Source organism: Loxodonta africana, chromosome 18 (genome assembly GCF_030014295.1).
Source record: "Loxodonta africana isolate mLoxAfr1 chromosome 18, mLoxAfr1.hap2, whole genome shotgun sequence".
Classification (NCBI taxonomy): domain Eukaryota; kingdom Metazoa; phylum Chordata; class Mammalia; order Proboscidea; family Elephantidae; genus Loxodonta; species Loxodonta africana.
Genome location: NC_087359.1, coordinates 58,260,921 through 58,333,009, shown reverse-complemented (window position 1 = coordinate 58,333,009; position 72,089 = coordinate 58,260,921). Strand labels below are relative to the sequence as shown.

The 72,089-nt window shown below is 42.8% G+C and overlaps 1 protein-coding gene across 1 annotated transcript; it reads left to right on the top strand.

Annotated features, from left to right (window-relative positions):
- Positions 1 to 37,739: 37,739 nt before the first annotated feature.
- Positions 37,740 to 67,563, top strand: LOC111752499 (leucine-rich repeat-containing protein 37A-like). Its single transcript, XM_064271453.1, has 10 exons — positions 37,740 to 37,774; positions 48,069 to 48,140; positions 48,720 to 48,794; positions 51,780 to 51,898; positions 57,681 to 57,958; positions 58,223 to 59,443; positions 59,808 to 59,906; positions 64,863 to 64,912; positions 66,542 to 66,596; positions 66,678 to 67,563. The coding sequence occupies exons 1-10, from the start codon at positions 37,755 to 37,757 to the stop codon at positions 66,822 to 66,824; spliced, it is 2,136 nt and encodes a 711-aa protein (XP_064127523.1). The 5' UTR covers positions 37,740 to 37,754; the 3' UTR covers positions 66,825 to 67,563.
- Positions 67,564 to 72,089: the final 4,526 nt, after the last annotated feature.

Here is a 72,089-nt window from a genome sequence, read left to right as displayed (position 1 = left end):
AAGTAACAGTTCCAGAAGTGTAAAAGGGAAAGAAAGTAGTTATCTTTTCCCTTTCAAAAGTTTTATCTGTCTGACTAAAGTTTAATGGTTTAATTTATGAGATTTTGAAGAGCTTTAATGTTAACTAGCATATAAAACAAAGAATTAGTTTTCTCGCTGTTCAAATCACAAAACTTTCATTGATTACTGAGTTAAAGAGTTAATCTCTTCTTTGTGTAATTTGCTTCAAAGACAAAGGTTCAGTCTGTCACTGGAATAAGATTCCTGCATCTTGGCTCTGGAAGTTGTGCACCTTTTTTTCTTCCAACCATTAGATGGTAACAGAGGAATTTGCCATTTCAAGGGAGCCAGGAAGAAAGTAAATACCCCGAGAAACAGCCTCAGGCCGGAATGACAGCTGAGACTAGAAGACAAAATCTGAATTTGTGTCCACCATCTTTTAGCTTTAAAAAATCAATTGCATAAGCGGAAACGGAGCAGGCCCACTCTGACCGCTATTTATCCAAAAAACAACCTGGGTCTTTTGACCACTAATTCCCTATGAGCGAACAGTGAGTACAGAATTTAGCTGTATTAATAGAGATAGGAATTCAGATCTAGGGAGGTGATGCTGGGGCAGTTGGTAGCAGTGCTCTGGCCCCAGCTGGAATCCCAAACTCAGAACTGGGAGCCACATATTGAGGAATGTTGACTTAGTGGAGTGTGTACAGTGGGGCTGAAGAAGATACGAGAAGAAGAGGCCAGAACTGGGAGGAAGAAGAGGCCAGAACTGGGAGGTGGGTAGGGGTAGCCAGGGTAGGAAAGGGTGGGGGAGAATAGGATGGCTGTCTACAACATACGAGGGGCTCCATGCATCAAGGAAAGCGAATGCTCTGAGGGTCCCTGGTGGCGGTAAGGGGAGCTAACCAGGGTAAGGAAAGGAAAAAGCGTGGCATTTCGGGTCCCTCTCCCACTCCGGAAGGGCCCCCAGCTCTGAGGATGTATGATTCCAGTCTGTAGATTGGCCCCCCGAGGAGGAAAGTGAGAGCTGCAGCGCTGACTTCGGATCGAGTGAGCGCCTGGGAAGCTGGCTGAAGAACCCTTTTGTAGACCTATGATACGAATGTCCCAACTTAGGCATTAAGCTGCCAAGGTAGTTTCTAAAACAACTTTACTACCTGTGAGATGTTTTCATTAAAAATAGTGATAATAGAGGCGGGGCCAAGATGGCGGACTAGGTGGACGCTACCGCGGATCCCTTTTGCAACAAAGACTCGGAAAAACAAGTGAATCGATCACATACATAACAATCTACGAACTCTGAACAACAAACACAGATTTAGAGACGGAGAACGAACAAATACGGGGAGACAGCGATTGTTTTCAGAGCCAGGAGCCAGCGTACCAGTCAGCGGATTTCTGGAAAAACTAGTTTCCCAGTGATGGCTCGGAGACAGCAGTCCATATCAAACCACATAAAGAAGCAGACCATGACAGCTTCTCCAACCCCCAAACAAAAGAATCAAAATCTTTCCCAAATGAAGATACAATCCTGGAATTATCAGATACAGAATATAAAAAACTAATTTACAGAATGCTTAAAGACATCACAAATGAAATTAGGCTAACTGCAGAAAAAGCCAAGGAACACACTGATAAAACTGTTGAAGAACTCAAAAAGATTATTCAAGAACATAGTGGAAAAATTAATAAGTTGCAAGAATCCATAGAGAGACAGCATGTAGAAATCCAAAAGATTAACAGTAAAATTACAGAATTAGACAACGCAATAGGAAGTCAGAGGAGCAGACTCGAGCAATTAGAATGTAGACTGGGACTTCTGGAGGACCAGGGAATCAACACCAACATAGCTGAAAAAAAATCAGATAAAAGAATTTAAAAAAATGAAGAAACCCTAAGAATTATGTGGGACTCTATCAAGAAGGATAACTTGCGAGTGATTGGAGTCCCAGAACAGGGAGGGGGGACAGAAAACACAGAGAAAATAGTTGAAGAACTCCTGACACAAAACTTCCCTGACATCATGAAAGACGAAAGGATATCTATCCAAGATGCTCATCGAACCCCATTTAAGATTGATCCAAAAAGAAAAACACCAAGACATATCATCATCAAACTTGCCAAAACCAAAGATAAACAGAAAATTTTAAAAGCAGCCAGGGAGAAAAGAAAGGTTTCCTTCAAGGGAGAATCAATAAGAATAAGTTCAGACTACTCAGCAGAAACCATGCAGGCAAGAAGGGAATGGGACAACGTATACAGAGCACTGAAGGAGAAAAACTGCCAACCAAGGATCATATACCCAGCAAAACTCTCTCTGAAATATGAAGGAGAAATTAAGATATTTACAGATAAACACAAGTTTAGAGAATTTGCAAAAACCAAACCAAGGCTACAAGAAATGCTAAAGGAGATTGTTTGGTCAGATGACCAATAATATCAGGTACCAGCACAATACAAGGTCACAAAACAGAACGTCCTGATATCAACTCAAATAGGGAAACCACAAAAACAAACAAATTAAGATTAATTCTAAAAAGTAAATAAATAAATAAAATAATACACATAACAGGGAATCAGGGAAATCAATAGGTAAAAGATCACAATAATCAAAAAGAGGGACTAAATACAGGAGGCATTGAACTGCCAGATGGAGAGTGATACAAGGCGATATAGAACGATACAAGTTAGGTTTTTACTTAGAAAAATAGGGGTAAATAAAAAGGTAACCACAAAAAGGTATAACAACTCCATAACTCAAGAAAAAAGCCAAGAAAAATGTAACGACTCAACTAACATAAAGTTAAACATTATGAAAATGAGGATCTCACAATCTACTAAGAAAAACGTCTCAGCACAAAAAAGTATGTGGAAAAATGAAATAGCCAACAACACACATGAAAAGGCATCAAAATGACAGCACTAAAAAACTTATTTCTCTATAATTACTCTGAAAGTAAATGGACTAAATGCACCAATAAAGAGACAGAGAGTCACGGACTGGATAAAGAAAAACGATCCATCTATATGCTGCCTACAAGAGACACACCTTAGACTTAGAGACACAAACAAACTAAAACTCAAAGGATGGAAAAAAATATATCAGGCAAACAATAAGCAAAAAAGAAGAGGAGTAGCAATATTAATTTCTGACAAAATAGACTTTAGACTTAAATCCACCACAAAGGATAAAGAAGGACACTATATAATGATAAAAGGGACAATTGATCAGGAAGACATAACCATATTAAATATTTATGCACCCAATGACAGAGCTGCAAGATACATAAATCAAATTTTAACAGAATTGAAAAGTGAGATAGACACCTCCACATTTATAGTAGGAGACTTCAACACACCACTTTCGGAGAAGGACAGGACATCCAGTAAGAAGCTCAATAGAGACACGGAAGACCTACTTACAACAATCAACCAACTTGACCTCATTGACTTATACAGAGCTCTCCACCCAACTGCTGCAAAATATACTTTTTTTTCTAGTGCACATGGAACATTCTCTAGAATAGACCACGTATTAGGTCATAAAACAAATCTTTGCAGAGTCCAAGACATCGAAATATTACAAAGCATCTTCTCAGACCACAAGGCAATGAAACTAGAAATCAATAACAGAAAAACTAGGGAAAAGAAATCAAATACTTGTAAAATGAACAATATCCTCCTGAAAAAAGACTGGGTTATAGAACACATCAAGGAGGGAATAAGGAAATTCATAGAATACAACGAGAATGAAAATACTTCCTATCAAAACCTCTGGGACACAGCAAAAGCAGTGCTCAGAGGCCAATTTATATCGATAAATGCACACATACAAAAAGAAGAAAGAGCCAAAATCAGAGAACTGTCCCGACAACTTGAACAAATAGAAAGTGAGCAACAAAAGAACCCATGAGGCACCAGAAGAAAACAAATACTAAAAATTAGAGCTGAACTAAATGAATTAGAGAACAGAAAAACAATTGAAAGAATTAACAAAGCCAAAAGCTGGTTCTTTGAAAAAATTAACAAAATTGATAAACCATTGGCTAGACTGACTAAAGAAATACAGGAAAGGAAACAAATAACCCGAATAAGAAACGAGAAGGACCACATCACAACAGAGCCAAATGGAATTAAAAGAATCATTTCAGATTACTAGAAAAATTGTACTCTAACAAATTTGAAAACCTAGAAGAAATGGATGAATTCCTGGAAAAACACTACCTACCTAAACTAACACATTCAGAAGTAGAACAACTAAATAGACCCATAACAAAAAAAGAGATTGAAACGGTAATCAAAAAACTTCCAACAAAAAAAAGTCCTGGCCCGGACGGCCTCACTGCAGAGTTCTACCAAACCTTCAGAGAAGACTTAACACCACTACTACTGAAGGTATTTCAAAGCATAGAAAAAGACAGAACACTACCCAACTCATTCTATGAAGCTACCATCTCCCTGATACCAAAAGTAGGTAAAGACATTCCAAAAAAAGAAAATTATAGACCTATATCCCTTATGAACATAGATGCAAAAATCCTGAACAAAATTCTAGCCAATAGAATCCAACAACACATCAAAAAAATAATTCACCCTGATCAAGTGGGATTTATACCAGGTATGCAAGGCTGGTTTAATATCAGAAAAACCATTAATGTAATCCATCACATAAATAAAACAAAAGATAAAAACCACATGATCTTATCAATAGATGCAGAAAATGCATTTGACAAAGTTCAACACCCATTTATGATAAAAACTCTTACCAAAATAGGAATTGAAGGAAAATTCCTCAACATAATAAAGGGCATCTATGCAAAGCCAACAGCCAATATCACTCTAAATGGAGAGAACCTGAAAGCATTTCCCTTGAGAACGGGAGCCAGACAAGGATGCCCTTTATCACTGCTCTTATTCAACATCGTACTTGAAGTCCTAGCCAGGGTAATTAGGCTAGACAAAGAAATAAACGGTATCCGGATTGGCAAGGAGGAAGTAAAGCTATCACTATTTGCAGATGACATGATCGTATACACGGAAAACCCTAAGGAACCCTCCAGAAAACTACTGAAACTAATAGAAGAGTTTGGCAGAGTCTCAGGTTATAAAATAAACATACAAAAATCACTTGGATTCCTCTACATCAACAAAAAGAACACCGAAGAGGAAATAACCAAATCAATACCATTCACAGTAGCCCCCAAGAAGATAAAATACTTAGGAGTAAATCTTACCAAGGATGTAAAAGACCTATACAAAGAAAACTACAAAGCTCTACTACAAGAAATTCAAAAGGACATACTTAAGTGGAAAAACATACCCTGCTCATGGATAGGAAGACTTAACATAGTAAAAATGTCTATTCTACCAAAAGCCATCTATACATATAACGCACTTCCGATCCAAATTCCAGTGTCATATTTTAAGGGGATAGAGAAACAAATCACCAATTTCATATGGAAGGGAAAGAAGCCCCGGATAAGCAAAGCATTACTGAAAAAGAAGAAGAAAGTGGGAGGCCTCACTCTACCTGATTTCAGAACCTATTATACAGCTACAGTAGTCAAAACAGCCTGGTACTGGTACAACAACAGGCACATAGACCAATGGAACAGAATTGAGAATCCAGATATAAATCCATCCATGTATGAGCAGCTGATATTTGACAAAGGCCCAGTGTCAGTTAATTGGGGAAAAGATAGTCTTTTTAACAAATGGTGCTGGCATAACTGGATATCCATTTGCAAAAAAATGAAACAGGACCCATACCTCACACCATGCACAAAAACTAACTCCAAGTGGATCAAAGACCTAAACATAAAGACTAAAACGGTAAAGATCATGGAAGAAAAAATAGGGACAACCCTAGGAGCCCTAATACAGGGCATAAACAGAATACAAAACATTACCAAAAATGATGAAGAGAAACCAGATAACTGGGAGCTCCAAAAAATCAAACACCTATGCTCATCTAAAGACTTCACCAAAAGAGTAAAAAGACCACCTACAGACTGGGAAAGAATTTTCAGCTATGACATCTCAGACCAGCACCTGATCTCTAAAATCTACATGATTCTGTCAAAACTCAACCACAAAAAGACAAACAACCCAATCAAGAAGTGGGCAAAGGATATGAACACACATTTCACTAACGAAGATATTCAGGCAGCCAACAGATACATGAGAAAATGCTCCAGATCATTAGCCATTAGAGAAATGCAAATTAAAACTATGATGAGATTCCATCTCACACCAACTAGACTGGCATTAATCCAAAAAACACAAAATAATAAATGTTGGAGAGGCTGCGGAGAGATTGGAACTCTCATACACTGCTGGTGGGAATGTAAAATGGTACAACCACTTTGGAAATCCATCTGGCATTATCTTAAACAGTTAGAAATAGAATTACCATACAACCCAGAAATCCCACTTCTCGGAATATACCCTAGAGATACAAGAGCCTTCACACAAACAGATATATGCACACCCATGTTTATTGCAGCTCTGTTTACAATAGCAAAAAGCTGGAAGCAACCAAGGTGTCCATCAACGGATGAATGGGTAAATAAATTGTGGTATATTCACACAATGGAATACTACGCATCGATAAAGAACAGTGACGAATCTCTGAAACATTTCATAACATGGAGGAATCTGGAAGGCATTATGCTGAGCGAAATGAGTCAGAGGCAAAAGGACAAATATTGTATAAGACCACTATTATAAGATCTTGAGAAATAGAAAAAACTGAGAAGAACACATACTTTTGTGGTTACGAAGCGGGGAGGGAGGGAGAGGGTTTTTTATTGATCAAACAGTAGATAAGAACTGCTTTGGGTGAAGGGAAAGACAACACTCAATACAAGGAAGGTCAGCCCAATTGGACCGGACTAAAAGCAAAGAGGTTTCCGGGATAAAATGAATGCTTCAAAGGTCAGCGGAGCAAGGGCAGGGGTCTGCGGAACATGGTTTGAGGGGACTTCTAAGTCAATTGGCAAAATAATTCTATTATGAAAACATTCTGCATCCCACTTTGAAATGTGGCGTCTGGGGTCCTAAATGCTAACAAGCGGCCATCTAAGACGCATCAGTTGGTCTCAACCCACCTGGAGCAAAGGAAAATGAAGAACACCAAGGACACAAGACAGCTAAGAACCCAAGAGACAGAAAGGGCCACATGAACCAGAGACTTACAACATCCTGAGACCAGAAGAACTAGTTGGTGCCTGGCCACAATCAATGACTGCCCTGTCAGGGAGCACAACAGAGAACTCCTGAAGGAGCAGGAGATCAGTGGGATGCAGACCCCAAATTCTCATAAAAAGACCATACTTAATGGTCTGACTGCGACTAGAGGAATCCTGGCGGCAATGCTCCCCAGACCTTCTGTTGGCACAGGACAGGAACCATCCCCGAAGACAACTCATCAGACATGAAAGGGACTGGTCAGCGGGGGGGAGAGAGATGCTGATGAAGAGTGAGCTAATTAAATCAGGTGGACACTGGAGAGTGTGTTGGCAACTCTTGAATGGAGGGGGGATGGGAAGATAGAGAGAGAGGGAAGATGGCAAAATTGGCACGAAAGCAGAGACTGAAAGGGCTGACTCAATAGGGGGAGAGCAAGTGGGAGTAGGGAGTAAGATGTATGTAAACTTACATGTGACAGACTGTTTGGATTTGTAAATGTTCACTTGAAGCTTAATAAAAGTTAATTAAAAAAAATAGTGATAATAATAATAAAAAAAGTTAGGAGCAGGAAGATGTGTTTCATTGACCTGGATCAATGGGAACTTAATTTGGGGGCTAGATGTTTCATACTCAGCTCACCTCAAAGTTGCAAAGTGTTTTGATTTGAAGAGAAGAAGGTAGAGAAAGAGGAAGTCACTCCTTTCTGAAAAAGTATTTGAAGGTTTTTCCCAGTAAAATAATTATTTTAATTGACTCAAAGAAAACCCAGTCAAGGGAACTTCAGGTTTATCCAAGACTGGGCTTTAAGAAGTCTACCTTCCTAAATCACATTGAATCAGGGTAGGATTACACACCTGATTACTGTAATTGCGGTCAGTAAGTTGTACACCTGTAAAAAGTTGAACTGGCAGAAGTTGTGCTATGGATGTATTTACAACAATGACAAAAACAAGAAGAAGAAGGAGTACCTGCTGAGGCTGCTTATGTACAGCCAAAAACCTCAGGGAATTTGGTTTCTTGGTTTGGAGGTTTAGGGTCATGTTTTTCATGGGACATCCTAGTTAATTGACCTAATAGCATTTTTAGTGCTCTGTTGTACCTCCTAGTTCACTGCATACTGCCCGGGGCCTTAAAAGCTTGCAAGCAGCCATCCAAGGCACAACAATTGGTCTCCACTCACCTGGAGCAACAGAGGAAGAAGGAGAGTCAGGAATAGGAGGAGGATATGGAATGTGTGGCTAATTGCCTCCATTTTCTGCCTCCTTTGCTGGGACACCAGAAGGACTGGATGATGCCTGGCTACCATTACTGAAGAGTTTGATCAAAGATTCTGCAGAAGAATCCTGATCCAAAGGGGGAAGATGCAGAACAGCATTTCAAATTCTCAGGGACTCTAGACTTTCTGGAGCCATGGAGGCTGGATGAACCCTGAAACTATTGCCCTGAGATAATCTTTAAATGTTGAACAAAAATGTCCCCTAAGTCTTCTTAAAACCGTACGGTAGTTCAGCACAGATAGTAAAAAAGGCCTGCCTTGGCCATTATGCTTGTATAAGAACTATCTATATGGAATCAAGTTGACAACAGCAAGTTGAAAGATTAGATAGGAACCTTAGGGTGCAGTGAGGTGACGTTAATAAGGGAGGAACAACTCAGAAAAGGAGGGTGAGAATGGTTGCACAACTTGAAGAACATAATCAGTGTCACTAAATGGTACATGTAGAAAGTGTTGGATTAGTTTATCCTTTGCAATGTATACTCTAAACCCACAAAATAAATTTAGAAGGAAAAAAGTCTAGCTTCCTGTTAAATATAAGAGGAAGGGATTCAAAGCCGGTGCTAAAGATTTCAGAAGCCTGAATAAAACAAAAGATCCCCCCTTATGAGACCAATCTTGAAATCCGTTCAATTTTAAAACCATGACTATGTGCCAAGCCATATGCTAAGCACTGGGAATAACATGATAAAGCCTCCCTCTCTCGGAGTTTACATGCTAGGGGTTGTGCTAGCAAATAAATAAGAAAATAAAAGATTATATGGAGGGCTATAAAGGAAACCAATGGGTGTTGGTTACAGTATTTCAAGAGAAGCCTTTAACATGCTGACTTTAACATCCTTCTCCTTGTAGGCAAAGGTGGACCTCTGAAAAGTGGGGTTGTTACTTTTTCTGTATTAATGGCCTTGTTGAGTCAAGGTGGGTTGGGCAAGTTTTTCCATGCCAATGTAAAGGGCTGTGCACTCGGATTCAGTCCCTCACTCTCAGACCAAATTGCCCACTCCCTAAGGCCTTCCTACAGACAGTTTGGCATCCTCACTGGTTAGTGGTACCCTCTACCTGATAGAGTGGTGAGTTAATAACCAAATATGGAACAAAGAGGATACGGAGGGTTGAGGAAATAGCAGCCTTTTAGAGTAAAATAGCTTTAATGTGTGTTCCCTCCCTTCCTGGCCGCACTAAATAGCGTTCATTTTGCAGGTCAGGTGCTTTTCTTGAAAGCAGTTCCGCCACAGAGTGGAAGAATGTCTCGATTTCAGTTTGGAGGAAGAAGAGGTCTGGCTGCCAGAAACTGACTAGCACTTTTGACTGTGCAGAGAGGCTGGTGAAGCTCTCTGTCCCTGAGGCTGGAAGCTGAGGGCAGGGAGGGGGGACAGAAAGAGCCCTAACCCTCCCCTGCTTTGAGGGGAAGGGTGAGGGAGGGGACGTGAAATCCTGCCAGCTCTGCAGGAGAAGGGAAGCCTGGGCCGCGGTGATTCTAGGAAAAGGGCTCGCCATAGTGGCTTGGGCCTGGTCTCTGACGCACCTCAATAAAGGTGGTGCGTAAACAAAGGTGTCATCATAAATAAAGGGTGGGGCGCGCGGTGGGTAACCGTGCGCGTGCGTCTCAGTCGGTCATAACGGTTCGGCTCCGGCTAAGAGCGCGGCGCCCCGTACCCTCCGCGTGTCATGTCCCGGTTGCGCTTCTGGGACCCACGGGTCCTCCTCATGCTGCAACTACTGTGGCTGCTGGTCCAGGCGCCACCTGTTCCAAGGTGGGCCCGGAACCTGGTCCGGCTGAACTCTGACCCCCCAGGGCTGACCGAACCCCGGTCTTTGCCCTCCCCTGATTTCCCACCCGAATCGCCAGTCCAGCAAGGGGCCCCAACACGGCTTCCAGAGGCCCCTAAGGTAGAAGAGCGTTTTCCTACACCGCAGGAGACCCCAGTTCACACTCCAGAGGCACCTGAGGAGAATGAACCTTCTCTAGCCCAGCAGGAGGCCCAGACTCAGCCTCTAACGCCACCTAATGCGGTTATACCTCAGACTTCAGGGCCTCATGAGGTGAGTCTTCGACCTCCAGGTCAGAATCAAACTCACCATTCAACCTTGTCCAATATCACAATTCAACCGGTGGATATGGAGCTTACCTTAACCCCAGAACGTATGAAGAAGGTTCAATCATGTCCACCTCAGCAGGAGACCCCAGCACAGCCTCCAAAGCCTCCCCAGGAGGTTAAACCTTCTTCAAGCCAGCAGGAGGCCCCAGCTCAGCCTCCAACGCCATCCCAGGAGGTCGAAGCTTCTCCAGCACAGCAGGAGGCTCCAGCTGCACCTCCGGAGCTACCTGAGGAGATTGAAATTGAGCCTTCTCCAGTCCAGCAGGAGGCTCCAGCTCAGCTTCCAAAGCCCTCTGAGGAGGTTGAAGCTTCTCCGGGCCTGCAGGAAGCCCCAGCTCACCCTCCAAAGCCTCTAGAGGAAGTTAAACCTTCTCCAGTCCAGGGAGAAGCCCCAGTTCAGCCTCCAAAGCCCTCTGAGGAGGTCGAACCTTCTCTAGGTCAGCAGGATGCCGCAGTGCAGCCTTCAAATGCTACCGAAGAAGTTGAAGCTTCTCCCACCCAGGAGGAGGCCCCAGCTCTGCCTCCACAGAGCCCAGAGGAGGTTGCCTCTTCTTCAGTCCAGCAGGAAGTCCCAGCGCAGCCTCCAATGCTTCCACAGGAGGTTAAACCTTCTCCAACCCAGCAGCAGACCCCAGCTCAGACTCCAGAGACCCCCGAGGAAGTTGAACCTTCCCCAGTCCAGCAGGAAGCCCCAGCACTACCTCCAAAGCCTCTAGAGGAAGGTGGAACTTCTCCAGTCCAGCAGGAGTCCCCAGCTCTGCCTCCAGAGCCATCTCAGGAGGTTGAGCCTTCTCCAATGCAGCAGGAAGCCATAGCCCAGTCTCTGAAGCCTCCCCAGGAGGTTAAACCTTCAATACATGAGGAGACCCCAGGTCTGCCACCAGAGCAACCTGAGGAGTTTGAGGCTTCTCCAGTGCAGCAGGAAGCTCCAGCTCAGCCTCCAGAGCCCTCTGAGGGAGTCCAACCTCCTCCAGCCCAGCAGGAAATCCCAGCACAGCCTCCAAAGCCCTCTGAGGAGGTTGAAGCTCCTCCAGTCCAGCAGGAGGCTCCAGCTCAGCTTCCAAAGCCCTCTGAGGAGGTTGAAGCTCCTCCAGTCCAGCAGGAGGCTCCAGCTCACCCTGCAAAGCCTTCCCATGAGGTTGAACCTTCTCCAGGCCCTCAGGAGGCTCCTGCTCAGCCTCCAAAGCCCTCCGAAGGAGTCAAACCTCCTCCAAACCAGCAGGAAGTCGCAGCTCAGCCTCCAAAGCCCTCTGAGGAGTTTGAAGCTCCTCCAGTCCAGCAGGAGGCTCCAGCTCAGCTTCCCAAGCCCTCTGAGGAGGTTGAAGCTCCTCCAGTCCAGCAGGAAGCTCCAGCTCACCTTCCAAAGCCTCCCCAGGAGGCTGAACCTTATCCAGGCCATCAGGAGGCTCCAGCTCAGCCTCCAAGGCCCTCTGAGGAAGTTGAACTTTCTCCAGTCCAGGAGGAAGCCCCATCACAGCCTCCAAAGCCCTCTGAGGAAGTTGAACCCCCTCCAGTCCAGCAAGAGGCTCCAGCTCATCCTGCAAAGCCTTCCCATGAGGTTGAACCTTCTCCAGGCCTTCAGGAGGCTCCTGCTCAGCCTCCAAAGCCCTCTGAGATGGTTGAACCTCCTCCGGTTCAGCAGGAAACTGCAGTTCACCTTCCAAAGCCTCCCCATGAGGTGGAGCCTTCTCCAGGCCATCAGGAGGCTCCAGCTCAGCCTCCAAAGCCCTCTGAGGAAGTTGAACTTTCTCCAGTCCAGGAGGAAGCCTCAGCACGGCCTCCAAGGCCCTCTGAGGAAGTTGAACCCCCTCCACTCCAGCAGGAGTCTCCAGCTCACCCTGCAAAGCCTTCCCATGAGGTTGAACCTTCTCCAGGCCATCAGGAGGCTCCTGCTCAGCCTCCAAAGCCCTCTGAAGAAGTTGAACTTTCTCCAGTCCAGGAGGAAGCCTCAGCACGGCCTCCAAGGCCCTCTGAGGAAGTTGAACCCCCTCCACTCCAGCAGGAGTCTCCAGCTCACCCTGCAAAGCCTTCCCATGAGGTTGAACCTTCTCCAGGCCATCAGGAGGCTCCTGCTCAGCCTCCAAAGCCCTCTGAGGGAGTCGAACCTCCTCCAACCCAGCAGGAAGCTGCAGCTCAGCCTCCACAGCCCTCTGAGGAAGTTCAACCTCCTCCAGTCCAGCAGGAGGCTCCAGCTCAGCCTCCAAAGCCCTCTGAGGGAGTCAAACCTCCTCCAACCCAGCAGGAAGCCGCAGCTCAGCCTCCAAAGCCTCCCCATGAGGTTGAACCTTCTCCAGGCCACCAGGAGTCTCCTGCTCAGCCTCCAAAGCCCTCTGAGGGAGTTCAACCTCCTCCAACCCAGCAGGAAGCTGCAGCACAGCCTCCAAATCCCTCTGAGGAGGTTGAACCTTACCCAGTTCAGCAGGAGGCTCCAGCTCAGCCTCCAAAGCCCTCTGAGGAGGATGAACCTTACCCAGTTCAGCAGGAAGCTCCAGCACACCTTCCAAAGCCTCCCCATGACATTGAACCTTCTCCAGGCCATCAGAATGCTGCCCCTCAGCCTCCAAAGCCCTCTGAGCAAGTGGAACTTTCTCCAGTCCAGGAGGAAGCCCCAGCAGAGCCTCTGAAGCCCTCTGCGGAAGTTGAACCTCCTCCACTCCAGCAGGAGGCTCCAGCTCAGCCTCCAAAGCCCTCTGAGGGAGTCGAACCTCCTCTAACCGAGCTGGAAGCCCCAGCTCAGCCTCCAAAGCCCTCTGAGGAGATCAAACCTCCTCCAGTTCATCAGGAAGCTCCAGCTCACCTTCCAAAGCCTCCCCATGAGGTTGAACCTTCTCCAGGCCATCAGGAGTCTCCAGCTCAGCCTCCAAAGCCCTCTGAAGAAGTTGAACTTTCTCCAGTCCAGGAGGAAGCCCCAGTACAGCCTCTGAAGCCCTCTGAGGAAGCTGAACCCCCTCCAGTTCAGCAGGAGGCTCCAGCTCACCCTCCAAAGCTTTCCCATGAGGCTGAACCTTCTCCAGGCCATCAGGAGGCTCCTGCTCAGCCTCCAAAGCCCCCTGAGGGGGTCGAACCTCCTCCAGCCCAGCAGGAAGCTGCAGCACAGCCTCCAAAGCCCTCTGAGGAGGTTGAATCTTACCCAGTTCAGCAGGAAGCTCCAGCTCAGCCTCCAAAGCCCTCTGAGGAGGTTGAACCTCACCCAGTTCAGCCGGAGGCTCCAGCTCAGCCTCCAAAGCCCTCTGAGGAGGTTGGACCTCCTCCAGTTCAGCAGGAAGCTCCAGCTCACCTTCCAAAGCCTCCCCACGAGGTTGAGACTTCTCCAGGCCATCAGGAGGCTCCAGCTCAGCCTCCAAAGCCCTCTGAGGAAGTTGAACTTTCTCCAGTCCAGGAGGAAGCCCCAGTACAGCCTCCGAAACACTCTGAGGAAGTTGAGCCTCCTCCACTCCAGCAGGAGGCTCCAGCTCAGCCTCCAAATCGTCCCCAAGAGGTCAAACCTCCAACTGAGCAAGAGGCCCCAGTTCCACCTCCAGAGCTCCCTGAGGAGGGTGAACCGTCTCCAGTGCAGCAGGAAGTCCTAGCACAGCCTCCAAAGCCCTCTGAGGGTATTGAGCCTTCTCCAAACCAGCAGGAATTTCCAGCTGAGCCTCCAAGGCCCCTTGAAGAAATTCAACCTCCAACAGAACAGGAGGCCCCAGCTCCACCTCCAGAGCTCCCTGAGGAGGGCGAACCTTCTCCAGTGCAGCAGGAAGCCCCAGCACAGCCCCCAAAACCTCACCAAGAGGTTAAACCTCCAACTGACCAGGAGGCTCCAGCTCCCCTTCCAGAGCTCCCTGAAGAGGTGGAACCTTCTCCACTCCAGCAGGAGGCCCCAGCTAAACCTCCAGAGCCTCCTACGGAGGTTATAACTCAAACTACCACAAATCATGAAGTTCCACCACCAGGTCAGAATCAACCTTACCTTTCAAACTTACCCAATGCTACAGTTAAACCTGCTGATCTGCAGCTTACCTTAACTCCGGAACCCACTAAGGAGGTTCAGTCATGCCCAACCCAGCAAGAGGTCCCAGCTCAGCCTCCGGAGACTCCTGAAAAGGTGCAACCTTCCTCAGTTCAACCTCCTGAGGAGGTCAAACCTTCTTCAAGCCAGCAGGAATACACAACTAAGCCTCCAAAACCCACTGAGGAGGTTAATCTTTCTCCAGTCCAACTAGAGGTCCCAGCTCAGCCTTCAGAGCCCCCAAATGAGGTTTTAACCCTACCCTCTTTGCATGATGGAGTGACAATTCAGCCTCTAGGTCATCCTCAAGCTCACCATTCAGTCTTGCCTAATGTATCAGCTAAACCTGTGGTTGAGCATTATCCAACACAACGGGATGCCCCAGTTCAGCCTCCAGAGTCCCCTGAGGAAGTTGGACCCTTTTCAACCAAGGAGCAAATCCTAGCTCTGCCTCCAGATCCACCTAAGGAGATTGAGCTTTCTTCCGTTCAGCAGGAGTACCCAGTTCAACTTCAAGATCCTCCTGACGGTTCTCAATCTTCACCAGTCGAGCAGGAGGACCTGCCACAGCCCCCAGAGCCCAATAAGAAGGGTGAAACTTCTGCAACACACCAGGAGGACCTAACTCAACCTCCAGAGCTCCTTGAGGAGGTTGAACATTCACCCATTCGACTGGATGACCCAACACAGCTCCCAGACCTGGTTAAAGAGGCTGAGCCTTCTCCAACCCAGCAGGAAGACCCATCTCTACGTCCAGAGCCCTCTGAGGAGGTTGAACCTTCTCCGGTCCTGCAAGAGGGCCTAGCTCAACCTCCAGAGTTCCCTACAGAGGTTGTAACTCAACCAGCAGGGCATCATGAGATGACAGTTTCACCTCCAGGTCAAGGTGAAACTCAGCACCCACCTTTGGCCAAAGTCACAGTTAAATCTCTGTATCTGGAGCTTCCCATAATTACAGAAACCACTACAGAGGTTCAACCATCTCCAGACCAGCAGGAGGCCACAACTCAATCTCCAGAGGACCTTGTTGAGGTTGAACCTTCTCCAAGCCAACTGGTGGCCCCAACTCAAACTCCGGAGCCTCCTACAGAGGATGTACCTTCTCCAGACCAGCAAGAGGTCTCATCACAGTCTCCAGAGTCCACTGAGGAGGTTGAACCATCTCCGGCCCTGCAGGAGGCCCCACCTCAGCCTCCAGAATCTTCTACGGAGGTTGGACCTTCTCCAGTCCAGCAGAAAGACTCAACAGAGCCTGTAGATGTCACTGAAGAGGTCCAACTTCCTTCAGGCCAGCAGGAAGCCCCAACTCAATCTCCTGAGCAACTTGAGGAATTTGAACCTCCTTCAAACATACAGGAGAACCCAGCTGAGACTTCACAGCCCCCTACAGAGGTTGAAACTCAACATACAGGGCATCATGAGGTGACAGTTTCACCCACGGGTCAGAGTGAAGCTCAGCATCTAACGTTGCCCCATATCACAGGAAAACCTCTGAGTCTGGAGCTTACTATATCTTCACAACCCCCTACAGAGACTGGACCTTTTTCAACCCAAGTAGAGGCTTCATCCCAGCCTCCAAAGCCCCCTGAAAAGGCTGAATCATCTTCAGTCCAGCAGAAACCCCCAGTTCAGCTTCCAGAGCCCTTTGAGGGGAAAGGACCTTTTTCACCCCAGCAGGAGGCACCAACTCAGTCCCCTGAGCCCCCTGAGGTAGTACAATCATCTCTGTTCCAGCAAGTGACCCCACCTCCACCTCCAGAGCCTCCTACACAGGTGGAAACTTCCCCAAACCAGCAGGGGGCCCCATTTCAGACTCCGGAGCCGCCCAAGGAGGTTGAACCTTCTCCATTCCAGCAAGAAGCCCCAGTTCAGTCTCCCGAGCCCCCTATGCCACCAGAACTTTCTCCATCCCAGCAGGAGGCCCCAGCTCTTAGTCCAGAGCCCCCTAAGGAAGTAGAATCCTCTCTGGTCCAGCAGGAGACTCCACCTCAGCCTCTGCAGTCTACTACACAGGTGGAAATGTCCCCAAACCAGCAAGGAGTCCCATTTCAGAGTCCAGAGCCCCCTGAGAAGGTTGAGCCTTCCCCAGCCCAGCAGGAGGCTCCAGCTCAGTCTCCTGAGCCTCCTATGCAAGTAGAACCTTCTCCAATCCCTCAAGAGGCCTCATCTCAGCCTCCAGAGCCCTCTGAGGAAGTTGAACCTTCTCCAGCCCATCAGGGGAACCCAACTCAGTCTCTTGAGCCCCCTGTGCAGGTAGAACCTTCTCCAATCCAGCAAGAGGCCCCATCTCAGCCCCCAGAGCCCTCTGAGGAAGTCCAACCTTCTCCATCCCAGCAGGAGGCTCCTGCTCCACCTCAAGAACCTCCTACAAATGTACAACCATCTTCAGTGCAGCAGGACATCCCAGCTGCACCTTCAGAAGTACCGAAGGACATAGGGTCTTCTCCAGTCCAGGAGGAGGCCCCAGCTCTACCTCCAGAGCCCTTTGAGTCTACGCAACCATTTTCAGTCCAGCATACAGCCTCTTCCCGACCTCCGGAACCCCCTAAAGAGGTTGAACCTTCTCCAAGCCAACAGGAAGCCCCAGCCTCACCTCCAGAGCCTCCTAACGAAGTGGAGCCTCCTCCATCCCTGCAGGAGGTTCCGCCTCAGACATCTGAGCCTTCTAAGGAGGCTGAACCTTCACCAACTCAGCAGGAGGCCCCAGTTCATCCTTCGGAAGCCCCTAAGGAGGTAGAACATTCTCCAGTCCATCAGGGAGCTCCAGCACACTCTTCAGAACCTCCTAAGGTGGAGGACTCTTCGACAACCCAACAGGTGACCCCAGCTCAACCTCTGGAGCCTCCTAAGGAGGGTGCAGCTCAACTTCCAGTGCTTCATGAAGTGACAGTTTCCCCAACAGGTCAATATCAAGCTCAGCATTTAAACTTACCCAAGATTACAGCTCAGCCTTTGGACCTGGAGCTTACCATAACTCCAGAACACACTATGAAGGCTGAACATTCTACAACCCCACAGAGGACTACGACTTCTCCTGCAATTTGTCCTGAGGTGACCATTCCACATCCAGACCAGTTTCAGGCTCAGCATCCAAATCTGCCTGAAAGTACAGTTCAACCTTTGGACCTGGAGCTTATTGTAACACCAGGACCCACTATACAGGTTGAACATTCTACACCCCTGCAGAAGACTACAGCTTCTTCTCCAAAGTGCCCTGAGGTGACACTTCTACATCCGGACCGGGTACAGGCTCAGAAGGCACACCTGACTGAAGTCACAGCTCAACCACTGGACCTGGAAGTTACTATAACTCCAGAGCCTAATATGGAGGTTGAACCTTCTCCAATTAAACAGGAGACGCAAACTCAGCCCCCAGAGCCTCCTAAGGAGGTTGTGGCTCAACCTCTAGTGAATCATGAAGTGACAACTCTATCGTCAGGACAGGACCAAGCTCAGCATTCCAACTTGCCCAAGGTCACAGTTAAACCTGTAGACCTGGAGCTGACCGTATCTCCAGAACCCACTACGGAGGCTGAATATTCTACAACCCTGCAGAAGACCACAGTACCTCCTACAAAGCAAGTCACCATTCAAACTTTGGACTTGGAGCTTTCCATATCACCAGAACCCAAAACTCTAACCAAGCAGGGGACTCCAACTCGGCCTCCAGAGCCTCCTAAGGGGGTTGTAGCTCAACATCCAGCACATCATGAGGCGACAGTTTCACCTCCTGGTCAGGATCAAGCTCAGCGTTCAAACTTACCCAACGTCACAGTTAAACCTGTGGACCTGGAGCTTACCATAACCCCAGAACCCACTATGGAGGCTGAATATTCTACAGTCCTGCAGAATAATACAACTTCTTCTCCAGAGCGTCCCGAGGTGACATTACCACCTCCAGACCAGGTTCAGGCTCAGCATCCAAACCTGACTGAAGTTACAGATCAAACTTTGGACCTGGAACTTACAGTAATGCCTGAATTCACTTCAAAGACTGAACATTCTACAGCCCTGCAGAAGGCCACACCTCCTCCAAAGCAAATCACAGTTCAGCCTTTGAATTTGGAGCCTACTGTATCTCCAGAGCCCATTCCAGAAGTCCAACATACTACAGCCCTGCAGGAGACCACACCTCCTCCAAAGCGAGTTACAGTTAAACCTTTGGACCTAGAGCTTACTGTATCCCCAGAACCCACTGTGGAGGTCACACTTTCTACAGCCCTGCAGAAGACGACACCTCCTCCAAAGCGAGTTACAGTTAAACCTTTGGACCTAGAGCTTACTGTATCCCCAGAACCCACTGTGGAGGTCACACATTCTACAGCCCTGCAGAAGACCACACCTCCTCCAAAGCGAGTTACAGTTAAACCTTTGGACCTAGAGCTTACTGTATCCCCAGAACCCACTGTGGAGGTCACACATTCTACAGCCCTGCAGAAGGCCACATCTCCTCCAAAGCGAGTTACAGTTAAACCTTTGGATCTAGAACTTACTGTGTCCCCAGAACCCACTGTGGAGGTCACACATTCTACAGCCCTGCAGAAGACCACACCTCCTCCAAAGCGAGTTACAGTTAAACCTTTGGACCTAGAGCTTACTGTATCCCCAGAACCCACTGTGGAGGTCACACATTCTACAGCCCTGCAGAAGGCCACACCTCCTCCAAAGCGAGTTACAGTTAAACCTTTGGACCTAGAGCTTGCAGTAACTCAGCAGCCAGGGTCATCCGAGGCAGTTGTTTTTCCCCCAGCGACTCAGCAATTACTGGTGCCTTCTGTAATTTCTGTAAGTTACACCCCTGAAAGGGTTCAGAAAGCTCTAACAGAGCAACAGGAACAGAAGGCCATCACACATCACCCCCTAGAAAGGACAGAAATGGCTCTAAATGAGGTACAGGAACAGAATGCTGTTATACATTACACCCCAAAAAGGGCACCAATGCCTTTCACTGTGCAGTGGGAACAGAACGCCACCAACGGAATGAGCATATGCGAGCTCTGTGTCTGCCAAGACGAAACGCTGTCCTGTACCGGCCTCCGCCCAGAGAAGAGGCTCCACAGAGTGCCTGTGCCAGAGCCCAACGAGTACAATGGCACCTTCACGGTCTTGTAAGCATTGCCTTCCTCATTTGTCCTCTGCACTCCGCTTAACATGACAGCCTTTTGCTTCAGGCCTTCCTGGGCTCCCTCAGCTTCCCAAGCCGTGTTGAACGACTTTGGTTTTGACCTTTTCTTTGTCAACTTTTCCTTATCCTCGTTCTTCTCCTTACTATTGTGCCCGCTTCCCCAGGCTTTTGCTTGTGATTGCCCTTATTATTTTTCCTTACCAATTCTTCTTTAGCCCCATCATTTCATGCCTCAACCTCTGCTCTATTCCCAGTTTTGCTCCACCCTCTTTGTAGGATTGTGTTCCTTTTTCCATCCTGTTGGTAATGATACAACAAAGCGGTTAAAGAGAGAGCTTCTGGAGCCAAGACGCCTGGGTTTGAACCCAGCTCTGTGACTCAGTTTCCTCATCTGTAAAATTACTATCCCATAGGATTATTGTGAAATTTCAATAAGTTCATACATGTTAAGCATTTATATCAGCACCTAGCATATATGACTGTTACCTATTATTATTTTATCCTTCAGGTCCAGACTTGATCTTTGTCCCTGGCTTTTCCATATATAAAAACACGTGTTATATGCCCAATCCAGGGCTAGGCAGTGTAGGAGCCACAGAATCTAAGACATTAGCTTGGGAAGATAACAATGATAGATGGGAGAAAAAGAGTGTACGTGAAAAGGGAAGTGGTGCATAACTATGTACTACAAGAGATGCAGACCACAGGTGCCATAATTCACCAGAATCCGTAACCACCTGCCTGTGGAGGACAGGGAAAGCTGCATGGGCAAGATAAAACTTTAGCTGAAAGAGTGACCGAAACCAAAACCTGCTGCCGTTGAGTCAATTCTGACTCATAGAGACCCTATAGGACAAAGTAGAACTGCCCTATAGGATTTCCAAGGAGTGGCTGGTGGATTCGAACTGCTGACCTTTTGGTTAGCATGCAAACTCTTAATGACTGCGCCACCAGGGCTCCAAAGAGTGACTAGGATTTGCTAAATAGAGAAAAATAGGGAATACAGCCTAGGCAAAGGCATGGATGCAGGAATGGTCAGGACTTAGTAGACCAGCCTGGCTACAAAGAATTGAGTTAGGAAGCAATGCAAGATGAGATTGTGAAAAACCTTGACTATCAGCTATTTTTTTTTTATCGGGTATAGAGGTTTGGAAGTTACACTGTGAGATATGGAGAGCCACTTTAAGTTTTCAAGCAAGAGGGATAAATGATTAAAACAGGAAAATTATTTTAGAATCCATATGTAGGGCCGCCTGGAGAAGAAAGCTTGATTCAGGGAGACCAAACAGAAAGGTCTATGGGCTGAATGAGAGCATTTGTGATAAGAATGGAAGGAGAATCCTGGGAGCACTTCAAAAAAAGGACAGGATCTGATGATGGACTAGAGAGTTGGGGAAGCAGCGTACAGGAAAGAGAAAAACTCAAATACGCCTCCAAAGTTTCTGCCCTGCGTGATTAGCAAACTGATGGTGGTAGAACACACAGATGGAGATCCACCAGTCAGGAAGGAGAGCCAGTCTGGGGAAGACGAGTTCAGTTTCCGGCATCTTTTGTTGGTGAGCATAAAGCAATCAGGAAGTTTCTGGTGGAGTGGAAATGTCCACCAGGCAGATGGGCGGGCAACTTAACTGTTTTGACTTAATTTCAAATATCACCTATTTGACTTTATAAACTGAGTAGGTAAGCTGTTGCTGAGGGAAAAGGACAGAGTTAAAGGAAAGAGTCAAAGTTATTTACAGAGTTAGTGGTTGAAACCGCACCTCGGGAATTTAACAACTTATTTGAAATGCGTGTCATTCGTGGATACATTTCCACAGTATAATAATTTTTAAAAGTGTCACAGAAGAATATGGCATAAAATGTGAAAGTCCCCTCCCCTTCCCCTTCCCTCCCTCCTCCCTGAGTATATGTCCTTCCTTCCAGTCTCTTCCCTTTGCATTTACACACATATACGTGTTTACATACATATTCCTGTTTTTTCTAACGAGGTAGGAGTGTACTTCTTGCTCAGCAGTGATCCGCAGGTTTTCATTAAGCAGTATGCCTGAGAGATCTTTCCACTCCAGTCCATTGGTCCTTCTAGTTTCTAATGGCCTTTATCCTTCCACCACCTGGAGAGGTTTCAACAACGGGCCCTCCGCCCAAGCTGTGGCATTGCCGGGCACGCATTATCTGTGTACGTATTTGCTGATAATGATAAAGGAGGAGAATTGGGCAGATAGGAAGTTCAGGTTCTGAGCAGTTGGCCTTATCATTTGTGCCACTGCCCCCCACGGTCTGTCTGTCTGAATTGAACCAGTTTGGCAGCTGACAGCCATGGAAGTTAGAAAGCTGAAGTTCTGCATCTGAATATTTCCCGTAAGGTTGCCATGATTCTTTAGAGTTATTCTGTTCATTCGTATTCCTACATATTCAAAAATATGAACTGTGTTTCTTCACAGAAATTTCCAAGGAAACTCTATTTCTTATATTGAGGAAAATATTTGGAAGGCATACCGCTGGACTGAGAAACTGTGAGTATATCCTCTCCAAATACGAATACAGAAAGCTAAGTGCATTGTAAGATCCTTCTTGGTCCAGAATTTTGACGTCAATACCTCCGAGAAAAGATATTTTCCTCTCTCCATATCCGAAACTGACTTCTATTGATTACCTCTATGGTGATTTTTAAAATTGAATTGGGTGGATTCTCTTTAAAACAAGTAAGATGCAATTTAAATTTACCTTTCATGTGATAAATAATACACGATCCTATTCTCAGTGCATAAAACTGAATTAACAGGTATCATGAAAACCCTCCTTGTTCCCTAACCCCCTACCCCTGAGTGACCACTTCTCTGAGTTCTGTGTACATCTTTCTGGATCATATGCCACGCATTTGCCTACATCCATATTGACATAAAACAGAATAGGTTTATTGTGTGTGTGTTTTCTTTGCATAGACTTTTTTTTTTTTTTTTTTAAGGGCTAGGAAGTTTATTGGAGCACTTTTGAGGGAGGGGTTGGTTTTGTTTTTTTGAGAGTACAAAGGAACTTTATCTTATACGTATAAAAATACAATCTGAGGACTTCACAGTCCTGTGGATGGAATCCCATGGATGAAGTCGGGAAGCCCTATAGCTTTTCCGGTTACTGAGATAAAAAAATTCCTCTGATCACTTTCAGTCCCAAGAACAGTGCTAGTTCCAGTCCAGTGTCTCAGTCACCTAAGTCTATACTCTCAAAGAATTGAAAACTTCTCCCTTCCCTCAGCCTGAGCCTTTGTTTAACCTAGACGCGTACAATGTGAAGAGGGGTCCTGGCTGGCTTCTTCTCTGTTTCCTTGCCCTATATCTCTCATTCTCCATCCCTCCATTCAGCTGGCTGCCTCTGGCTTCTTAGAAGTTGGTGAGGAGACTGGTGGAGACGAAGGGGCTGATGTCCTCTGGTAGTGGTGCCCTCTGGGTGTTGCATCTCCCATGAGGGATTCCTCGCTTCCTGGGTTTCTCAAAAATAGCACAACTGGAGTTGTCCAGCTGTCACTCCCTTGCCCTGGTGGTGATTCTTCTCCAGCTGGCTTCTCATGAAGACCCCTTAGCTTCCACATACAATTGTATGATACCAGCTTCTTTCTGCTGAGGCTGTCCTTACCTCCAGGAGGAACCAATAACAACGGTGCCCTTTTTAAAGGTCCAACAGTGGAGTCCATTTCTGGCCCATAGAACACGAGGAGATTTGTCAACATTTTTATAAAATTATTTTATCATAGCATAAGTATATGTTAATTGTATAACTCATTCAGCTTGTAGAAAATGGCATAGAATCTAATCGGCAAAGCTAGTCCTCACTGTCAAACACATCAGCCAAATGAGATTTGCTTTCATTTAGGAAAAAGTCCAATTTCATTTTTTTTAAAACAGACTTTTTTCTTTTTGGAGCAGTTTTAGGTTTACAGAGAAATGGTGCAGAAAGTACAGAGTTGCCAAACAGCCGCTACCCCCTGCTCATTGTTTCTCCTACTAACACCTTGTATGCCTGTGATACACTTGTTACAATTGAGGAATCCCTACTGATGCATCACTATTAACTAAAGTCCACATTTTACATTAGGGTTCACTCTTCCTGTTGTGCAGTCTTGTAGTTTTCACAAATGCCTAATGCCCTCTGTGCATCATTATAGTATCACACAGAATAGTTTCATTGCCCTAAAAATGCCCTGTGGTCCACCTGTTCATCCTCTCACCCTCCCCCTGAACCCCTGAACCATGAATCGTTTTATTGTCTCTCTAGTTTTTCTTTTCTAGAATGTCTAGCAGTTGAAATCATACAGCATGTAGCTTTTTCAGACTGGCTGCTTCCTTCACCTAGCAGTGTGCACTTAAGTTTTCTCCATGTCTTTTCATAGCTTGATAGCTGATTTCATCACTGAATAATACCCCATTGTATGGATGCACCACAGGTTTGTTTATTAATTCATCTATTGGAGGACATCTTGGTTGCTTTCAAGTTTTAGCAATGATTAATAAAGCTGCTATAAACATTCTTGTGCAGTTTTTTCTGTGGACATAAGCTTTTCAATTTATTTGGGTAAATACCCAGAAGCATGTTAGCTGGGTTGTACGACAGGCCCGTGCTTAGCTTTCTAAGAACCTGCAGGCTGTCTTCCAAAGGGGACATATCATTTTGCACTCCCACCAGCAATGACTGAGAGTTCCTGTTGCTCCATATGCTCGCCAGCATTTGGTGTTATCAGTGTTTTAGATTTTGGCTATTCTAATATTTAATATGTGTGTAGTGGTATCTGATTGTTTTAATTTGCAATTCCTTGATGATATATGATGATGAGCTTTGGCCAGCTGTATAACCACTTTGGTGAGGTATCTGTTCCGATCTTATGCTGGATTGTTTGTTTTCTTATTGTTGAGTGTTAAGTGTTCTTTGTATGTTTTGGATACAAGTCCTTTATCAGATATGTGTTTTGCAAATACTTTCTTCCAGTCTGTGGCTTGACTTTTCACTCTCCTAGAGTGTCTTTTCAGAAGCAAAGCTAGATAACTGGGAGCTCCTAAAAATCAAACACCTAGGCTCATCCATTTGACTTTACCATATGAGTAAAAAGATTACCTACAGACCGGGAACAAGTTTTTAGCTATGATGTTTCCGATCAGTGTCTGATCTCTAAAATCTACATGATACTACAAAAACTCAACTACAAAAAGACAAATAACCCAATTAAAAAATTGGCAAAGCATATGAATAGGCACTTCACTAAAGAAGACATTTGGGTAGCTAACAGATATATGAGGAAATGCTCATGATCATTAGGCAGTACAGAAAATCAAATCAAAGCTACAATGAGATTCCAGGTCACTCCAACAAGGCTGGCAATAATCCAAGAAACCAAAAATGATAAAAGTTAGAGAGGTTGTGGAGAGAGCGGAACACTTATACACTGCTGGTGGGAATGTAAAATAGAACAACCAGTTTGGAAATTGTTTTGGCGCTTCCTTAAAGAGCTAGAAATACAACTGCCATACATTCCAGCAATCCCACTCCCTGGAATATATTCTACAGAAATAAGAGCCTTTACAGAGCCAGATACATGCACAGTCATGTTCATTGCAGCACAGTTTCCAATAGCAAAAAGATGGAAGCAACGAAGGTGCCCATCAATGGATGAATGGATAAATAAATTATGGTATATTCACACAATGGAATACAACAAATTGATAAAGAACAATGATGAATCCATGAAACATTTCATAACATGGAGGAATTTGAAGGCATGCTGAATGAAATTAGTCAGTTACAAATATTGTAGCAGACCACTATTATAAAAACTCAAAAAATAGTTTAAACAAAGAAGAAAATATTCTTTGATGGTTACGAGGGTAGAGAGGGAGGAAGGAAGAGAGGTTTTCAAAAATTAGATAGTAGATAAGAACTATTTTAGGTGAAGGAAAAGACAACACAGAATACAGGAGAGGTCAGCACAACTGGACTAAAACAAAAGCAACGAAGTTTCCTGAATAAACTGAATGCTTCGAAGGCCAGCATAGTAGACGTGGGTGTTTGGGGACTATAGTTTCAGGGGACTTCTAAGTCAATTGGCATAATAAAACCTATCAAGAAAACATTCTGCATCCCACTTTGGAAAGTGGCATCTGGGGTCTGAAACGGTAGCAAGCAGCCATCTAAGATGCATCAGTTGGTCTTAACCGAACTGGAGCAAAGGGGAATGAAGAACACCAAAGACACAAGGTAATTATGAGCCCAAGAGACGGAGAGGGCCACGTAAACCAGAGACTACATGAGCCTGAAACCAGAAGAACTAGATGGTGCCTGGCTACAACCGATGACCGCCCCAATAGGGAACACAAGAAAGAACCCCTGAGGGAGCAGGAGAGCAGTGGGTTGCAGACCTCAAATTCTCCGAAAAAGACCAGACTTAATGGTCTGACTGAGACTAGAAGGACCCCCAAGATCATGGTCCCCAGGCCTTCTGTTAGCCCAAGACAGGAACCATCCCCAAATTCAACTCTTCAGACAGGGATTGGACTGCACTATGGGACAGAAAATGATACTGCTGAGGAGTGAGCTTCTTGGATCAAGTAGACACAGGAGGCTATGTGGGCAGGTCCTGCCTGGAGGGGAGATGAGAAGGCAGAGGGGGTCAGAAGCTGGCCAAATGGACACGATAATAGTGAATAGGGGGAAGGAATGTGCTGCCTCATTAGGGGGAGAGCAACTAGGAGTAAACAGCAAGGTGTTTATACATTTTTGTATGAGAGACTGACTTGATTTGTAAACTTTCACTTAAAGCACAATAAAAATTTTTTTAAAAATGTCTTTTGTAGAGCGGAAGTTTTTAATTTTAATGAAGTTTCCAACTTGTCAATTGTTTCTTTTATCAATCATACTTTTGATGCTGTATCTAAAAAGCTATCTCCAAACCCAAATCACCTAGATTTTTTCCTGTGTTATCTTCTACAATTTGTAACATTTTGCATCTTATATTTAGGCCTGTGATTCATTTTGAGTTAATTTTTGGGAGAGTTGTAGGCTGTGTCATATTCATGCTTTTGCATGTGGATATTCAGCTGTCCCAGTACCATTTGTTAAAAAGACTATCCTTTCACTGTTGAGTTGCCTTCTCCCTTTTGTCGAAGATCAGTTGACTAAATTTGCGTGGGTCAATTTATGGACCCTATTCTGTTTCACTGATCTGTTTTCCTATTCTTCATTAATACCACACTGTCTTGATCACTATAACTTAAGAGTAACTCTTGAAGTAGGGTAATGCCAGTCCTCCAATTCTATTTCTCATTATTTGTTGGCCATTTCTTGGTCTTCTGCCTTGGTAAATCAGTTTGTCAATATCCACAAAATAGCTTGCTGAGATTTTGATTGGTATTGCATTGAATCTGTAGATGAAGTTGAGAAGAATTGCAACCTTAATAATACTAAGTCTTCCTATCTGTAAATGCCCTGGTGGCACAAAGGTTAAGAACTCAGCTGCTAACCAAAAGGTCAGCGGTTGAAATCCATGAGCTGCTCCTTGAGAACCCTATGGGGCAGTTCTACTCTGTCCTATAGAGTTGCTGTGAGTAGGAATCAACTCGACAACAATGGGTTGGGTTTGGCTTTGTTGTCCATGAGTGCGGAATATTCCTCCATTTATTTCAAAATTGCATTTCTTTCACCAGAGCCTTGTAGTTGTCCTAGTATAGATCTTGTATAAATTTTGTTAGATTTGTACCCAATCATGTCATTTCTTTTAGTGCTAATGTAAATGGTATGCTTTTACTTTAAAATTCCAGTTCTTTATTGCTGGTATATAGGGAAATAATTGACTTTTGTATATTAACTTTGTACCCTGCAACCCTGCTATAATCACTTATTAGTTCCAAGTATTTTTTTTTTTTTCAATTCTTTGGGATTTCCTAGATAGACAATCATATCATCTGTGGACGAAGACAGTTTTATTTCTTCCTTCTCAATCTGTATACCTTTTATTTCCTTTTCTTTACATTAGCTAGAACTTACAATACAATGTTGATAGGAGTGGTGAGAGGGGACATCCTTGTCTTGTTCCTGATTTTAGGAGTAAGCATCTCGTTTCTCCCTACTAAGTATTATGTTAGCTGTAGGGTTTTTGTAGATGTTCTTTATTCAGTTTAAAAGTTCTCTTCTATTGGTAGTTTGCTGAGAGTCTTTATCATGGATGGGTGCTGGATCTTGTCAAATGATTTTTTTGCATCTATTAATATGATCATATGATTTTTCTTTAGCCTGTTGATATGATGAGTAATATTAATCGATTTCCAAATGTTGAACCGACCTTGCATACCTAGGATAAACCCCACTAGGTCATGGTGTATAGTTCTTTTTCTACATTGTTGGATTCAATTTGCTAATATTTTGCTGAGGATCTTTGCATCTATGTTCATGAGAGATATTGGTGTGTAATTTTCCTTCCTAGTAATGTCTTTGGTTTTGGTATTAGGGCAATACTGGCCTCATAGAATGAGTTAAGAAGTGTTGCTTCCTCTTCTATTTTTTGGAAGAGTTTTAGAAGGATTGGTGTTAATTATTCTTTAAATATTTATAGAATTCACCAATGAAACCATCTGGGCCTGGTGCTTTCTGTTTTGGAAGGTTATTAAGTTGTTGATTAATTTTCTTTAATGGATATAGGACTACTCAGACTGTCTATTTCTCCTTGTATGAGTGTTGGTAGCTTGTGTCTTTCGAGAGACTGCTTCATTTCACCTAAGTTGTCAAATTTATGGGCATAGAGTTGTTCACAGTATTCCTTTATGATTCTTTTAATGTCCATAGGGAGTTCTGAGGGCACAGTAGTGAAGAGCTCAGCTGCTAACTAAAAGGTCAGCAGTTCAAATCCACCAGCCACTCCTCGAAAACACTATGGGGCAGTTCTGCTCTGTCTTGTGGAGTTACTGTGAGTTGGAATCGACTCAACAGCAATAGGTTTGTTTTGTTTTTGGTTTAATGTTCACGGGATCTGTTGTGACGGCCCCTCTTTCATTTCTGATATTAATAATTTGTGTCTTCTTTCTTTTTTTCCTGTTAGTCTGCCTAGAGGCTTATCAATTTTGCTGATCCTTTCAAGGAACCAGCTTACAGTTTCATTGATTTTCCCTATTCTTGTTTCTATTTCATTGGTTTCTGCTCTGATTTTTATTATTTATTTTCTTCTGCTTACTTGGGTTTTTTTTTCTTTTCTTTTCTAATGTATGCATTCAATGCTATACATTTTCCTCTAAGCACTGCTGTCTTGGTTATCTAGGGCTCCTATAACAGAAATACCATACCTGAATGGCTTTAACAAATGCAAATTTACTCTGTCACAGTCTAGGAGGCTAGAAGTCTGAAGTCAGGGCACCAGCTCCCAGGGAATGCTTTGTCTGTCTGTTGGTTCTGTGAGAAGGTCCTTGTCATCAATCTTTCCCTGGTTGAGGAGCTTCTCAGCACAGGGTCCCTGGGGCCAAAGGATGTGCTCTGCTCCTGGTGTTGCTTTCTTGGTGGCATTCTTGGAGACATGAGGTCTCCTGTCTTTCTGTTTACTTCTCTCTTTTATATCTCAAAAGGTATTGACTCAATATACAACCTAATCCTGTAGATTGCGTCCTGCCTCATTAACATAACTGCCTGTAACCCTGCCTCATTCACATTGTAGACATTACGATTTACAACACATAGGTAATCACATCAGATCACAAAATGGAGGACAATCACACAACACTGGGAATCATGGCCTAGCCAAGTTGACACGCATTTTGCGGGAACACAATTCAATCTAAAACAACTACGTTCACTGCATCTCACAATTTTTAGAAAATTTTATTTATTTTTGTTGTTGTTGATAATATACACAGCAAAACATACACCAATTCAACAGTTTATACATGCTCCATTTAGTGACAGTGATTACATTTTGAGTTCTACAACCATTCTCACCCTCCTTTTCTGAGTTGTTCCTCCCTCATTAACATAACTTCACTGCCCCTTAATGTTCCTATCTAATCTTTCAAGTTGCTGTTCTCAAATTGATCCCATATAGATAGTTCTTAAAAGAGCAGAATGCTCAAAGCATACATTTTTTATTAGTTAAGCTAAACTATTGTTTTGTTTTAAGGAGACTTCAGGGACATTTCTGACTTAAGGTTTAAAGATTATCTCAGAGTAATATTTTCAGGGGTTCATCCAAACTTCATGGCTCCAGGAAGTCTGGAATCCATAACAATTTGAAATTCTGTTCTGCATTTTCTCCCTTTTGATCAGGATTCTTCTATGGAATCTTTGATCAAAATGTTCAGTAATGTTAGCCAAGCACCATTTAATTCCAGTCGTTTGGCAATGGAGGCAGTTTTTAATGGAGGCAATTAGCCACACATTCCATTTCCTCCTTCTTTTCCCGACACTCCTTCTTCTTCTGTTGCTCCAGGTAAATAGGGTCCAATTCCTGTGCCTTGGTTGGCTGCTTGCAAGCTTTTAAGACACCAGGCTCTACACAATGAACTAGAAGGTAGAACAGAAGCACTAAACATGTTATTAGGCCAATTAGCTGGAATGTCCTATGAAACCATGATCCTAAGCCACCAAATCCCATGAGGTTTTTGGCTGTACCTAAGCAGCCTCAGTAGCTACTCTTTCTTTTTTTTTTTTAATCATTGTAAATATATCTATTACACAACTTTTGTCAGTTCAACTTTTTCCAGGTGCTCAACTTTTGACACCAATTACAGTAATTGACTGTGGAAAGCTACCCTTAATCAATGGGATATTTCCATCACCGTTAACCTCCCTTTTCCCCATCCCTCCCAGTCCTGTTGTTGTTGTTAGGTGTCGTCAAGTCAGTTCTGACTCATAGTGACCCTCTGTACAACAGAACGAAACACTGCTCATTCCTGTATCATCCTCACAATCATTGTTAAGCTTGAGCCTATTGTTGTAGCCACTGTGTCAATCCATCTCATTGAGGATCTTCCCCTTTTTCACTGACCCTGTACTTTACCAAGCATGATGTCCTTCTCCAGGGACTGATCCCTCCTGATAACATGTTCAAAGTATGTGAGATGCAGTCTCGCCGTCCTGGAAGTCCATAGTATACTCCGTATTCTTTGACAACACCACAATTCAAAGGCATCAATTCTTCTTTAGTCTTCCTTATTCACCATCCAGCTTTCACATACACATGAGGCGATTGAGAACACCATGGCTTGGGTCAGGTTCACCTTAGTGTTGAAGGGGACATCTTTGCTTTTTAAACTTTAAAGAGCTCTTTTGCCACAGATTTGCCTAATGCAACGCGTCTTTTGATTTTTTGACTTCTGCTTCCATGGGTATTGATTGTGGATCCAAGTAAAATGAAATCCTTGACAACTTCTATCTTTTTCCATTGATCATGATGTTGCTTATTGGTGTAGTCGTGAGCATTTTTGTTCTCTATATGTTGAAGTGTAATCCATACTGAAGGTTGTGGTCTTTGATCTTCATCAGTAAGTGCTTCAAGTCCTCTTCACTTTCAGCAAGCAAGGTTTTGTCATCTGTATAACACAGGTTGTGAATGAGTCTTCTTCCAATCCTGATGCCACATTCTTCTTCATATACTGCAGCTCCTGGGATTATTGTGCTCAGTATATAGACTGAATAGTTATGGTGAAGGATTACAACCCTGACATACACCTCTCCTGATTTTAAATCACACTTTAAAAAAAAAAAGTCTAGTGTTTTTTAATGCTCTATGCTTACATTACTCATCTCACATGTCATCCACTTTTTCCACTAGAGCCATTAGCATATTAATCATAACCACCAAAAACCAAACCTAGTGCCATCGAGTCGATTCCGACTCATAGTGATCCTATAGAACAAAGTAGAACTGCTCCATAGAGTTTCCAAGGAGCACCTGGCGTATTCGAACTGCCGACCTCTTGGTTAGCAGTCATAGCACTTAACCACTATGTCAGCAGGGTTTCCATATTAATCATAGTTATTTCAAATCTCCAGGTTGATAAGCCCAAGTGTCAGCTATATCCGAATGTGGCTCTGATGCTTGTCCTGCTTCTTCACACTGTGTTTTTTGCTTTTTAGCATGCTTTGTAATTTTTGCTGAAAACTAGATATGATATATCAGGTAAAAGGAATGGGGATTTTTTTAGCTTCAATTTCCTGTAAAACCCTGTTGATATTGATATGGTGGTGGTGTGAGAGAACAGGAAGTGTTCTCTAATTTTATGATTAGGTCTCAGTCTTTTAGTGAGCAAGTGCCCCTGGGTTGTGACCTTCAGGAGTGCTTCTCAGCTTTTTTCCTTCAGCCTTTAGATGAATCAAGAAGGCTAGAGGGGGCTACGGTTGGGTATTTTCCTTTTCCCATTTCAAAGGCTAGAAGGAAACTGGAGTTGCTAATCCCTTTCTCCCACATGGAAAAGGCTAGAGGGAGTTGGAGTTGAATATTTCCCTTCGTCTGTTTTGATTAACCAGTACCAGTTATTATGAAGTCATTTCTGACTCATGGTGATCCCGTGTGTGTCGGGGTAGAGCTGTGCTCCGCAAGTTGTTTTCCAGTGGCCGATTCTATGTTTTGAAGTAGATGACCATGCCTTTCTTTTGTGATGCCTCTGGGTGGACTAGAACCTCCAACATTTTAGTTAGTTTTAAGCTTTTACACCACCCAGGGACTCCCCACTTTGGTTAGGCTCTGATAGAACCCACATTGATTAGTCTGTGGTAAAAAGTAATAGCCCTTGAAGGCAGGCTGTTGTTAAGGAGACCAGAGCCCTATTTCATCATGGCAGCTTTTCCCTTCTTTTTTTGGGAATCATGAGGGCATTTTCCTGAGATTCACAGTGAGAACCTGGTAGTGCTTCTGGAATTCAAACTCCCTAAAAACCTGCCCCCCTCTCTCCCTAGGGCTGGGCCTCCAGGAGTTGTTTATCTTTCAAGCTAGTCTACAGGAGTCTCCAGCAATTAGTCAATTACTCTTGAACTATTTCTACCTGATGCTGGGTTCAGCAGAAACTAGGACCCGGCATCGGGTAGAAAGTGATTCTCTGTATCAGCCTGTCTTTCTCTCCAGTCCTCTCTGCTGATCTAAGAAGCTTGTAAGAGCTCAGCAGTCACATGCGGCTAGTGGCTCCCTTATTGGAGTTCCAGCAGTAAGGCATTAAAATGAACCAACCTCAGCTACATGCAACAACATAATGAATTTTACAAACATAGCGCTGAGTGAAAGAAACAAAATAGAAATATGTGTAATGATTCCATTTAAAGTTCAAGAAGAAGTAAAATGAAACCATGTGGTTTGTGGTTGACATATAATAGGTAAAACCGTATTTCAAAAGCAAGGAAATTATTATCATCAAAGTCAGGACAGTGGTTACCTATAGGGGTCAGAGGGAGGGTTGGGTTTGGACAGGGACACACTGGGGGCTACTGGGATGCTGACAGTGTTCTTTCCTGACATGGATGGTGTTATAAAGTGTTTGCTTTATAATCATTAAACTGAACATTTATGTTTTATCTACTTTATGCACATTTCAGTTCTCAAAAACATGAATGGGTGGAAAGAGTCAAATGGCTTCACTTGCAGCCCTGACATAGCTCCATGTGGGGCTTTCATAATGAGGTTTGGGAAGAGAGGCATCAAAATGGCAGTTCTGCCAATCTTGGTGCCACCCAGAGTTGAATTCTAACAGGGACTTTGTGATCTAGAGAGGAAGCATTAAATATATGACTTGGTGGGAAGAGTGGATGGGGGTGTGGGGTGGGAGTAGAGGAGGGAAAAGCAGGGAGGTGGACACAAAGAGGACAGCAGAAGAAAGGTTTGAATGAAAACAAAAGAGGTCACATCCCTAAATTAAATAGAAATTAGAGTATTCAGGTGGACCATTACCTGGTTCCTCCCACATAGAATAGTCCTAGGTAGCAAATAGTTGTAGTTAATTTGCATTAGATCCAAAAATAACCTTTTCATTTTCCAGAATTCTCAGTGAAAATTCTTTGACCGAATTACGTAAGGATTCGTTTGAAGGCCTGCTATCCCTCCAGCATTTGTAAGTTAGTCGGTTAATCATATTTGCTTCTGAATTTTTAGTTATACGTAAAATGAATAAGGAGCTTAGAGAAGATAATGTCTACATTTTTCTTCCAGCAATATAATTCTGCAATTCTGTAAGTCTGTAGGGTCCCAGCCCATCTCTGGCATTAAATATCTCCTGTCCCTTTCCAGTTTTAATTATAGAGACAAAAGACAGATAGAAAAAAGTCTTCAGTTACACAGGAAAAGTGGCAATAAGGTCTGAGTAATTACAGACACCCATATGAACTTTGTTTTATAAGTGTCCATATATACTATCTGTTCATATTTAGTCTGTAGCCTGTGGTCTGTTTTTAGCGATCCCATGAGCTAAGAATGATTTTTGCATTTTTAAAGAAGTTGAAGAAAAAAAAAAACTACGAGACAGAGGTCGTCTGTTGCCAGCAAAGCCTAAAATATTTACTATCTGGCCTTACAGAAAACATTCAAAAAAGTTGGTTTAATAGAACAAGAGGAATTAAGATTAACCTCTGTTTGTTGCCTAAAAGACAAGAAAATATAGAATACCTACATTAATTTGAAGGCCATTAACCCAAAATATTTTGATAATTGAATTAAGTTACCATTTAAATATTAAATATGTAACTAAACAGTTGAATTATATAAACAATACTATAAATAACATAGTTAGCTACCAAGGACTGCTGTTAAAGACTTCAAGGTAGGAATTCTTTTACCGTATTACAAATAAATGTTTCAAATAATGGTTAATTAGTATAGCTAGAAATGTTTACCCTAAGTAAACATATCAAATGCCCCTAACCCTTTACTAAATACAAACTAAAAATCTCTCCAGCCCTTTTGCCAAGGAGGGAATAATTGCATGGTATTTACATCTGTTTAGAGATAAAGAGATACTATGTCCTTTGCTATAAAAGCTTGATTTTTATCCTTTGTCCATGAAGCCTAGAGTTGTGTGCATCATGAATCCTTATTAAGCTATTTTGATGATGCTCTTTAGCAAATGGATTCTTCTTACAAGTTTAGAAGGCTTAAGAGAATTGGGGATGAAAACCTGACATGACACTAAAAGTAGTCCTTTAAATTATCAAACCTTTAGGCCTTAGTGGGACAACCAGTTTTGCACTGATCTTCTTGGGCACCTATGGCACCTGGGCTCCCAAACCTTATAAACACAATTTGGAGAAAAACAAATGAGTTAACTGCTCAATGGAGCTGGCCCTTCCTTACTTCTACTTTGAAATACTTTGTAAGCTAGTTACTTCCTGTTAGTGTATGTATTCTCATCCATTTAAAAAATGTGAATCAGTATAAAAGTTAAAAACATTATGTCAAGCACTGTGCCTAGGGTTGGTGGTACAAAGATGTGTAAGACAGCATTCCTAACCTTCTAGAAAGTCTTGATGTGGCAGGGGAAGCAAAGGCATAAACTCGAACCATAACACAATAGGCTCTAAGTGGAGGGTTAGAGCTGCAGAGGTACAGAAGAGCCATGAAGTAATAAAAGTAAACTTCTTTCTAAATAGTCATTTCCTTTCTCACTCCTTAACTATTCATTCGTTTGGTAAATAATTGAGTTTGCTTTATGTCCGTCTATCAGCTTTAAACATCGTAGGCAATACAGATAAGCAAGACCTAGTCCATGCTTTCAAGGAGAAAATGGGATACAAAAAAACTATTTAAAAAAAAAAAATAGATGTGGGCACTGAGAGGCATAAATTATTTCTGGAGCACAGAGGAGGGAGCGAAGACTTCCAATTGGATCAGGGAAGATGTTTCTAGAGAAATGCCATTTGAACAGGACCTTGAAGGGCCATTGGGTATCATCAGACAGACATGTTGGGAAGATTATTCTAAGATTGCAAAAGGAGGGTGGGAAAAAGGCAAAAGATAGGAAGTGGAATGTGGGTTTGAAGAACGTCATGAGTACCTTTGGGTGAAAATAGGGAGAGTAGGAGTTTGGAGCCAGATCTTCTAGGCTTTGCATGCCAAAGTAAGGAGTCATCATGGAGAACCATCTTATCACAGCAATGCTGTAGGACAAATGGTTCTCAAACTTTAGTGTGCATAACAATTAGGGCTTGTTAAAGCACAGATCCTGGGCTTTACCCCCATAATTACTGACTCAGTGGTCTAGAGTAGGGCCAAGAATTTGCTTCTTCAATAAGTTCCCAGGCAATGCTGGTCTTTCAGAACCACTGCTGCAGAGTTAATCTGTGTGCAGGATGCATTAGAAACGGAGAGACTAGAGCTGAAACACCAGTCAGAAGATACTTATACCCACCGAGTAAAACGTGAGGGACTAATGTGGGCTAAAGGGAAATAAGAAGGTTAACTACAGTCAAGAATGAGAGTTTTCAAATGAAAATCCACTTCTATGTTGTTTTTTTCCTGAGTCACCAGTGTACAACTGCAGGAATTCCATTCATGGAGCATTAAAAAAAAAAACAAATCCTTTGCCATGGAGTTGATCCCGACTCATAGCAACCGTACACGACAGAGCAGAACTGCCCCTTAGGGTTTCTAAGGAGTGGCTGTTGGATTCAAACTGCTGATCTTTTGGATAGCAACCATAGCTTGCTGTAGCTCTTAACCACTGCCACCAGGGCTCCCATGGAACATGAAGGCAATAGAAAACCAAACATAGATTCCTATTAATATGATAAAAGCATTATTCTAAATTCGTTCAAAGTTATGTATTTATTAGAGGAATAACTCCCTTTCAAATCATGTCAAATTATGTTATTTCTTCTGGTATTGAGCTGCCTAGAAAAAGAGGACTAAGCCAGGAAGGTGTAAATGTGAGAATATTCCTTTTAATAGTATAAATTACAATAATAAGAAGGAATAAAACTTTAAGCTCACTGAATCTAATCGGTTGTCCTACTCTCAGGAAAGAGTACCTCTAGAATGTATCGAGATCGGTGGTTGTATGTTCTATTAACGAAGGTGAGACTCCTAGGCGCGGTGAGGGCAGGGTTAGGTGCCTTGGAAGGTTTAGAGAACAATTACTAAGGTTTAGTGTTTGGATAACAGCTTGTTCAATATTATTCTGAACTCTGCCATTTATTCCTACTAATTTAATATCGAATAGCTAATTGAGGCAATATTTTTCTTTTACTTTCCCTAGAGATTTATCCTGCAATAAAATACAGTCTATTGAAAGACGTACATTTGAACCACTACCTTTTTTACAGTCTATGTAAGTTACAAATAAGCCTTAATTCTATTTAGAGTCTTTATAAAACCTAATTGTATATCTTTTTGCTCTTCACTTTGGAATCTGAAACTTGTATTAGTGGAAAGCTACTAAAGTTATATAGCAAATCCTTTTCCACTGTGGCAAAGATTAGTGTGAGAATTATTACACAGATAAGAGGGAATCATTCTAGAGCAGTGGTTCCCAACTGGGGCAGTTTTATACCGAGGGGACATTTGGCAATGTCTAGAGGCATTTTTGGTTATCGCCAACTGTGAGTGTGCTACTGGCATCCTAGTGGGAAGATGCCAGGAATGCTGCTAAACACCCTACAACGCACAGAACAGCCTTCACAACAACAAGTTTGTTGTTATTTGTGAATTCCCGTTGAGATGGCCATGATTCATGGCGACCCCATGTACAACAGAACAAAGTGTTGCCTGGCCCCATGCTATCTTCATAATTGTTGCAAGAAGTTTACCTAGCCCAAAATGTCAATAGTGCTAAGGTTGAGAAACCCTGTTCTAGAGAAGTAAAGATCACTTAATCTAGGTATTTGTACCTAAGATGTCTAAATAGGAAAGAATAAATCATAAGCAAAGATCTTCCATAATGAGATTCCCTTAGTGTCTGGAGGGAGTGTTGCAGTTAGTGTTCATCATATATAAATTAGAATCATTGCCAAAGGAGGGGTGTTCTGAAAGAATACCTTTATTTATTTATTTATTCTCTCTTGTTTGTGTCTGTTTGTAGAAACCTTGGCTGCAATTTAATCACAGAACTTGGCTTTGGAACGTTTCAGGCCTGGCATGGAATGCAGTTTTTACAGACGTTGTAAGTGGGATAGAAGATGGACACATGGGAAGAGATTATGTGTGAAAACATCGAACTGTATCAGTTAGCCGGGTGTATGAGCAAGTAGAAATTCTGAAACATGTATGTCTTAAGATCGATTTTTTCAAATGAGGAAACTAAGGTACAAAGAGGCCAAGAGAGCTGTCTAACTCATATGTGGCATGTTCTCCTTGCCCTAGCACTGAACTTCGGCGGGGGCACTAAATGCACCGAGCGAGTAGCACGCAAACTAGCCCTGTCGTGGGGATCCCAGTGATGCTGCTCGGGTGTGTGGATGGTCCTAGGAATTCCGCTTTGGAATTTAACTTGGATTCCAGCTCACGTGTAAGGTTCCTCCCTGCTTAAATGTGTGCAATGTGTAGCCACACAGCACAAGGCAGAGCACAGGGTCCTCCAGAGAGCGAAGAGTTGGGGTTCTTTCTCAGCCATCAGCTTCTGTTAGACTGTACAGTAAAGGGAATCCCGGGAAACGTGCCAGAGTGCACTTCTCTCCCTAGGCACCCAGAACGTTATTTTCCAAACAGCATATATCCTTTTCAAAAAGTTATGAATTATCTATGCATAGAGGGAATCTCTGAGGGATGAAGAAAAACAGTGTTTGTTAAGGAATAGCGTGAAAAGTGTTAATAAGGAAAATACATTGCTCTAGCCTAATTCCAAATGCCTTCTTTCCTGACCACTCTTCAAACAAGAAGTGTGGGTTTTATTCTCTTTCAGCTAGAAAATTCTGTGATTTCTCTTTGACACCAGGCAGTGGTAGTGGGTATGTTCACTGGCCTCAAGGGAATTTTGGACGAAAGATGGAGCTTGTCCTCTAAACCTGACTTTGGAAAAGACTGCCTGATGGTTCAGCAATCCATGTCACACAGTTCATGTCGGGTGTGCCTGGAGCCTGATTAACATCCCGCAGATGCCAACCTGTAGCCACCTGCCCCACCGTTAATTTCCTGACGCTGAACTTGGGGAAAGGAAACTTGAGGGTCTCTTTTTCTTTTGTCGGCACCAGAGACTTTTATGAATAGTCTGTGATAAGAGACCAGAGAGCTGGGTGGTTAGCTCCCACACCAAGAAACTTTGGTAGCTTCAATAACAAGGTCGTAATGTCCCTGGTAAGAATTGTTTTCACTGTAATTATGTAGGCAACATAGGGGGAAAAGTGGATATCACACTTTAATTAATGAGATCAATGACAAACGTTCACTGACCACCGTGTGTCAGGCACTGTACTAAGTGCTGGGTGTACAAAGAGGAATGGGACAGGACTTTGTCCCTAAGAGACTGTCAGAATGGAAGAAGGAAGTGGAGGTTGATGAGAAAACATAGAAGAGCCACACTAGGATCCCTGCGCAGGGTAACATGGTAGTGGGATGACAAAGGAGGGGAAAGGGAACCCCCTAAAACGAAGCTCATTAACGTCAAGTCTATTTCAACTCACAGCATGTAGGACAGAGTAGAACTGCCCCATAGGGTTTCCAAGGCTGTAATCTTTACAGAAGCAGACTGCCTCATTTTCCTCCAGTGGAGTGGCTGATAGGCTCCCACCGCCGATCTTTCGGTTAGTGCTTAACCACTGTGCCAACACAGGGCTCCAGAGGAAAGGTAGGGGATTAGACAAAATTCATAGAAAAAAGTGGATGGAGGAGAGACCAACTTTGTATCTCAAATTTATGTGTTCATCTTAAAAAACAGAGAAGGGCATTTGCTAAATAGTAATGAAAGAGTTAAAGCTAGCTAGTATTGGAAAGGAAACCCTAGTGGCCTCGTGGTTAAGTCCTACAGTTGCTAACCAAAGGGTCGGCAGTTCACATCCACCAGGCGCTCCTTGGAAACTCTATGGGGCAGTTCTGCTCTGTCCTCTAGGGTCACTGTGAGTTGGAATCGACTAGATGGCACTGTTTGTTTGTTTTTTTTTAGTATTGGAAATAAATGAATAAAAATGTGATTTGAATCGAGGTATGCCGCGAAAAAGGAGCCCTGGTGGCACAGTGGTTAAGTGTTCAGCTGTTACCTAAAAGGTCGGCCGTTTGAACCTTCCAGCCACTCCAAGGGAGAAAGACGTAGCAGCCTGCTTCCAGGAAGACTACGGCCTTGGAAACCCCACGGGGCATTTCTGCTCTGCCCTATAGGGTCCCTTTGAGTTGGAATCAACTCGACAGCAACGGGTGTACTCCTAAAACTAATACACAGGCATGTTGAAAAGATTGGCACAATTGCCACAATGTGGGTTGGCAGCTGGGCTCCTTCTCTGTTTTGGATCAAATTTTTCTAATAGGAAATTTGCCACAGGTGAAATATAAGCTTTATTGCATCTGTTTCCAAAGGCAAATTGCCAAGAGAAGATGCCACCTCTGAAAAGCTAAGTAATTTTATAACCTGTGTGGCCCAGCACCGGAACGTTTACAAGTTGGAACAGTGTTTTACCTGCATTAAAAACGTTTTTATTAAAAGGTCCCAGCGGAGGTGGGTTTATCTTGGATTGAACAAAGCTTAAGCCTCAGGGCCCCTTACTTCCAGAGAACCCTTCCAAGGTCCTAGGAGGGGCCCTAGAGGTTTTTGTACTTACACGTTTGCACTTTTTTATTAAAGAGAATTTACAAATTAGATAAGCTTCAGGCTGAACAAAACCTAGGTTCCAGCTAATTATAACCCAGTAAATCTCCTGAAAAGGAGCCCTGGTGTCTCAGTGGTTAAACGCTTGGCTGCTAACGGAAAGGACAGCAGTTCAAACCCACCAGCGCTCTGCGGGAGGAAGATGTGGCGGTCTGCGTCTGTAAAGATGACAGCCTTGGAAACCCTATGGGGCTGTTCTGCTCTGTCCTGTAGGGTCCCCGTGAGTTGGAATCAACTCGACAGCAGCAGTAGCAACAGCAGCAGCAGCAGGTCTCCTGAGCGAAGCCTCTGTGTCGTTACAAACCCCAGCTGAACATGTTAGAAGTGTAATGAGTCAGTCTTCTCTGAGTCTGAAATCCTCCTCAAAGACGTGCCAAGACTTCATTAGTTAAACAGCGCTCTTTGAATAGTAGCAGTAATCATATCTCTTTCAGATGAAATCAGGGATGAAATATAGTGTGGAAAACAAGCAGGAGTGGATAATCCCAAATGTTAAGTATGCCTTTTATTTCTGACTTTAAAGTGTTTCTCCTTTATTCACCTACACAGGTCCAGACTGGTGGCTAATTAAAAAAAATTCTCTTAGTCAAGTTTATTGGTTCTAACCATAAAAGCTTCATGATTTTAAACACATAGAGGCTATACCTTATGCAGATAGAGCACGTTCACATGCTGACTTGTCTGTGACACATCAAGGTTGTGCCAAGAACTTAAGCACCAAGAGAGAATAAGTTGAAAATCCAAGCCTAACTCCTACTGAATTATTTGCCCCACTGACAATATCAATGAGGTAGGTGAGGCCACGCTTTGAAGGCCAGTTGAGCTTCATCACAGAGATGCCCTACCGCTCCCCCAGTCAACTAGCATCGGTTCTCTTTAGATAGAGGTTAACACACAAAATATAAGACACTTCGGGATGTTGTCATCACTTTTTGGTGTGCACTGGAAACCTGGCAGCTTCTTCTTAGAAAGGCATGAACATTAAAGATGAAAAGAAACAACTTGGGTCTGTTCTTTGGAGTAATTTAGGGTAGCTGTTTAATTTGCAATGGTTCAAAAGTGTTGAGACCGTCATACCCAGCATGTATTAAAAAAAAAAAAATGTCTTTTTCCATCTTCATGTTATTCTTCCCACCCAAGCTATCTTCTTTTCTCTCTGAAGCTTAGTAATTTTCCTCTGCCCCGTGATATTTCTTTAAAACCTGTACTTGTTAGGTATTTCTTATGATGCTCCACACACTACACTAAGTAGTTTTACCTATTATACCAAGTAAGATGGCATGCATAACGGTCTTATCATCGGGCGGGGCACATAGTAAATGCTCAATGCATGTTAGCTCATGATGTATCTCATTTTTGCTTTCTCCGTAAGTCTTGTGATATAGATATTATTATCCCCATTTTACATATGAGGAAATTGAAACTCAGAGATGTTGGGTAGCTTGCCTGGGTACACACTGTTAATAAGTGGGCTGAGCCACTGAGGAGATTCACAGCAATTTTCCATGCAGCTCTCCATTCCTTGTAATGTGAGTGTATGAGGGCAGTTTGACTTCTTGTGCATTGTGTCTTGAAGTTGCTTTCTTACTTGGATAGGACCGTTAGAGCAGAGAGCTTCATTTTCCTGTGAAAACCCCATGGAGCCCCTCGCCATGCCATCCCAGGGTAGGCCTAGGATTTGTGCTCACGGGCCAGTGCAGATATGACATCGTTACCTCTGAGCACCTACTCTGTGCCCAGCCCATGCTAGGTGCTTTACACATGTGCTTTCATTTAATCTTCAAACTACCTTGTGTGAGAAATGGTGCTACATAAGGCTCAGAGAAGTGAATTACTCAAGTCACTTCACCAGAAAGTGGCAGAATCAGAATTCAAACCCAGCTCTGCCTGATTCCAGGGCCCTTGCTCCTTCCACTGTTTCTCTCTGCTTCTTTGTACACCCAGTCAGAGAGTCTTCTTCCAGGCTATTCTCCGAACTTCGATTCAAGGATAGGCTAACCATTTCAGGTTCTTTAGGCTTTGCCCCTGAGAAAGTTTCTGTGATGTCATCAGAGGTCTTGTATTGAGGAGCTTCACGTGGGCAGTCATGTTCTCATGGCTCATGGATCTATGTGATGAGTAAAGGAAAGGGGTCACTCCATCCCCAAGTACTTTCAGACATATCGGAACAAGGTCTAGGTCACTCTGCTTATTTTTTTGATTACCTTCCTCCAAGGAACCGGTTTTTCCCTGCTTGTCTTGAAATTCTAGAATAGACAGTTTGGGAGTTTGTCCTATTTTAAATTTATTTTCACTGCCTGCTTTGGATATTTTTTTCAGCTAATGCTGTTAGGATTTCAGGACACTCAGGACAGTGATGACAGGCTTCAGTTCTCAATTCTTCTCTGTGTATTCAGTTAATAGAAAGGACACATAGCCCATTTGTCTGGACCTGTGTAGAAGAATTGGGAGAAAAAAATATAAGAGGTAAGAAATGTTCCCTTATGTTGTGAGCCCCCTTTCATCTGTCCCTTTGTTCTACAGCAAAAGACCCGTGCAAAATATTTGTATTTTCTACCAAAGACACAAAGGAACAATTAGTCCAAATGACTAATGGACCATGAGTACTACAGCCTCCACCAGACAGAGTCCAGCACAACTATATGGTGCCCGGCTTCCACCATCAATTGCCCTGACAGGGATAACGATAGAGGGTTCCTGACAGGGCTGGAGAAAAATGTGGAACAAAATTCTAACTCACACACACACACACACAAAAACTGACTTACTGGTCTGATAGAGACTGAAGAAATTCCAAGAGTATGGCTCCTGGATACCTTTTAGCTCAGTAAAGAAGTCAGTCCTGAGGTTCACCCTTCAGCCCAAGATTAGACAGACCCATAAAGCAAAATGAGACTAAATGGGCACACCAGCCCAGGGGCAAGGACGAGAAGGCAGGAGGGGAAAAGAAAGCTGGTAATAGAGAACCCAGTGTTGAGAAGAAGAGAGTGTTGATATGTCATGGGGTTGATAACCAGTGTCACAAAGCAATATGTGTATTAATTGTTTAATGAGAAGCTAGTTTGCTCTGTAACCCTTCATCTAACGTACACTAAAAATAAATTTTAAAAAATTTAAAAGAAAAAATCCTTTCAAATTTATGTATATATATATACATATATATATAATCTTTCATACATAATTATTAAATATCAATAGTAAATTTTATTGGAAATGTATCTCCTAAAAAATATATTTGTATTTTATTCTTCTAATAAGATACACTTTAAAAAATAATTTAGAAAAATATTTCTTGAACTTTGACTTTGGGACAGGCTCTGAGCTAATAAAAAGTATTGCCACATTTTTCTCCGATAAAGATAAGCCCATGAATGTCATATAGGCAATAGGCTAGGAGTCAGGAGTTCTCGTCTCTGAACTCTTTAACTAGCTAGCTGTGGGACCCTAAACCTATTCTGCAACCCCACTGCACCTTAGTTCATCTCTAAAATGAAGGGACTGAACCAGAAATGGAAATGATCTCTAGTGCATTGTCCACTGTAATTCTGTAAAACCATTAGCCTCATTTAGTTTGTCCAAAAGACTTGCAGAGGCCCCGAAACCTGAGCTGGTAAGTCATTTCTCTCAACCAAGCACAAGCTTGGTGAAGGAAAGAATGCTCTAGAGGCAGGAGCAGGAAGTAGGATAACAAAGAGTGTCCCCATATTTTGATTTCATTAAGAACAAATTTGAGCATCCTAATGCCAGTTGCAGAAGGGCTGTTTAATTAAGAGGAAACACTAAGCTGATGGCTGTGAGGTCATGGATGATCTGTTAGGAAAGATCAGAGGCTGAGCAGGACCACAGTAGTAGGTTATGGACAGAGTGGGAGGGAAAAGTAGAACAAAATTCAGACTCATAAATAAGACCAGACTTACTGGTCTGATAGAGACCCGTGGACCCCCTGAGAATTTGGCCCTTAGACACCCTTCAAACTTGGAACTGAAATCGCTCCCGGAGATCACATTACAGCCAAACAGTAGACAGGCCTATAAAATAAACAATAACACCAGTGAGGAATGTACACCTCAGAACAATCAGCTACATGAGACCTAAAGGGCAGCATTTGCCCAAAAGCAAAGTTCAGAAGGATGGTAGGGGCAGGAAAGCTGGGTGAATGGACATGGGAACCCAGGAAGAAGGGAGAGAGTACTGACACATTCAGGGGTTTGCAACCAATGTCATGAAACAAGCTGTGTAGAAACTGTTGAATGAGAAACTAATTCGCTCTGTAAACTCTCACCTAAACGAAAATAATGTGTTCAAAAAAAAAAAGGAAGGAAAGAGCAGAGGTTTGGAGAACTGAGGTAATCTGGGAGGAAGAATACAAAACTTTGGTACACTGTGTTGGCTGTATATTGCTTTGGGAACCCTGGTGATATAGCAGTTGAGACGTGAGCTGCTACCTGAAAGGTCAGCGGTTCAAACCCACCAGCTGCTCCTCGGGACAAAGAAGTGACAGTCTGCTTCTGTAAAGAAGCAGAAGATCAAATACAGCCTTGGAAACCCTATTGGGCATTTCTGCTGTGTTCTGTAGGGTTGCTATGAGTCAGAATCTCCTCCCAGACAATGGTTTTTTAATATATATTCTCTAATTGTCATTCTTAATGGCTGGGGGAAAAGTAGGCAGGGAGAGATCCAAAGCTGGGTGGGCTCACTTGCACAGAGCCCATCAATGAACTTAAAGGTTTTAAAAAGACAGGGAAAAGGAGCCCTTGTCTGAGGAACCATGCTCAACCAGACATGTGACACTCACATTCTTTCCCTTCATAACCATCTTCCTGAACATAACTACTGTTTTAAATCAAACTCATTAATAGTACTAAAATAAATCTGGAAGAATGCACTAGCCTAGAAAGAATAGGGGCGATCACAAGGCAAGAACAAGCTACGTGGCTCCCAGACACACCACTTACTAACTCTGACTTTGGGTAAGGAAAAGTCTTCGTCCCCCTTTTCTCCATCTACCAACACACCTGATCTCTGGACACTGGCACTCTGTGTACTGCAAGATGGTTCTTTTTTTCAAGGAGATATAATTTGCCTACCATAAAATTCACCATTTTAAAGTGTACAGTTCAGGGGTATGTTGACGAAATTGGGTAACCATCACTACTATCTAATTCTGGAATACTTCATCACCCCCAAAAGAAATCCCATACCCTCCCTCCAACCTCTGGCAATCACTGTTCTACTTTCTTTTCTGTCTCTATAGATTTGCCTGTTGTGGACATTTTGTATAAATGGAATCATAAAATACATGGCATTTTATGTCCAGCTTCTTTCACTTAGTATAATAGGACAAAGTAGAACCACCCTATGGAGTTTCCCAAGAGTGGCTGGTGGATTCAAACTGCAAACCTTTTGCTTAGCAGCTGAGCTCTTAACCACCGTGCCACCAGGGCTCCATGTATCACTACTTCTTTCCTTTTGATGGCCAAATGACGTTCTACTGTATGGATATGCCACCTTTCGTTATTCCATTCATCAGTTACTAGTCATTTGGATTGTTTCCACATTTTGGCTGTTACGAACAATGCTGCTGTGAACATTTGTGTATAAGCTTCTGTGTGAACTACAGCTTTTAATTCCCTGGGGCACATGCCAAGGAGTGGAATTGCTGAGTCACACTGTGACTCTGTGTTTACATGTTGAGGACCTGCCAACTTTTCCACCGTGATTGCACCATTTTACATTTTTACTACCAACGTGTGAGGATTCCATTTCCTCTACATCTTTGCCGACCCTTGTTATCTTCTTTTTTTCTTTAATAACTTTATTTTTGTTGTTGTTGTTGATATCATCTGTCTTTAAAGCCATCCTAGGAAATGCGAAGTGGTACCTCATTGTGGTTTTGATTGGCATTTCCTTGATGGCTAAATGATACTGAGCAACTTTTCATCTGCTTATCAGCCATTTATATATCTCTTTGGAGAAATGTCTATTCAAATCCTTTTCCCATATTTCAACTGTGTTATTTGTCTTTTTATTGTTGAGTTGTAAAAGTTCTTTATATATTGTGGATATAAAAACAAACACACCAAACCAGTTGCCTTCAACCATAGGGTTTCCAAGGAGCAGCTGGGGGATTCAAACTGGTGACTTTTTGCTTAGCAGCTGAACTCCTAACCATTGTGGCACCAGGGCTCCATACTGTGGATACTAGACCCTTATTCCCTGGATGGTGCCAATGGTTAATGTGCTTGGCTACAAACTAAAAGGCTGGAGGTTCAAGTCCACCCAGAGGCACTTGGGAAGAAAGGCCTGATGATCTCTGTCTGAAAAATCAGCTATGGAAGACCCTTTGGAGCCCAGTTCTACCCTGACATACATGAACATAGACGAATGAAATATTTAGTCATGAGAGACAATTAGGGAAGAGAAATAAAAGGAGAAAGTGTAGTTCTCATGAGGCTCTCCCAGACGAGGAGATGAAATTCGAAAAGCTATATACCTATGTTTAATGCTCTCAAAATTGAGGATAAAAATAACTGCTGTTTTCAACCTCATTTTCTTCATACAGATTAAACACAGGGTTTGGAGTCAGACAGGACTGGGTTCAAATCCTAAATCTGCTTCTTACTAGCTTGGTGACCTAGGACAAATTAGATAATCTCTCTGTACCTCAGTTTCCTCATCTGTAAAATGGGGTAATGATAATGTCGACCATATAAGGTTATTGTGAGTTTCCAGTGTGAAATGCTGGTCATAATACCTGCAAGTTCAGTTGGTAATACGTGTAATAATTATTATTCCATAATGTTCTGCAAAAGTACCCTAATGACTCTTGAACAGAGTTAACCTAAAGGCAGTTTCTTTTCTTTCTTTTTTTTAAGGATTGAGAAAAAATTCAATTCTACATTTTGGAATAAAAATTTGTGTAAAAATGAATATTCATTTTATTGATGTGTAAGCAAAATGTTATTTATTTATTCAACATATTTACTAACGACCTGGTAAACATCAGGCACTATGCCAGGTACAGGGATGACACCAATGGCAGGTTGTGGTCCCTGCCCTCAAGAAGCTGGCAGTCCAGGAGACTGACAAGTAAAGGTGATGCCATCAGTGGAACAAGGGCTGTGATACAAGAATGCACCTGGAGTGTGTGACAGAACTATGGCTTCCCCAAGTTCCTCTTCTTAGATTTACCCTCTTCCCCTTTGGTACCAAGGCCAAAGTATTGGTCCTTTTTTTAAAATTGGGTGAATTAAGCCATGGAATTGTTTGAAGTTCTGAACACTGAAATGAAAGCACCTTGAATTATGGAGGACACTGGAAATAGTATTTCCTACGGAGCAAAGGCTTCCTCCCAGCATAGTCACTTCCAGGGTTTTCTGGCCGAATGAGGTTACAGGTTTCTTCCTGAAGTTCTTTGGTGTATTTTTTCTTTGTTATCCACCTTTCTTTTCTCACTCGCTCTCTTTCTTTTCTCCACTTATCTTCTAATTCCCATAGGAAGAGTGCTTTATGGATTCTAAGGGTGATTTATAGGTTAAGGCAGAAAATGATTTTTGTTTTTTTTTTTACCTGCAATTTCCATACAAAAAAAAAAAAAAGAGTATAAACTTTCATGGAAGTCATTGAAAATGCAGATAATTTTAACTCCATTGCATTTTTCCAGAGTTCTCAATCGTAATCCTCTGACAGCCATCGAAGACTCGTATCTTTTTAAATTGCCAGCATTAAAATATTTGTAAGTATTGCAATAATCTCATGGGTTATGAGATAATTTCGATTCTTCATTTTCACTTTCATCAAAAATTAAGTATTTTGCATTTAGGCTAAAAAGACATAATTTTCATTTTGTTATTAAAAAAGTTATTGGCTAAGAAATGGATTAAGAAAGGATGTATACTGGGCAGGACAGCAACAGGGGAAGAGAGCAGTGTTGAAGAACACCTATGGATATGGTATATGCGGATAAATGTAGAACTGTCATTTATTCTAAAAAGCAAAGAGATTAAGGTGTACATTATAAAAAGAACAAGGAATCAGGAGAGGTTAATACGATAGGGGAATGGGAAGTGGGATAACTGTAAAAGACTCCAGGTTCTACTGTTCTGTGCTGACATCATCCATTTGATGATGCAAATAAACTTGAATTTCTTCCGTAAGAGCTTTCTGGAAGTATCTTCTGCAGCAAATAAACTTGAGCTAGCTTGTTTTACAGAGAAGCCAAAATTGAAGTAATTACCTGTCCTTCAGTATCTTTTTCAGTACAGAATTTTTGTCTTTGGGTTCATATCGTGAACATTTGGTCTTTCTCCTTCAGAGACATGGGAACAACACAAGTGTCACTTACAACAGTTGAGAACATCCTCATAATGACACTCAAGTTGGAAAAACTGTAAGTCATTTTTTTCTTAGATTTTTTTTCAGGTTTATTTTATCATTTTAAAGTCCGTTTATTGAGGTCTAATTACATGTTATCAAATTCACCCTTTTTAAGTGCACACTTCAAGGAGTTTTGACAAATAAATACATTTACGTAACCAGTACCACAATCAAGGTTAGAATATTTCTTTCATCCCAAAAAGGCCCCCTGTGCCCCTTTGCCATCAATCCCTTCCTGCCGCCACCAGCCCCTGGCAACCATGTAACTCATTCCTATCGCTGTTGTTTTCCTTTTTGCAAAATATCTTATAAATGTGTTCATATAGTATGGAACCTTTAATGTTTGGCTTCTTTCACTTAGTGTAATCCGTCTGAGATTTGTCTGTGGTGTTGCATCTTTCAGTAGTTCATTCCTTTGTTTTGCTGAGTAGTATTCCAGTTGTGTGGATGTACCACAGTTTGTTTATCCATTCAGCAGTTGACGGACAGCTGGGTTGTTTCCACCTTTGGTTATTGTGAACAAAGCTGCTGAAAACACAGGTCTTTGTGCAAACACAGGATTTCATTTCTTCGAGGTAAATACCTAGGAGAGGGATAGCTATATCACATGCTAAGGGCATATTTAGCTGTATAGGAAACTGCTAAACTGTTTTCCAAAGTGGCTGACCATTTTGCTTTCCCACCTGCAGTGGATGAGAGTTGCTATTGCTCTGCATTTTACCTAATGTGTATATTTCAGAAACCCTGGTTGGCGTAGTGGTTAAGTGCTACAGCTGCTAGCCAAAGGGTCGACAGTTCAAATCCACCAAGCGCTCCTTGGAAACTCTATGGGGCAGTTCTACTCTGTCCTATAGGGTCGCTATGAGTTGGAATCCACTCAATGGCACTGGGTTTGGTTTTTGGTTTTTATGTATATTTCAGTCTTTGGAAAAGTTGTCACCTTTTCTGTACATTTGCAAATAAAAAGGTTTTTACAAATAATATTTAAAAAAAAGTAAAGACAGCTCAGTACAAATAAATCAATACTGTCTATTAATACCTGTACACTAGTAGTTGTGTAAAGTATCTCATTGTGGTTTGAATTTGTGTTTCTCTAATAGTCGATGATGGTGAGTGTCTATCTATGTGAGTATTTTTTGTTTTTTTATCTTCTTTAATAAAGTGCTCACATTTCTTGGAATTTTGTACTGGATATTTTTCTTATATTATTGGGTTGTAAAAGTGCTTTATATCACCTGGATTATATATCCCTTCTTCCAAATGTGTGTTTTGTCAATATTTTCTCCCAGCCTGTGGCTGCCTTTTCATTCTCTTGAAAGTGTCTTTTCAAGAGCAGAAGTTTTTAATTTTGATGGAGTCTAATTTAGCAATTTTTTTTTTTTTTTTTTTTTTGGTATATGGCTTGTGCTTCTTTTGTGTCTCATCTAAGAAATGTTTGTATAGCGCAAAGTCACAAAGATTTTCTCCTGTGTTTTTTTTCCAGAAGTTGTATAGTTGTGTAGCTCTTCCAATTAGGTCTACGATCCATTTTGAGTTAATTTTCATATATGCTATGAGGTAAGGGTTGAAATTATTTACTATTATTTTTTGCATTAAAAAATATTTTTGTAGGGCCCTGCTATAACAGCTTATTACACAGTTTACTGAAGCTTATTTGTGCCATGTCCCTCCAACAGAGCAGGCTAAATAGAAATCTGCTGTTACGCTAAAGCTAGTTGAGGGGACTCCGTGAGATGAGTTCAGAAACAGGCCCTGCATTTAGCCATCTGCTCTAGATGCTTTTGTCAGGTCACCTCCCTGATTCTTCTTCCCACATCAGATCCTACGGGTCACTGCTCTGGCCTCATCTTCCTCAACCACCTGCAGCATCTGCCAGTGTTGATCCCTCACTTGTCAGCGAGATGCCATCCTCTCCAGATATTCAAAGTTCCCATCTGCAAACCAGCTTTCTCACTTAGTTTATACTAGGAAGGAGGGTTCAGTCTTCTCTTTTCATGACCATAAGTAGATGAGGAAAATGCTATCATTCTCTGTAGCCATGTGCCACCAAGGCCATGAAGAGATTAGAGCAACTGCCATCCTTGAGTTCATTACGGAAATGCCTTAGGAGTTTAGGCTGGGAGGAGATACTTCTGAACTAAACTACAGATTGATGTCAGCCAATTCTAATCCCTCTCCCCTTTATTCTAGGCATACCATACCCACTTCCATCCTTACCCTTCTGTTGGGCACCTCTATCCTCCCTTCTGTTTTTTTTTTTTACCATATTCAAGAGCAGCAGTTGACCAACTGTTCCCCATACAAGTGGCCAAGCCATATGCCCCAGGAACTCCTTCATGGAACTGGACAGCAGGTCTAACTGCTTCCATGTACTATTGCTCCCCTTGCCACGGGGCCTGAAGAGCAGGACGGTAACTGACTACCATTACGGAACATTTTGATCAAGGAATCTGTAGAGGAACCATGATAAAAAGGGGAAAAAAATTGGAACAGAATTTTAAATTCTAACTCAATACAAACCTGACCTCTTGAGACTGGAAGAACTCCAGAATCTATCACTCTCAGAAAATCTTCAACCCATAACCCAAAATTATTCCCTGAAGTTATCTTTAAACTAAACAACGGTTTAGCTGCATCAGTAAAGAATGTTCACCATGAGTATAGCACTCTTTTAAAGAATTATCTGTACGTGATCAAGTTGACGACAGTAACTATAAAGCATAGATAAGAAGTATAGGGGATGGTCAATCTAAGTCCATGGTGATGAAACAGTATGGGTAGAGATAGCGAAAATGGTGATGCACTTCAGGAAAGTAACCAGTGTTATTGAATCATACATGTAGAAATTGTTGAATGGGTGTCTGCTCTGCTATATAGATTTTCACCAAGTTTAAAAAAAAAGAACTCCTCCTTACACAGCCCTGTGGCCTTGGCCTGCTTCTACCTACTTAAGTAACCCCATTAACTTTAGTTTAATTCTCCTTATTTCCATTTATAGGATCTTACCTACCCATATGGCATGCTGCCTGTGCCAGTTTAAAAGTACCATTGAAGTTGTCTGCAAGACAGTGAAGCTGCATTGTGACAGTGAATGTCTGATAAACAGCACACGTTGCAGTGAGTCTGAAATGCTTCATGATAAATTTTAGACTAGCAATGTAAATGCTTTATTTTTATTCCTTCATTCATTCAGAGTCCCAGTGTAACTAGCTGGAAGAATTACTCCGTTGCTGAAAGTCAGATTCTCAGTTTAGTCAGTCAGTTAATAATGCTACTGATTCACACGCGTAAAGGAACAAGAGAAAGGAAAGCAAAGGGGACGGGAATGACCTTAGGTGGCCGCATGCTCTGTACCCTGCTCTGTGCTTGGGCGTTACCCCAAAATGGTAACTTATTCAGATAGCGTATTGTGGCTTGTAAACTGATTTCGTATGGATTATGTCTCAAGTACGCCCTGCCTTAGGACACGTATAGATCCATTTTTGTTTGTTTTCTTTCTGCATTTGCAATTTCATAAAAGAGTACAAGCAATAATGCTTTATAAAGGTTGTATTTGAGGTCTCAGAGTTTCTGGTCCTATAACCAGAAGCTGCTACCCGGATCTCATAATGGATGAGAGGGCACTTCCATTCTTAGACTGTCCAACTCTAAACTTGCTCTGAATCTCAAGGTTTTCTATTCCCAAAACAAAAAAGCAGGTGCTTTGAAGCATTTTTTTCTGTATATTAGTTTATTGGCACTAACTTCATGAGTTCCAAAATGTGATCACCTTCACATGAGAGAGCCCAAATATGGGCCGCTAACCGTGACCTGGAACAAATAATAAACAATAACACTTTGCTGTTATTGTTAGGTGCTGTTGAGTCGGTTCTGACTCATAGCAACTCTATGTACAAGGGAACAAAACACTGCCCAGTCCTACACCATCCCCATAATCATTGCAGTGTCGGAGCCCCTTGTTGCATTCATTGTGTCAGTCCATCTCATTGAGGGTCTTCCTCTTTTTCCCTGACCCTCTACTTTACCAAGTATGATGTCTTTGTTCAGAGACTGGTCCCTGCTGGTAACATATCCAAAGTATATGAGATGAAGTCTCACAATTCTCCCTTCTAAGGATCATTCTGCCTATACTTCTTCCAAGACAGATTTGTTGGTTCTTCTGGCGGTCCAAGGTGTATCCAGTATTCTTCAGCGATTCTTCTTCAGTCCTCCTTATTCATTGTCCAGCTTTTGCATGCATATGAGGTGATTGAAAATTCTGTGTTTTGGGTCAGGTGCACCTTAGTCCTCAAGGTGAAAGTTCGCTCTTGAACACTTCATAGAGGTCTTTTGCAGCAGATTTACCCAGTGAAATGCATCATTTGATTTCTTGACTGCTGCTTCCATGGGCGTTGATTGTGGATCCAAGTAAAAAGAAGTCCTTGAAAATTTCAATCTTTTTTCCATTTATCATGATATTGCTTATTGGTCCAGTTGTGAGAATTTTTCTTTTCTTATATTGAGGTGTAATCCATACTGAAGGCTGTAGTCTTTGATCTTCATCAGTAAGTGCTTCAAATCCTCTTCACTTTAGCAAGCAAAGTTGTATCATCTCCATATCGCAGATTGTTAACAAGTCTTCCGCCGATCCTGATGCTGCGTTCTTCTTCATATAGTTCAGCTTCTCTGATTACTTGCTCAACATACAGATCGAATAAGTATGGTGAAAGGATACAACCCTGACACACACCTTCCCGAATTTTAAAGCACGCAGTATCCCTTCGTTCTATTCGAACAACTGCATCTTGGTCTATGTACAGGTTCTGCATGAGCGCAATTAAGTGTTGTCACTTGGTCCTACTGTGGTGTTACTGTGATGCTGGAAGCCATGTCACCAGTATTTCAAATACTAACAGGGTCACCTATTGTGGACAGGTTTCAGTAGAGCTTCCAGACTAAGACAAACTGGAAAGAAGGACCTGGCGATCGACTTCTGGAAAAATTGGCCAGTGAAAACCCTTATGAAGAGCAGCAAAACATTGTCTGATATAGTGCTGAAAGATGAGCTCCTCAGGTCGGCAGGCATTCAAAATATGACTGGGGAAGAGCTGCCTCCTTAAAGTAGAGTCAACCTTAATGATATGAAGGGAATAAAGCTTTCGAGACCTTCATTTTCTGATGTGACACGACTCAAAATGAGAAAAAACAGCAGCAAGCACCCATTAATAATCAGAACATGGAATGCACAAAGTATGAATCAAAGAAAATTTAAAGTCGTCAAAAATGAAATGGAAGACTTAAAGATTGATATCGTAGGTTTGGTAACCTGAAGTGGACTAGTATTGGTCATTTTGAATTGGACAATCATATGGTCTACTATGCCAGGAATGACAAATTGAAGAGGAACAGTGTCACATTCATCGTCAAAAAGAACATTTCAAGATGTATCTTGAAATACAACACTGTCAGTAACAGGATAATATCCATATGCCTATAAGGAATACCCGTTGATATGACTATTACTCAAATTTACACACCAAGCACTAATGCCAAAGATGAAGATTTTTACTAACTTCTGCAGTCTGAAATTGATCACACATAAAATCAGGTTACATTGATAATTACTGGTGATTGGAATGCGAAAGTTGGAAACAAAGAAGAAGGATCAGTAATTGGAAAATATGGCCTTAGTGATAGAAACGACAGCAGACATCACATGGTAGAATTTCACAAGACCAACAACTTATTCTTTGGAAATACCTTTTTTCAACAATGTAAATGGTGACTATACATGAGGACCTTGCCAGATGGAATACACAAGAATCAAATCAACTATACCTGTGGAAAGAGACCATGGAAAAGCTCAATATCAGCAGACGGTACAAGGCCAGGGGCCAACTGTGGAACAGACCATCAACTGCTTATACACAAGTCCAAGCTGAAGCTGAAGAAAGTTAAAACAAGTCCACAATAGCCAAAGTACAACCTTGAGTATATTCCACCTGAATTTAGAGACCATCTCAAGAATAGTTTTGAGGTATTGAACACAAATAACTGAAGACCAGACAAGTTGTGGGATGACATCAAGGACATCATACATGAAGAAATCTAAAAGATCATTAAAAAAACAGAAAAGAAAAAAGAAACTTTGCTACTTATGTAAAAACAGTACTGCTTGCTTTTCAGAACATTTCTGTTATTCCCTTTCTCCCCAGAGGTGGGCCCACGTGTTCTGTCCCCAGTTCTGAGCTCTCCACAAGCCCATACTCCTCCTTTCCCATGATCTTCTAGTCCTCCTTTGACTCTCACTACCAGCAATAATATTTTTAATTCTCGTGGAAAAGAAACACAAGTGCACAATGGTACATTTGACCTTCATGCAGTCAGAAGCTTTGGGTGGTTCCTCAAGTAAAGCTGGAAATAAAAAAAAATTTTTTTTTTTTTGGAAATATTAGAAATGAAATACAATGAAAGGAAAGTAGCCATCTGACAAAAGTTGCTTTTTCCCTTTTAGCATGTAGGATTTCACGTAACGTTTACCCAGAAATTGCTGTTATCCCATCCATTAACTACACATTCCAGCTAGGCATGCAGCACACCATGGTGCCCGGCTACCCGGACTGAACATCTCGATCAAAGATTCAGTAGAAGAATCCTGATGAAAAGGAGAAAAATGCAGAACAGAATTTCAAATTCTAATGGATGCAAGACTTTCTGAAGCCATTGAGGCTGGATGAACCCCTGAAACTATTTCCCCGAGACTATCTTTAAACCTTAAAACAAAAAAATATCCTGAAGTCTTCTTGAAACCAAACAATGGCTTAGCTTAACTGGTAAAGAATATCCGCCTTGAGCATGTGCTCTTTTAAGAACTGTCTATATTTTTTTTTTCTTATATGGGATCAAATTGACAACAGCAACTTGGAAGATTAGATAGGAAATTTAGGAGGCAGTGCGTTTATGTTAGTGGGAGAGAAACAGTTCAGAAAAGGAGGGTGACAATGGTTGCACAACTTGAAGAACGTAATCAGTGTCACTGAATTGTTCATGTAGAAATTGTTGAATTGGTGTTTGTTCTGCTGTGTGTATTCCCAACAACAACAACGACAAAATAAAATAAATTTTTTAAGTGTCTTAGCAGACCCAAGGGGAGGAAAATTTCTTAACCTATTATACCCCAGATCTCTGCCCAGTTTCAGAAACGAACCAGGTGGACATAGTGGACACAGTCTGTACAGAGCCTTCTGTTATGGGGACGAGGATATATGGCAGGAGGGACCCAGGGAAGGAGTTGGGCAGGTGGGTGGAGAAGGGCGTGTCCAGATGAGGAGCTGTGAGCAGTGGGATTTGGAGGCTCAACTTTAACACCTGTGCCCCTGCTCCCCTCAGAGGTCTGTCTTTCAAGGTAGTCACCTATGATGCCAACAAGAATGTGAACACACGGAAAAGGTGGAGAGAGGAAGCTTTGCCCTCTCTCTCTGCATCTGAGGCAGGACAGTTTGTGGCATATGAATGTGAGGAGAAATTACAGATGGATCCACCTGAGTGGGTAGCCTTGTCTTCTAGCCTTGGGTTTAATACGTCTGGGCAATTGACCTTTGGGGACCAAAAGAATATTCCTAAATATAACTGTTACAGGGAAAGGCTTCCCAGCTCAGGACTAAGACCTGCCTAGGCTCTTGCCGTCTTTTGACCAAGAATGACCAGGAGAGGCTCAGAGTTTCCACAGGAACAAAGGTTTATTAGGGACAGACAGAAAGTAAAAGCCTCGGGAAGGAGAGAGAGAGAGGGGTTTGCCCCTACGCTAGCCTCCAGTCTCTCAGTGAACAAAAGAATTTTTAGGGCTTATAAAAGGTTTTAGATGGGAAAAAGGCATTATTTTTATTCGTTTGGTGGGAGGATATTTCTAAGGAGAAGGAGAGGGTTTATGAAAAACAAGTGCACACACAGTTAGAATTCAGTCAAGATGGACTTCCTTGCAGAGGTGGCTGGAACCGAGAAGGAGTCTGTCACAAGGCTGCCAGGGTGTTGAACAGGACTTATTCTGGGATGTTGTGCATGCGTGATGCCTCTGGATCTTGCTTTGAGCCCTTGCAATGGGTCCCTGTTTATCTTTGTCTCACGTGGAAGGTCATTCATAGGCCACATTGATCTTTATTGTGCACACTCCGCACCTGGTGAGGCCTTGAAAAACAACCCAGAAGGATTATCATTAATTCATAGCTGGTCAAGCACAAAGGGCCTTGAAAAGTAGCCCCTTAACTTGTCTAAGCACTTAGTTTGTTAATCACAAGCAGTTTTCAGGTGCCAGCAGCAAAAGTTATACCGTGGTCTGCACATAGGTTTAGATTCAGAGACTGTTTAAGTATAGCTGGCCAAGCACACAGGACCTTGAAGTGTAGCCCTCCTTTAATTCAGCCAGCCCGATCTCTTCCGTGTTTCGTAACCTGTTGCTGTCGAGTCGATTCTAACTCGTGGTGACTCTATAGGGCAGGGTGGAACTGCCCCACAGGGTTTTCAAGGCTGCAAATCTTTACAGAAGCAGGCTGCCACATCTTCCTGCCGTGGAGAGGCTGGTAGGTTTGAACTGCCAACCTTTTGGTTAGCAGCTGAGCACTTAACTACTGTGTCACCAGAGCTCCATAATCTAAATATACTTACTATGTTTCACACTATGGAATGCTCTCAGTAGGTTGCCAATTTTTGAAGAGAACCAGGGTGGACAGAGTGGACATATTCATAGTGGAACATTGTTGTCACTAGTCATAAACTTCAGTTCGGGTTTATTTTTCTCCTCTCTAAATGGCGCTCAAATCTTTGTTGACTTCTCATTTCTTTGACTGGGGTGTATGGCTATGAATTGACAAAAAGCTGTCCCATCTGTCTTTCATTATCAATCACAGTCTTTCTGTTTTGGCAGGTGAAGAAGCATCTCTGGGGGCCGCAGAGGGAACATTTATGAAGGCATTACAAGCCCGGAAGAAGAACACCAGCACTGAGCTCACTATTGAGCCAGAAGAAGCATCCTCAGACAGAAGTAGTGTCAACTTGTCAACTGTCCTGAATGAGCCTCTAGGCTTTAATGATGAAAGTGATGTTATTAGTGCACTAAATTACGTATTGCCTTATTTCTCGGAGGGAAATCTAGAACACATAGAATTAACGTTATTACCATTGATTAAACTGCTTTTTTCAAAGGCACAAGATAGAGAAAAGGCCCTGAGTGATTTGCAGAACAACACAGGGAATCCCCCTCTTAAGCCTGAAAACAACAATGCAACTTACAGAAGTAAATTGAGGAAGCTCTATTTTCTGGAGAATTTGTTAGATGCAGAAATTCAAGAAAAAATTGATGAGGTTAAAAAGAAGGAAAAAACTGCCATGCTTACGTATCCCAACTTTTTGGGTACCAAATTTAAACGCCAAATCTTTCAAAAGAAATTGGAAACTGCTCAACCCCAGGAAAACCACCTGGCAAAGATCCAGAGAACAGGTGTCGGGAAAAGGCCGCAAAGGGTGAACAGAGTCCTCAAGAGGCCAAGGGGCATAAAGAAAAGGCACTTCAAAGAAATGGAAGATCTGAGCATCAAGAGGAAACAAGGGGCCAAGTCATTTATGGAGAACACGCCCAAAGCAAGAAGGCCCCTAAGGCCACTCTCAAAGAAGGTGGAACGACTTCTCAAGGTGCGGAGGCAAAGGAAGTTAGGGGGAGTCCCCTTCAACACAGAGCCTTCATCCAGCAAGGAAAGTAAGGCAGCAGTCTCTTCTTCCCTGAAACAATACTCCATGGGCAGGCCTTCTACCTCTCCTTCAAAAGGCCCACCCGAGATTAGAATCCTTTCAAAAGACTTGTCCTACACCTTTTTTGTCTTAGAAGAGGCGAACGCTAGAGTTAAAAATATAGAGACTCCTAAATCAGTATCACATTCCAGAAAAAATTACATCTACCATAAATCTCGCTCTCGTGTGGTTCACAGAAGACCAAAGGCCAAAACGAGTCGAAGGTTCAGAAAGGTGCGTAAACTGATGCTTAGAAATAGACCTCCTTCCTCTGCAGTGAGGAGCCTCATAAATTCCCCTCCTCGAGAGGCTTTTTCATCTTCAGGAGAACTGAGTTCTCCAGAAAATCCTTTTCAAGAATGGTCTCCTTTTTCAGGGCCATCTGCAAAAAACATTACTGTACACAATGCTACTATGCTAGGTGAGACTACCCCTGAAATCACTGCCCATAAGGATCCTTCCACTGCAGATTCTGCTGTGACTGCAGACAGCTTCATGGCATCTGTTAAACAAACAAATGAAACACAATGGGAATACCAGAACATGGGCCCTGACTTACCCTCCAAGCCCCATGGCTCCTCTCTCCCATTGCTCTCATCCCCGGGTGATCAATTTGAAACTCAGCTAAACCAGCAGCTACGGTCCCTCATCCCCAACAACGATGTGAGAAGGCTCATTGCTCATGTTATGCGGACACTGAAACTGGACTGCTCAGAGCCCCAGGTACAACTGGCCTGTGTCAAGCTCCTCTCCAGAACAGGCCTCCTAATGAAGCTTCTCAGTGAGCACCAAGAAGTTAAGGTGTCCAAGGCAGACTGGGATACAGACCAATGGAAAACTGAGAACTACATCAACGAGAGCACAGACATCCAGAGTGAGCAAAAAGAGCAAGAGTCAAGTGAGGTGAGGACAACTCCAGAAACATGAGGCTCAGACTTTTCCATCAGAGTTCAGGACATGCCTTTAGAGTATCAAAGCTCCTACTCTGTATCTCATCTTGGCCAAGTAACTTGGGCCAAGAAAATCATCTCCCACTTTGTTCATTTAGAGAATGGTACCACTATTTCTAGTACAGAGGAGAAGACTTAACACACAAATTGTACAAGAAGACTGCCTACTAGTAAGATTATTCGCTTTGGTATGTTCTTTATGAACCTATAAGCTAGATTCACCTGGAAGAATTGGGTTTTGAAACCGAATATTTAGCTTTTATCCTTTTCATCTCTTTGTTTACAAAAAAATAAACTTGTTTCTTCCTATTTTTTAGCTCACAAAAGAAGTTCCAGGATATGGATATAACCACAAACTCATCTTGGCGATATCTGTGACTGTGGTTGTAATGATTTTAATTTTCTGCCTCATTAAGGTAAGGACAACAATTATTTCAAGTTTCTAGAATAATATTTTGTCTTTATAATAGATTCAAAAGCGACAAACTGAAAATTAAAGCCACTTTCCCACCTACTGCTACTTGGTATTCCTCTTCAGTCCTAAGGGCTGGGATGTGCTTGGTTCTTTTATTATAAACTGTATTCCAGGGATTTTGAAAGGAACCCTACTCCCAGGAGATCCTGGTGGAGTTGAAACCAAGATAGCAAGCCATTAGACTATTCTGAGAAGCTAACTTTAAGAAGGCCAGAGTTGACATGATTGTAAAATTTCTTCAACCAAGAACTGTGGCAGTGATTTGATGTAGACACCAGTCACTTTCATTCGATCCCTGATTTCTTTCCCTGTTGGTTGAAATGATGAGGAAAAGAAAATGTCCACTCTTAGGGAGTGATCAATCAACCTGGGGAGAAAGGACACAACAAAAGGATAAAAGTGTTACCTTGTAGATTCCTTAGATTTACTCAGCATCTCTTTTTCTCCAGTGAGTAAACTAAAAAAAAAAAACCCTCGCCATTGAGTAGATTCCGAATCATAGAGACCGTATAGGCATTGTCTAAATAGGCTCACTTAGAATATTGCAGTAAGCAGTTTGGTTCTGCTTGCTTTTTGTTCAATTATATAATGGTTTATTAATTTCCTGAACACACTACTACCAGCGTATTTAACAAGCTGACAACTTAACCCTACTCTGCCAATTCGCCCTAATTTCCCTATTTACCTTTTCTACTGTCGGAGCAGCCTTAGGTTCCAGCCCCTCACCCTACCCCAGTCACACCGTGCTCATTCCTACTTTTGTCTGTGCCTTTACCCCTCAAAAATTCCCTTAATTCACTCTGTCTGTTGAAGTCCTATGAATCTGTCGAATGGTAACACAAGTCCATCTTTCTTCACAAAACCTTCCCTGAGCTCTTCAGTCCTCCTGGCCCTGGTTCATTTTTGAGATGTGTTGCCATTTCTTGGGGGCCAAAGAGAGACATTGCCCTCTCCAGAGAAGTTAGAATTATGGTAAACAATTTTTAAAAAGATGGCCCCTCAGGAGGGAAAGTTTAAGATCAACACATAATGGAGCAGAGCAGAGATATGTAAAGACCAGATGGTCTCGTGATCTATCTGAAGGAAAATAGGACTATCAGCAGGAGGGTTGGTCAGTTCCTTGTAGAAAAGGCAAGGAACAGGTCAATGTGGGCAGTGCCCGTCCTAATATTGCACAAAAGTAGGGATGGAGCCCGGGGCAGCAGATTTGAAGTGTTAGGGTCACCAGCAGGGCTGTGCCTGAGGGAGAGATGGATGGATGAGGCTCCCTCAGATCTTTCCATGAAACCCTGGATTCAGGGGATTCCTTACATTCTATTCTGTTCTCACCAAGTAGCCTTCTGATTGTGCTTTAGTGAGCACACAGGCCTGTCTCCTCAGAGACACAAATCCCTAATCCTGTAGGCACAAAAGTCCTGTCTGTGGAACAGATGTCTTTCTCACTGTCAAGCCATAATTTGGCATTCTGATTTTTGGTCAGTCCTGCAATATTGATAAGGTGAAACTGCCCCCAAAAGGAAGAAGCTGGTCCTCTTTTGGTGGTGACAGAGTCTGATTTCTAAGCCTGGGAGGCTGAGGACCAGCATGGGGTCAGTTTGCCAAGACACCTGGAAAGACAGTCATTGGCCATTGCCCAGACAGTTCCCTCTGCCTCTCCGAGCAGCCTGTGGGTGTTTCCTTTTTAGACATTTCTATAAATCCTGTGCTGCTTTTAATTCCTATGTTCAGTTTAGCCTTACATTTGTATTCATTTCTGGGTTCTCCTTGTATCCTCTCCCCCACTTAGATCATAAAATTTATGAGGACTGAATCCATGCAGTCTTTTACAAATAGTAGACAATAATGGTGCTCAAGGGAAGAAAGATAAGGCGTTATAACAATTCCCCAATGAGAAATAGTGCAACCTAATATTTATTTTGAAGGAGCAGATAGAGCCCACTAATAGAACTATGTATTCTTAACACTTTCGAAATGTCAACTTTTAAAGTTCTAGTCATTGGGGGGAAGTGGGTACATGGTAGCAGAACAGTGGCCTAACTATTGGGGGGAGGGGGATAATAGGAGATCCATATTTCTCACCTTAAACAAACATATTTCAGTAAATGTAAAAAGAGAAACCATAAAAGTATTAGAAGGAAATAGAAGCCATATTTTTAATGTCTTGTGGAGGGAAAGAGCATTCTAAGCCTGATACCACAGGCAGAAAGCTTTGATACATTTGACTACCGTTAGCAAATTTAGGGAGTCCCGGGGTGGTGCTGGACTATTAACCGAAAGGTTGGCAGGTCACGCCCACCCAGGGGTGCCTTGGTAGTAAGGCCTGGTGATCTGCTTCTCAAAGATCACAGCCTTGAAAACCTTATGGAGCAGTTCTGTTCTGCACACATGGAGTCGTCATGAGTGGGAATCAACTTGAAGGCATCTAACAACAAAACAGCAAATTTAGCATTGACTTAAATCCCAAGCTTTGGACAGCGTATATTGTCTGACACAGAACTCTTGGGGAAAGACGTTATGATCCCTCCTCTACAGAGGAAGGAGATCAAATTAAGGCCCCAGGGCAAAACCAAAAGCAGAACTGATAATCCCCTGACTACAAAGTCTGTTCTGTTTTGCCTCCTGAAAGAGAAAAACAAGTGCCAGCTATTTGAAGCCTAGGGATACAACGGAAAGCGTTGAAAGGATTGATATGTTGGATATAAGAGGAGCTTTTATAAATAAACGAGACGAAGACAAAGAATCCAGGGGAAAAGGGGGCAAGGGCTGGGAAGAGCAGGAGGTGCTTGCACTCTTGGAATCACGTCTGTCACCCTGTCCTCATGGCGTATGGGGTGCGGGTCTTGTTAGGGAGGCCTTTGCCACCTCACGGCATAAAGACAGTCTCCTGTATTTTCTTCTATTACTGTTATAAGATTGTGATATATGTTATATGTTTTAGTCCATGTGGAATTTATTTTCTTTGCTTGGTTTTGCTATGGTTGAGGTAGAGAATCTTTTTTCTCCCCATGTGAATATCCAGTTGTTTACAATCTCCTATTGAATGGTTGGTTCCTTCTTTCCACGCTGATCGAAAATACTGCCTTTGTCTGGACTCTGTGCTGTCCCACTGATTGACTTCTGTTTTCCTCTACCGGTATCGCCTACTTAATTCCAGTTGCTGTACAACATAATTTGATATTTGGTAGGGCAAGCTCCTGCTCTTTGATCTTCTTTTTCATCCTTTTCAAGCTGTTGTTGCATATTTTCTCTACCAAATGTCAACTGGTCAATTTGTAAAAAAAAAAAAAAAAAAAGCTGTGTTATGTTGGCATTAGAATAGAATTGCATTGAATCTGTAGATTAATTTGAGGAGAACTGGCATCTTTACAATGTTGAGACTTCCCTTCTAAGAACGTGGTATCTCATTCCACATAATCAGTTCTCCTCAATGTCCTTCAGAAGAATTTTAGTGTTTTCTTCACAGAGGTCTTCCACATCTTTCGTTTATTCCTAGGTACTTTATACATTTTTTATTGCTATTGTGAATGAAATCCCTCTTCCATTACATTTTCTAATTGGTTATTGGTGGTACATAGGAAAACTGTTGAGGTTTGTGTGATTTTGTATCTAGCCACCTCACTAAATCCTAATATTACCTGTACCCATTGCTATTGAGTCAATTCCGACTCATAGTGACCCTACAGTACACAGTAGAACTGCTCCATGGGGTTTCCAAGGCTGTAAATCTTTGTCGAAGTTTACTGCCACATCTTTCTCCCGTGGAGTGGCTGCTGGGTTTGAACCATCAACCTTTGATTTAGCAGCCGAGCGCTTAAGCCCTGTACCATCGGGGCACCTTCTGAATTCTCATATTACTTTCAAAAATTTTTAGTTGATCTCTTGCGCTTTTTAGGTTGTCCATCTATTATGGATTGAATTGTGTCCCCCCAAAATGTGTATCAATATGCCTAGGCCATGATTCCCAGTACTGTGTGATTGCCCACCATTTTGTCACCTGATGTGATTTTCCTATGTGTTGTAAAACCTACCTATGTGATGTTAATGAGGTGGGAATAGAGGCAGTAATGTTAGTGAAGGAGGACTCAAATCTACAAGATTAGATTCTATTTTAAGTCAATCTCTTTTGAGATATGAAAGAGAGAAGTGAACAGATAGACAGGGGAACCTCATACCACCAAGAAACAAAAGCCAGGAGAACAGCACATCCTTTGGACCCAGGGACCCTATGCTGAGAAGTTCCTAGACTGGGAACATTGAGGACAAGGACCTTCCCTCAGAGCTGACAGAGAGAGAAAGCCTTGCCCTGGAGCTGGCACCCTGAATTCGGACTTCTAGCCTCCTAGAATGTGAGATAATAAAATTCTCTTTGTTAAAACCATCCATTTGTGGTGTTTCTCTTACAGTGGCACTAGATAACTGAGACACCATCATTTCACATGCAAGTAATGATGGTTTTGTCTCTATCTTTCCAATACTTACATCCCATTCATTTTTCTTGTTGCCTTGATTAGTACCTTCAAGCAATGTTGAATAGTAGCAGTGGTAACAGGCATCCTTACTCCTAACTTTAAAGCAATGCTCTTGTCTAAGTTTATGGTACATACTTTTATTAAGTTAAAGATATTTCCTTCTTTTCCTACTTTTACGAGTTTTATTAGGAATTATTTGTTGAGTGTTACCTAAAACCGTCAATAAAATACGTTAAAATAAATGCTAGATCCTAAACCAGGTACTGTGGAAGAGTATTGAGGGGTAAGTAGGGTAGAATCCTTCTGCTCAAAAAGATCATCATCTGGCAGTGGAGATGAGGCTTCAAATAAATAAAAGGAAGGAATAAACGTTTGAAGATACCGGTCATTGTGGTGGATAACCACGATCATGCTTTCTTCCAAAACAGATTTATGCTCACCGAGCAACATCAGAGGAAGACAAAGAAGGATCCTCACGGTAAATATTAGTCTAGCAATTTTGTTTCAGTGTTTATTGTGGTTCAAATAGCTATAACAAAACATTCATAGACTGACAATTTTTAAAAGAGAATTTTAGAACTAGGAGAGAACGTAGAGGTCCTCTATTTCACTCCCCTCAGTGCTCAGTGAGGAAACTACCAAAGGCAGGAAGAACATACTCACTTTAATACTTTGGCTCCAGCAAAATTAACTCCCAGGCCAAGCTGAGCTTGATGGGACTAGCACAGAGGCACCTGCTGTTGCCAGTCCTTTCAGGGGAAGAGCTAGGCTATACCTGTTTCTTCCTGCAGTTGGTGGGCATAAAGCTGGGCCAGAGGCCTTTACTGGAGGCTCTACGGAAAGGGTAGGGAAGGCCAAATGGTCTTGGGTAAGAGGGCTGGCCTCATTCAAGGCTGACAGAAGGTAGAATATATGTGTTTTTCCTCTAAGGTGTCAGGAAAACGTCACTTCTCATCCTGACAGTTGTTAAGCCCCCGCTCTGGATTCCCCTTATCCAAACTTCACAGAATTTTAACTCTGAAGAGTTTCAGACAGTAGCTTGTCTCAGAGAGGGAGAAAGGAAAATATTTTGCTCCATGGTCTCACCACTAGGGGGTGTCAGAAAGAGGATGACTCCTTCCCATGTGGGTACCTCTCCACTGATGACATTGTGCTTGGACTGTGAGCTACACTTTATGTCCTGACTCAGTCCATGCAAACTTCATAGACGTGGCTGCTGATAGAGGCAGAAATAGTTTCTAAGCACACTTGGGGGCCCTGGGTGGTGCATAGGGTTAACGCGCTCAGTTCCTACCTGAAAGGTTGGAGGTTTGAGTCCACCTGGAGGCCTCAGAAAAAGGCCTGGCTATCCAATTCTGAAAAATCAGCCAGTGAAAACCCTGTGGAGCACAGTTTTACTCTGACACACATGGGGTCATCACGAGTTGGAGTTGACCTGATGGCAACATTTTTTCATTAAACTTATTGCCCACTGTGCACTCTGATATTTTCTGTTCTGTTCAGATTATTCTTAATGCTATTCATGACCTTTAACTTGACTTCATAATCAATGACCACCTACAGTTACCACTCACTAACCAGTAACCACCTACAGTATGAAAATCAGTGAGCTAATCTGGCTACTTAGACTCAGGCATTTATTTGGTGTGATTCGACTTACAGAATAAAGCACCTAGAAAAATAGAAGCACCTTCTCCTCCACTTACCCCCACTCCCCAGAGAATGAAGCACGAGTCCAAATCTGAAGGGGACTGATAAAAATGTTTCTGGACAGGGCTGCTCAGTATGGTTGTGCAGTTGGTTCACTGCGCAAAGGTACTTGGCCAAGGAGGTAAATGGAGCAGAAAATTCTGCCTAGCCTCCATACCAAGCCATGTACAGAGGTCTCCCCAGAGACATCGTGGGGCCCTGTGAACAGATATAGAGAGCCCTTCGAAGTCCAGTGTGCATGGAGTTGTTCTCAAACCCCAAGTCTGTAGTGATTTTGCTAGTCGTGATTATGGGTGGAGGTAAACTTTGAGTCCTGCTGAAACGAGAGATAGGTGTTATGAGGACATGGAAAATGACATGGATCACTAATTGTCTCGTGTGTGTGTTTCCCACCAAGGGGCTTTTTCCGAGGTCTGCTGCACAGGAGATGCCCGTCGGGAAGTGAAAGTCAGGTACATTTGGGGAAGATCCAGTGCTGTGGTGGGAGAAAGCAGGAGAGATTCAGAGTTAATAGTTTCCTTTCTCTTTTCTAGGAGGGCTTTTTCTGGAGAAGGTGGCCACTTTGGCTCAGGGATATGTATAGGCCTGTCAGTGCCACCCGCGAGAGAAACATGGCACAGAAGCCACACGACAAGGATTCTTCTGATGAGGATGAGGTTTTTAACAAAGATGCCGGGTAAATGATTGGGGACAATTTAAACTTCTTATGTAAAATGAGGAGATATCAAAAGGGCAGAAATGTAGAACAGAATTTCAAATTCTCATGAACTCCATACTTCTGGAGCCATGGAAGCTGGATGAACCCCTAAAACTATTACCCTGAGATAATCTTTAAACCTTCAACCAAATATATCACCTAAAGCCTTCTTAAAACCAAACAGTACTTTAGCTTAACTAGTAAAGAATGTCTTCCTTGAGCGTTGTGCTCTTTTAAGGTCTACCTGTATGGGATCAAACTGACAACAACAACAGCAAGGGCCCCTAAGCCTTAGGGGGCAATGAGTTTATGTTAAAGGCAGATGAACAACTCAGGAAAGGAGGGTAAGAATGGTTGCACAGCTTGAAGAAGGAAATCAATGTCACTGAATTGTGCATGTAGAAAATGTCGATTTGGTATATGTTTTGCTGTGTATGTTCTCAACAACAACAAAACTGATAAAATTTTTTAAAAAAGAAAAATCATAAAATGAGCAGGTGATGAAAAGTTTAACTGCTCCTTTCAAGAATAAGAGCTTTGCTCTTCTTATCCCAGGGAAGCCAGCGAAGTCACAACAGAGAAGGCTGAGCCTACAGAGACTACTACAGAGGCCGGTGAGGAAAGCGAACTGCTTGAAGTCAAGACCACAGAGTGAACCCCGTCCTGCCTCAGGCTACCCACAAATTTTATTTTCTGATATTGGCTTCTCACCATTGCTTGTAAACTACTTGTTTTCCTCATATTAAAATACATAAATTCTATAACCAATTCTAGCCATGTGGTAAGGAATTGAAATATAAATATTAAATATTGACATAAAAGCAACAGGGTGTTGATCAAGGGCCATAGGCAAGAAAAGCAGGGCTGAAACTAGAAATCTTCGTGGTAGCCATTCCATAAGAGGCCATGTGGACAAAGAAGCACAAATAGGGGCTTCACTCTCCTGTTTCCCCAATATACTCCATCCCAGAGAAATGGAGAACATATCAGCCACAAGGGGCATAGATTATTAAATTAAAAAAAAAAAACAAGTACCCATTTATTCTGGCTCTGTCTTCTCTGTTCTTCATTCAAGCCTGAGTTCACCAACACACTTGAGGCCCTGTCCATAGGGGATCATCCATCTCTGGACCTTCTCATAAGTACTTTGAAGTTGCTAGAATATTTGGATCTCCACTGTGCAGCCAAGTCCTTCTTTTTTCCCAAGGCCTCAAACTCATGCAAAAATGTGTGTCGTATTTTGGTTGGGGATTCTCTGCCCTTACAAGCTGGTGGAAAATTCATATTCTTCTTTTTAAGCTGTCTCAACCCTTGTTGTTATGGATTGAATTGTGTCCCCCAAAAATGTATGTCAACTTGGCTAGGCTATGATTGCAAGTTTTACGTGATTGTTCACCATTTTGTCATCTGATGGGCTTTTCCTATATGTTGTAAATCCTATCTGTATGATAAGGCAGGATTAGAGGCAGTTACGTCAATGAGGCAAGACTCAATGTACAAGATTAAGCTGTGTCTTAAGTCAATCTCTTTTGAGGCATAAAAGTGAAAAACGAGCAGATAGATGGGGCAACCTCATACCACCAAGAAAGATGCACCAGGAGCAAAGCACATCCCTTGGACCCGGGACTCCTGAGTTGAGAAGCTTCTCGATCGGGATGGTTGATAACAATCACCTTCCCCCAGCACCAAAAGAGAAGGAAAGCCATCCCCTGGGGCTGGCACCCTGAATCCTGACTTCTAGCCTCCTAGACTGTGAGAGAATAAATTTTGTTAAAGCGATGCATTTCTGTTATAGCACCGCTAGATAACTCAGACACTTGGGTAGCTAACAGGAAGGTACAAGAGGATCAGGGTAAAGGAAGAATATGTGACAGCAGTAATTGCCCAAGATAGCCCTCTTCAGGCCTGGGATGGCGCTGATTCAGAAAATATTTTGGGTGGGGGGGGGTCCCTTCCCTGCTCAGGTGTACTGCCCTAGACCCTCGGGAACCCCACTAAGGGTCAAATGTGTGCTGCTCAGCCCCCTCCAGCTCAGCCCAGCACCAGACCTACCTGTTTCCTTCCTTATCCACCAGTCTGTGTGATTGCAAGTGATAACACAAGTAAATATTGCAGAAGATGCAAGGGTTCCTGCACACCTTCTGCTCATCCATGTGGGAATCACACACGTTAAAAGCGCAAAGAGGGGATACCTGCCACTATTGAAGTATTTTAGTAAAAGCAAAGAAAAAGTCTTTAATTCCCATTTGTAAGTCAGCGAGAGCTAAACACATAGGTGAGTAAAAGAGATTCTGAATGAGCAAGATTTGCTAATCGACCCCCATGACCACAAATAAATGCTGGCAGCTCAGTAATCTGAGATGAAGAATGATGCCAACCAAGGAACCACAGCACAGGGTCCCCCAAAAGAGCAATGCAACTGGGCAAAGCCCTCCTGGCATATTTTGCTGGTTAGGGTTCCGAGCAAAATGAACAGCCCATCTGTACCTCATTTGGTCTGTCAGTTTGCCAGTGCTGGGCAAGAGACACCTGTTCTCTTGATACTGGCCTGAGTCAGTTACCTGAGGATAAAAAGCAAGCATTTGTCCCTGCGTGGTGACATCTGCAAGCCAACAAATATTTACTGTGTTTAAAGCACAAGACAATAATAACAGGAAGCAGCAGCAGCTAGCATTTACACTTGCTTACTTGGTCCCAAGCTCTGGGTTAAGCATTTCACAGTCTTATCTCATTTAGTCCAACAATCCCTGGAAGATATTTTGTTATTCCCATTTGACAGATAAACAAAGAATGTAAGTAACCAGCCCATGTGCCCTAGGGCACACATTCAAAACGGGTGAGTTAGGGTTTCAAGTGTCCATAGGAAAATACAATTTCTCAAAGTACATTCTGCCAAACTTTACCCTCAAACATCACTGAGATGCTTATTTAAAAAGCCAATTCCTGGACACCTCTCCTCCACACCTGCATGCCTGCCCCACATGAATCCATCTCCAGGATAGACAGGCCCATTTTAGGAACCACTGAGCTATGACAAGAAGGGCAGGGAGTTAGAGAAAGCAGAGGTTCGGTGGTTTCTTCCGGGCTGGAGGCAGCAGGGAGATGACTGTGGGGAGGCAGGGCAGAGCAGTGGGAGGTGAGAGGACTGGTGTCTGGTTAAGTCTGAGAATGGGAGGCATGCCTGAGCCTTACCTGAGACTATGAAAATAGATAACCTTGGTCTACTGCTCACCTCCACAGAGATTAGGGCCTCCTGGAAAGTAGCAGACTCAACCAGCTATGGCTCCCAAGAGCCTGGTGGGAATGAGGTGCTGTTGCTGAGGCCTGGACCTGGTAGGAGTGAGATGCTGTTGTTGAGCTCCAGTGGAGCTGAGAGAAGCAAACATTCAAGAAGAGAAGAAATTCCTGAGGCCTAAAGCAGAAGTGGGAAGTGGTTCAAGCTGAGAGTCTATGTGTTAGAGGGTAGTTTGGTGTCATGCTGTGGAGTGTCTTCACTTGCAGGGCTGAAGGAAATTAAGACTTAAACTGTAATCCTTATGAAGACTTCGTGTGGATTAGGGCCATACCCCAAGGTTGGTGGAGCAATAAGATAGGAGAAGCCTAGACCCTGACAAGGTGGTCCCTAAACTAGCCCTGACTTCCTAACCAGATTGTCACATGAAAGATCGAGAAACTTCCTTCTTATTTAACCCGCTATTCTTCGGTTCTCTATTGCAGCAGCTGATCCTATAGCCTAATAAAGGAGTCAGTGTACATATGGGTTAGCTATTGCCACAATAATACTGTGTAATAAACCATTCTGAAACTTGGTGAGTTGACCTAACAGTTCCCACAGATCTGCAGGTTGGCTGGGGTGCTGCACTTTAACTCTGTGCTGCTTCAGCTCTGCTTCTTACTCTAAGGCTGCAGATCAGCTGGGGTGGCTCTGTCCCAGGAGTTTTCATTCCAGGGCCCAGGCTGAAGAGTCAGCAGTTGACCCAGGAGGAGCTCTTCTCATGGAGGAGGCAGAGACATAAAAAGGCCAGTAGAAAATATATGGCTTCTTAAAGCCTGGACTTAGAACTGGCACATTTTCATTTCTGCCCCATTCTATGAGTCAAAGCAGGTCACATGGTGTCATGGATTGAATTATGTCCCCCCAAAATGTGTGCATTCACTTGGTTAGGCCATGATTCCCAGTATTGTGTGATTATCCTCCATTTTGTGACTGTAATTTTATGTTAAGAGGATTAGGGTGGGATTGTAACACCACACTTACTCAGGTCACCTCCCTGACCCAAGCAAGGCAAAGGGAGTTTCCCTGGGGTGTGTGCTGCACCACCTTTTATTTCTCAAGGGATAAAAGAAAAGGGAAGCAAGCAGAGAGTTCAGGACCTCATATTACCAAGGAAGCAGCACCAAGAACAGAGCACGTCCTTTGGACACGGGGTTCCCCTGCCTGAAAAGCTCCTCGACCAGGGGAAGACTGAGGACAAGGACCTTCCTCCAGAGAAAAAGCCTTCCCCGGAGCCAACATTCTGAATTTGGACTTCTAACCTACTAGACTATGAGAAAATAAATTTCTCTATGTTAAAGCCATCCACTTGTGCTCTCTCTGTTATGGCAGCACTAGCTGACTAAGACACATGGCCAAGGCCAAAGACAGGAAACAAGAAAGTACATTCCGCCCACAAGGAGACAAGAGTGTGTGGATGTAGGGAAGAGTGAAGAATTGGGGCCAATAATTCTACATACCCTAGTATGTGAACAAGCCCTGGTTTGGTGTTTACACCCCCTGGTTCCACTCTTCTAGGAGTTTCCTATAAATGGAACATAATGACAGGTCATGCCCCACTGTTCTCTATTAGGCCAGGAACCCTGACAAGACAAGAATCAGGTCTCCTTTATCTCTACAGTTCCCTCCTCCCTTCAATGCCTAATACAGGCCCTGACCTTAGTGATGGCTCAAGGAATATTATTGAGTGAATTTTAGGTCATTCCTTCATTTTCCAAACATGATTCCCTACGAAATACAGACAGACCTCTTAAAGATCAGTGCATAGTATGTATTTGCCCTATAAACTGCAAAGGGACTGTGCCATTTGGAGCTGGAATCTGTACTCAGATATGTCTGACACTAAATTCTGTGCCTACTTCCCAAAGGAAACACCAGAAGAAAAGGTGTATACAGGGTTAAACATCAAAGCAGGTGATATGGATTGAACTATGTCCCCCTGAAACGTGTTGTGTATCCTAACCTCCATGCCTG

Coding starts and splice junctions, on each gene's coding strand:
- LOC111752499 (XM_064271453.1), top strand. CDS start 37,755: ATGCAGTTTTTACAGACGTT. Junction 48,795..51,779: donor ACACTCAAGTTGGAAAAACT/GTAAGTCATTTT, acceptor TTCCATTTATAG/GATCTTACCTACCCATATGG. Junction 64,913..66,541: donor GACAAAGAAGGATCCTCACG/GTAAATATTAGT, acceptor TTTCCCACCAAG/GGGCTTTTTCCGAGGTCTGC.